General features: G+C 31.3%; 3 protein-coding genes across 5 annotated transcripts; 1 reads left to right on the top strand and 2 right to left on the bottom strand.

The window, feature by feature from the left end:
• The first annotated feature begins 18,294 nt into the window (after positions 1 to 18,294).
• Positions 18,295 to 20,853, top strand: LOC108335041 (ethylene-responsive transcription factor ERF118). Of its 3 annotated transcripts, none has more exons than XM_017570959.2 (3): positions 18,295 to 18,563; positions 18,882 to 19,085; positions 19,190 to 20,853. In XM_017570959.2, the coding sequence occupies exon 3, from the start codon at positions 19,400 to 19,402 to the stop codon at positions 20,546 to 20,548; it is 1,149 nt and encodes a 382-aa protein (XP_017426448.1). In that variant the 5' UTR covers positions 18,295 to 18,563; positions 18,882 to 19,085; positions 19,190 to 19,399; the 3' UTR covers positions 20,549 to 20,853. The 3 variants fall into 3 exon arrangements, with proteins under 3 accessions (XP_017426448.1, XP_017426447.1, XP_017426449.1); XM_017570958.2 differs by having other exon boundaries at positions 18,369 to 18,612; XM_017570960.2 differs by lacking the exon at positions 18,295 to 18,563 and adding an exon at positions 18,632 to 18,742.
• Positions 20,854 to 43,004: 22,151 nt separating this feature from the next.
• On the bottom strand, positions 43,005 to 46,363 carry LOC108335360 (uncharacterized). The gene is made up of 4 exons (XM_017571369.2): positions 46,182 to 46,363; positions 45,990 to 46,079; positions 45,075 to 45,305; positions 43,005 to 43,696 (listed from the first exon to the last, which is right to left on the bottom strand). Coding segments are annotated over exons 1-4 (567 nt in total). The 5' UTR covers positions 46,183 to 46,363; the 3' UTR covers positions 43,005 to 43,451.
• Positions 46,364 to 61,928: 15,565 nt separating this feature from the next.
• Positions 61,929 to 66,737, bottom strand: LOC108334917 (alpha-xylosidase 1). Its single transcript, XM_017570841.2, has 3 exons — positions 66,442 to 66,737; positions 65,321 to 66,003; positions 61,929 to 64,067 (listed from the first exon to the last, which is right to left on the bottom strand). The coding sequence occupies exons 1-3, from the start codon at positions 66,672 to 66,674 to the stop codon at positions 62,206 to 62,208; spliced, it is 2,778 nt and encodes a 925-aa protein (XP_017426330.2). The 5' UTR covers positions 66,675 to 66,737; the 3' UTR covers positions 61,929 to 62,205.
• Between the last annotated feature and the right edge of the window lie 5,352 nt (positions 66,738 to 72,089).

Genomic DNA, 72,089 nt, shown 5'->3' with positions numbered 1-72,089 from the left:
CTTTCTCTCTCTCTATGACGAAACTTTAGTCTGATGAACCCACCTTTTGAAGGTTGGTTTTCGTTTTCGTTTTCATTTTGAAGAACTTATTTGTTGAACTTGTTTTTTGTTTTTTTGTTGAACTTGTTTGTTTTTGTTGTTTAGTTAAACTTGTTTGATTGAACTTGTTTGTTGGTTGTTATTATTGTTTGCTGTTGATACTGCACTACACGTTCATAGTTCATGCTTTATAAAATACCAAACACTGAAATTTGTTGTTTTTTTTTTTGTTTTTCAGGTCTAGTAGAGTTGTAAAAAAGGATCATAATTAATTAAAAAAAACAAAAAATTGATTAACGTCGAATATTGATAAAATTCGATGTTAAGTTAAAGTCATATATTAACAAAAATCAACGTTAATTTAACGTCGTATTTTTTAAATTCGACGTAAATTTAACGTCTCCTTATATGACGTCGTTCACGAATTCATCATTAAAAGCCCAAAATATTCGACGTTGTACGCGATTTTTGTACTAGTGAAAAGGAGCTCATTGAATATTAGTTCTGCTCTACCTCAAAGCTTATATCATTTGAAGCTCTTAAACATAAGAAAAAGATCTTCACAAGTTAACAAATTGTATTGTATTGCATTGGTGCTCTCTTTGAGAGTTACTCAAATTTGTATTTGTAGTCAAACATTTATTGTGATTATATTAAAACATTTGTATTGAGCTAAAAGTACTAGTTAGGATTGACTAGGGAAACCATAAGTGGTTGAGAATACTTGTATACCAGGAGTGGTCATAATACTATGATACCAAAAGTGATTAAACTCAGACTAGTCAAGATTGACTAGGGAAACCATTAGTGATTTATAATATTCGGATACTATGAATGGTTATAATATTTGGATACCAAGAGTGGTTATAATACTTGGGAACCAAGAGTGGTTGATAATACTTGGTGCATACCAGGAGTTGTTTGTACTCGATTGTAATCTTGGATAAGATTAGTGAAACTCCTTAAAAGTTCTTAAGGGAGACTGGATGTAGCTCAAGATTGAGCGAACCAGTATAAAAATACTTGTGTTATTGTTTTTCCTACTTAAAACTTTTTCCTAAACATTTGCTTAAAAACACAAACGTCTGACAGTTATTGTAGATCATCTAACCCCTGCAATAATTATTAAGCATTGGTTTGCAAAAGATTTTAGAAACATTTCACCCCCCCCCCTCCTTTCTCGCCCCCCTTTCTAGTGTTTCCCTATGATTTGATCTTCATGTCATGTTTGGCTTGAGTTCTTGTGATTGTGATTATTTCCTAATTTCAGCTTAATTTTACAAGTGTCATGAAACTTTGTTGAATTCATTTCCACATTTCCATGAACTTATCTTTAGCTACAGTTGCACTAACACATCAAAATATTCAAACACATTTGACTACCTTTAACACTATGTTTAACATGTTTTTGTAACTTATGCTCAACAAACCTAATTGTATCAAATCTTAACTAAAATATTTTTTTAAGCACCAAAACCAATTATGAAAATAATATTAAAGACATAAATATGCACTCATCTCACCCCACATTTATCCTTTTGCATTCTTCGAAAAACTTAATAATTTCATATTTTTATTTCGGGTTAATTTTCTTATCAATATCAAATTAAAAGAAAATAACATTACTTGAAGCAATCAACTTTCTAAATTAAGTTTTCATGAATCGTGTGAATGAGAAAACTCTATTTTATGCACATGACTTAATATTTTACAAATCGTTATATATTCACAAATAAGATACAAAAACAAGTTTAAACAATTAAAACAATCAAAATAGCTAAAACAGTTAGCTCCTCTCACCTGGATACTCCAAAGTTGAATCCAAACCCTTTTAATCTTCAATCGAATCATGTCCCTCCTTCAACGAACTCACATGTTTTACTCTCTAAAACATTTGAAAATTCTCAATTTGATATTGAATTATTTGAATATTTCATGTCTCACCTGATTCACTCTATTTATGAGTAACATTCACTAACACAAAAAAGACTTTTCATGATGGAACCCTCTTCAAAGAGCTTGATGAGGAGTTCTATAGTAGCTTTGCGAAGACTTGAATTAATGAAGGTAGTGCTTGATGTAGAGTGTCTTGGGGATAATTTCTTGAAAGAGGTTCGGCCAACCTTACAAGAGAGAGCTAGGAAGAGTCTTAGAAGAAGACTACCAACTTGATCATAGAGAAAGTGAGATTGCAATTTGGCAAAGTTTCAATAATATTTATTTCCAAGATGATTTACAATGGAAGGAAATCTCCTTTTATAGGAGAAGGAGAACCCTCTAAAAAAGAAAGAATACATGCATCTACATGAGGAACTTTGAACTTCGAAAGGTCCTAGAAGCTTTCTTTGTCCAAGAGGAGTGAATGAGAGTCTTTCCCTTCACCAACCGTACAAGGGTGATGCATGGGAACCTCTTCTTTAATGACCGGCCAAGGAGGATGTTCTTCCACTCTTCCAAGTCCAAATGATTCTTCAAGGCCCAAGACAATCCCAAATGAGGCACTAATCAAGCTCCAAGGCCCAAATGTGGCACTAATCCTCTCTAACTTACGTTAATCAATACTAAACAAGGTTCTTGGCCCAAATACAAGATCTAAAATAAATATTATATACAATTTTTACAAAGTTTTTAAGAGAAAGGAAGAGACTAGTAAGTAATCCTCCACTGAAGTAGAGTTCTTTAAGGTTCATCTTCCTCTTTCATCCTCTTTATCATTGCTCTAGTGAGAGGTCCAATGCGTCCTCTAGATGGTCCTCCATCATTTTACATATGATATTTTAGTTTTTTCATGTTTGACCTAGGTCTAACGTAATTGCGGGAGATGTAAATTTACTGGTAAAATACTAGATGTAAATTTACATTTGGTGCATATATAACATGTGTAAATTTGTGGACTATTTTTTTACTTATTTTAAAGCATGAAAAATCTCTATCCAATACAAGAATAAACACAAAAGGTTTTAGAATTTTTAAGTAGTATGGGTGTGTCAAATAAATCTATAAGATATATAAAAATGGATAAAAAATACTAAGAAAATAAAAAACGTAAGGTAAATTATGGAATTTTAAAATTCAAGACCCTCAATCTCCTTTGGGATTGGCCACAACATTCATCACCTCGTTTTCAACAACTTTCATTTTCAAAGCATTTCAATCCAAGATTCGTAACAAAAGTTACAACCTAATAGAAGTTACTACAAAAAAACTGAGCCAAAAATAATTTTCTACCTATTTTTAGTGAATTTTACAAAATTAGGTTAAACTAAAATAGTCACACATGGGAGAGAAGATGAGAAAAACCAAGTTCAATAACAGAAAATCCAACCTTTAAATGAAATATTAGCACACAACAATGACTATCACGCACACAATATTTTTGTTTATGTAGTTAAGAGTTTATGTTCATGACATAATGAAAAAGTAAATGAAAAACGAGCACACTAGATTTTTTTTTTTAAACAAATTTACGTTCAACTTATAAACTCCTTTTATAGGTCAAACATATATTTTGACAAATTAATAAAAAAAATTTACTATACATTTTTCATGTTTGATTTTTATTGAATAAATACAGTAATGTAATAAGTATGTTTTGTGTTATTGATTTAATATAAGAACTAGTTTTATCTCCAACAATATTTAACGCACAAAATACGCCCCATTCTGTTTTTATTTATAATTCTTTTTTTTCTTTTTTCTGTTTATTAATCCCTTTGAAAGTCTATGATGAGTATTTGAAGGAACGAATGCTTCATAGGCCATTGCCCCAAATTACTAACTGCATCCCAGACTAATAGAAACAATCTAAGCTACTTTTTATTGCTACATCACACCACTGCTACTGTCATTGCCACAATAATTATCGTCCCTTCCATCATGGCTACAACCACAGAGGAGAAAGAAGGGAGTGAAAACACTGTAGAAAAAGAAGAAAAGAGAAAATGTTGTAGAGAAAGAAGAGAGAAACGTGAAATATTTTAAAACATATTTTATGTTCCGAAAAGTTTGTTTTTGAAAGATATTGTATGCATAACGAAAAGTTGATTCATAATTTTTTTCACAATATATTTCATGGGTTTCAAAAATTTTATTCCAAAAATTTTACAAAGTTTATTCCGAAAAATTTGTGGAACATATGATTTGAAAGTCACTTGCTAAAATGATTATTTTAAAAAGGAGTTAAATATGTTTTTAGTTCCTCAAGTATTACGCGATTTTGGGTTTCGTCCCTCTTTTAAAGTTTTGTTTATTTTCATCTTCTTTCTTAAGAAATTCTAATTTTTAATCCTTAAAAAGTAACGGCGTTAAAATTTCTCTGACGTGACTAACAGTATGCTACGTCTAATGCCAGCTTTCATGTTAAGTGTTTGCCATGTTTCAATTTTTTTCTGAAATTAGAATTGGGGTTTCTTGAAAATTAGGGTTCTTTCCTTATCTTCAATCAATTAAACGAAGAAAAAACATGTTCTCTTTATCAATTGAGTTCTCTTGAAAATTCATTCAACTTAATATTCCAAAAGTTTGTTCGCTTTACCAATTGAGTCATCTTCAATGCAACCCACAAGCCCTAAAATAACATTAACAAAAAATACTGAGTAAGAGAAACGAAAAAGGAGGAACACCATTGAGATTTTAAGAATTGGATCGTGAGAAAGAACCTCGTGAAAAACAAAATTGGGATCTTTTATGTGTTTTTGAAATCAATGGGGAGAATCGGAGGAAGTAGAGGACAGCTTGTCGGTCTATCCAAGCACGAACTGAAGGTGATCGACCGAAGGGTCTATCCAAGCACAACCTGAAGGGGTGTTACTGGAACTGAAGGGGTCCCCTCTGAGAAAAAAATTGGCCAAACGCCAGCGCCAGCGTGTTGAACACAACTAAAGAACCAATTCCCAAAATACTATACGACATGATGAGACAACCTCAGGGACCGTTGAAACAAGAAATCATCGCCAACGAATCCTCTAAGTTTGATTCTCGAGAACCTAATAAATCTTCCACCGGTGCAAAGTCACCGATCTCCAACCCCCAAAATTCGAGCTCTTCTGCCATGCTCATGTCTGTTGTTGGTGCAACTTTCTCTCATCAATTTCTTTTTTTTTTCTATTTTTTTTTGCTTTTTTTGGTTTCGTATTGACAGTCCTTTCGATTTAACTCTGTCGCTCCGAAGAGGAAACGACCATGACTGGTGAAGCACGAGGATGAGAATCCGTCGAGCTTGAGCGTTCGAGCAGTCCCATTTCGTCAATGACGAAGGCTGAGAACGATCAACCTTCAAAGATTGAAACCTTTTCTTCTAATTTAGGTAAGAACGTTGGTCCGTTACAGAGACAATCAATCTAGTGAATTTTCAAACGGTTCAGGCTTCATCAGAGCCGATGAAGCTTTTTTTTGGTTTGATTGAAGATAACTAAAGAACCTAATTTTTCAAGAAACCCCTATTCTAATTTAAAAAACAAAAGTAAATGTGGCACACACTTAAATGAAAGCTGGTATCAGACATGGCACACCGTTAGTCACCTCAAAGAAAATTTAACACTATTATTTTTTGAGGACTAAAAATTGTAGTTTCTTAAGGAAAATAGTGAAAATGAACAAAGCATTGAAATAGGGACGAAACCCAAAATCACGTGATACTTGAAGGATTAAAAACATATTTAACCTTTTTAAAAAGTCTATGTGGTGTGAAAAGTTGTAGAGGTGCAACTAGTAAAACGCCACTTCATATTTGGATTGGCCCAACTTGTAGTTGAATTGAAAATGAGAGGGAGACACATAATAACTGTTAGGTTTAATGTCTCGGTAGGTCCCTATTTTCGGCGTGAATCTCAAATAGGTCCCTTTTCTTTTCGGCGTCTCAATTGGGTCCCCATTTTTGTAAAATTGTAACAATTAGGGGTCTGCCGTCAAATTGAACAAACGGCCGTTTAATTGTTTGTTACGTGGCATGGACAGTGTTTTCAGTAATCACAGGTGGAATTAAAAAAGAGTTTCAATTAAAAAGTATGAGGTTAAATCAGCTTTAGTGAGAGGGCATAGTGGGAAAACTGATTATGATTCCCATCTCACACTGACTTTCTATCAAACACCTTCTCTTCAACCTCGCCACGTCAGCCCTATCATCTTCCACCCACTGAAACCCTAACCCTAGCCGCCACTGCCGTTCCGCTTCCGCCGCTCCCGCCAATGCCGCAAGTCGTCGCCACGGCCAGAACATCATCTCCTTCCTTTCTCGCCGGCGCATCAACGGACCACCACGGTGCCTCAACCAAGACCGCCGCCACCTTCCTTCTCCTTCGCGCAAGGGTTCGAAGTCACCACGACCGCCATCTGCGAGTTCGTCTTCGCATCACCAACATCTCGCCGCCGTCGCACAAAGTCACCGTCCTGTTCTCCACCACCATCAACCACGCCAGCCGCCGCGACACCACTCTTCTCACACGCAAATCATCGAACACGCACCAGCCACCGCAACCTTCATCGCGCCTCTCCTCCATTGACGAAAGCTTGGCACAACCATCTTCATCTTCTCCATTCTCGGAACCCAATCGCACCTTCATCTCGGATCATCACCTCGCGATCTTCACCAACCATGCCGCGACCACCACTAACCTCCCTCACCTCGCGAGCTTCCTCGCCGTTGCCCAACCTCCATGGCAGCCATCACACACCACCGCACCTTCCCGCTCTACAATCGAACCTGCATAAAAACCAGACCTGCAAAGAAGAACCCAACAATCACAAATCGCGCACTGTTAGGCGCAGGACCCATGGCTTCCTCAAGCGGAACATGTTCGGGTTCATCCTCTCTGCTTCAGAACTCGGGTTGTGTGTGAGAAGGAGAGGGGAAGATGAAGTGGGAATTCCCACTGTACCCTTTCTCTAAAGCTGATTTAACCTCATAGTTTTTAATACAAAACTCTTTTTTAATTCCACCTATGATTACTGAAAACACTGACCATGTCACGTAATAAACAATTAAACGGCCGTTTGTCCAATTTGACGGTAGGCCTTTAATTGTTACAATTTTACAAAAATGGGGACCCAATTGAGACGCCGAAAAGAAAAGGGACCTATTTGATATTCACGCTGAAAATAGGGACCTACCGAGACATTAAACCTAACTGTTATTAGGCTGAAAAGACTGACTGTATTTCGTTTTTGAAAAAGAAAACTGATTGTAGCTTTTCTTTCTAATAATGGGCTCTGAATATTCTTCTTTTTTCCAATTGTCATGAATTTCTAAACCTCTCACTATATATAACTCAATGAGTTGTAATAAATATTGAGTAAAGATGACTAACTGAATGAACGAAATACATTTTATTTTTAATTATAATGGATTGGATAATAAAAATTAATTCATTTTGGTCTATTAAAAATGTAACTAAAATTTCTCCTTATAGCTTTATTTTACTTTTCCTTTTGTTAATTTTAGTAAATTATTATCATAACATTTGGAATTTTTTCTTAAAAGAAAAAAAGTTAATTAGTTAACTAATTTTTTTTATTTCTACAGAAATGGGCATAATAAGTAATAATAATAAATACAAAAGAAACGATCAAGTTAAACAGATATTTTTATCGTCATTAATCTTTCTTTCATCAAACTTTCCTAAGAAAATTTGACTAACAAAAATGAAGCCTCCAACTAGCTCATCTTCATCTTGAAATAGGCTTTCAAAAATCCCAGTTCCATTTAGAGGGAAAGATAGCCTCAAAAACATTTTACACACTTTGAATATCAAGTTTAACTGAAAACCAACATGATGAGACCCTCCTTACCTAATTATATATATATATATATATATATATAGCTTGCTTCTGACCAGTAACATCCACATGCACATTATAAACACCGATTAACTAGGAAAAACCAAATGAAAACCACCGTTTTAGTGATAATCATTGAGACATCCATTGAAATTTAGACTAAATTTGTTATCATGCATATCCTGCAATTCCAACTGTTGAGCTCACCCGATTTGCCTTATGAGAAACTGGTGTGGTAGTTGCCTTTGTGAAGTACATGTAGTAGTATACGTTCAGAATCATGGTTGCAACAATGAAAACTGCGCCAGCAACAAAAACACCTTTTCGCAAGGCTTCACACGAGAAGTTCTGAGCATAAATCATTCCACGGTATTTGGTATGGTAGGCATTCTTGGTTGCACCTGCTATCAAACACGCTTCTGCCACCAGAAAAGTGATCCTGGGAATGCATAAAAAAACTGGTCTTTATTCAATGAGTCATATTTTGTAACTTGTTGGGACCAGGAAGCTTAATACGAGTAACGAGACAAATCACAGAAAATTAACAATAATATTAGAAAGAAAATAGATACAGTACAACTTATTTAAGGCAAACAATGATTGAAAAAACTTTAACTGAAGGGTAGTAGAGGTAAATGCAGCAACAACTATGTCTAGACTTTCCATTATGCAAGTGTGGCAGAGCTTTCTAGGGTGATAAATTCACCATGACTCTGAATTACAGAGCTGGATATGCTTTACAAAAGTGTTATTTTATAGTTTAACAAGAACTGCGGCAAGCGTTTAAAAAGTGAGTTGTTTTCCAGGATCAGTTGCACTGATTATGGGGATTAGGAAGAGGTCCTTCCCAAAATTAAGAAAAAAAAAAGAAGCAGCAGGTCACTAGAATCAAATACCAAGAAGAACAAGCAAGATTGACAAACAAAATTCTTCCATGACAAAAAAGGCTCTATGTATGATAGGGATGATAAGCAATTTTCTCATCAATTATATGCAATCCAACTCAAACTCAGGCTCAAGCTCAGTCACACAAATAAGGTATGCTCTTTAAGAAACTCTTGAGAACAGACAATATAAAAAGTTTATGTCATATCATTTCCAACAGAATTATTTTGGCGTTGTACCACTTGCCAAGAGGCAGAGAAAAAGCAAATGAACCCTTTACGTGTTGTGGTTGTAACCGGGCAAAGATAATTCTTATCAGAAGAATATTTGAATCACATATGAACAATAGGACAAGCTGAAGAATTCCCAATCATCTTATTATTGAATACACAACTATAAGTAGGCTTAAATCCAGTATTGTGACATAATGAATGAAGTAACTAGAACATTTGTTTGTATTATCTTGTTAAACTGAATCATACTAACAGTAAAATATTTCCAGAGGTTGTACGAACCGAAAGCTACTTAAGATTTTGGGCATTATTAATGGTTGAAGAAACAATGCTGATTCTCCCATCAAAATACATCCAATCATGCATTAGAGAAACACATAAATTTAGTTCTGTTTTGCTTAGTACATAAGCACTTAGGAAACCTACGCTTAAGAAAGTGAAAATTAAACCTCACTCAGCGTCACAAAATCGGTTTAATAAAATCGGTTTAATAGAATGAAGTTTGTACTAACCTATAATTTGATCATATCTCTAGTTAATAGGAATCTTTAACACACCCTTTTGGTGTAGGATATACGTTAGTGTAAGTTATAACTGAACTACTATATATATTGCAGTTACAGCCTTACTTTTTGGCATTGAACATTTTATTGTAACATTCACTTTGTACATTCTCAGTCAATAACATACATGTTCGGTATCCATTCAATTGTTGGATTCCCTACTTCCTTTGGTTGTTCTTCGAGGACCCTTTCCCTTCCTAGAACATCCGGATCAGGTGGTATCAGAAGGTAACCTTCCACACAATTCCGCAATGGCTAACAATACCCGCAATCAAACCCTTTTTCGCGAACTGGAAGACCGTCTCACTACGCGAATGGAAGAAAGATTTATGGAGATTGGTACTTCATTACAATGAACGATAAAGGACATGTTTCAACGCCAAGAACATTCTTCTTCCTCGGGTTCTAGTTGCCCTTATTCTTGTAACACCTAACTTGCCCGTTTGGATTTTCCCTGCTTCAATGGTGATGGCGTCAAGAATTGGATCATTCAATACGGCACATTCTTTTCGACTGATCAAACCCCTAAGGAATACAAAGTTCGATTGGTTGTAGTTCATTTTGAAGGAAAAGCTCTCCAATGACACAGTGCATATGTGAAAAATGTGGGTCTTGACAACTTGCCTTCTTGGAATGCCTACACGCAAATCTTGATTGAAAGATTTGGAGAAGTTTGCGACGACCCAATGGCAGAACTGATGCGACTGTGATAGAAAAGCAATGTTACTGATTACCATACTGAATTTGATGCTATTGTTTCAAGACTTGACTTATCTGAAACCCATCAATTGAGTTGTTTACTTGGTGGTCTACAAACGAAAATTCAAATGATGATGAGAATGTTCCAGCCCACCTCTGTTATGAAAGCTTTTTCCTTGGCTAAGATGTATGGAAATGTCAATGGCATGCATGCCAAACCATTGTCCAAAATCCTCAAACTCCACCCTGTTGCAAAGCCGTTCTTGTCAACCCCTTCCACATCCTTAGAACCCACAAAACCTAAGACATAATTCACTAAATAGCTAACCCCTGCCTATATGAGTGAAAGGAGGGCTAAAGGTCTCAGTTATTTTTGTGATGAACCCTTTACCCTTGCCCATAGCCAAACCCAGAAGAAACTACAAATCCATGTCATGGAAATAGCTGACAATTTTGACTCTGATCAAGGCCCCAATCTGGTGCAACCCCACTTGATTCACCTTCGGAACCATTGATTTATGTCAATGCTTTGACAGGGGTAACCAAGTTTCAGACCATGCGGGTTACAATCATATAAGGAAGAAGCTGTTGCACATTCTCATTGACAGTGGGAGTACCCATAATTTCTTAGATATTAATGTAGTCAAGAAATTAGGGTGCAAGATTGACAAAATGGATCCTGTTAGTATCACTGTGGCTGATGAGGCAAGAGTATATAGATTAATACTATAATCAAAAGGTTTTCTGGGCTTATATAGAACGCTACCTTCACTTCGAATATCATGTTGTTACCCTTAGGCTGATGAGGCAAGAGTACATATTAATACCATAATCAAAGGGTTTTCTGGACTTACATAGAACACTACCTTCACTTCGAATATCCAATCTAAAGAGATCTTACTCATAGATACTTCCAGAACCTGTTGTCAGCTATTTAATGTGTGATACGATTATCTAAATGAAGTAATCGATGATGCATTTAATGAATGTACAACGGTAAAAAACTTGTTTAAAAATTCTCATAATTGTTCGTGATAATCGATTGAGGTAAGTCATAATCAATTATTATTAGTTAGTAATTGATTATCCTGAGTAAAAATGAGGTTTTCTTATACAAAACTAATTTTAACGCAATGTAAGACAAACAATACATGGGATCAAAGATAAATCACATCTTATACATGATTCTACTAAATTAGAAAAACTTTAACATAAAAACAAGTCTTCACGAAAATCTTCATACAACAAAAGCACTTGAGACTTGACTTTGAGACATCATCAAAACTTTTAAGATTCATCTTTATGACAGATGATGCTGGAGAAGCTTAAAGTAAGGAGGCCTGCATCTATTGGGAGGTCTTAAAATGTAATTGGAATAATGTTGTTTTAAATTGTAATTTTTTAACATCCTTTTAAGTTTGAATTGAAATAAAGTTTTTTTCTAATAGGTTTTAAGATTTCTTACGTTAAATAAATAAAGTTTTTTTTTCTAAGTTCAATGTTTAGTGATGGTATCATAGGTCGTAAGTCTTTAAAATAATGAATGTTTCATAAATTACAAATGACATCCTAAAAGGGGTGTTACATCAATAATCTAAAGTATGGAAATCTTACACAAAAAATTGCTCTCCCAACAGATTTCTAATGAAAGATCCCAACAGTCAAAATTAAGAATCATATGTCTAGGACTTGCTATAAATATTTCAACTCGATCTGACGATTAACGAAGCAGGAATCTCATTTTTTTCAAGATAATTCAGACAATGAAAATAGGGTTGCACCCAACACTAGCTAAGTACCGCCTAGCGACATGATAGAAGTGCTCAACACTATTAGAAAATTCAAACTTCCATTTTGGTCTTTGATTGAGTAATTTGACACTTATTTAGTTAACCCCTACTTAACAAACCTCATAATATTTTCAAAATTTAGATTTTTAATTTAGGAAGTGTTAAATTATTTCAATTCAAGAGGTATTCCTAACCAAAATCAAACCAAGATTTTCATGCACTACTGTAGAAAAGACTTTTAACGTCTGTTATTTTGGGCTATTGGCATCTGATCCCTCCCCGACATTTTATTGGGTGAAGTCAATGGGACGCCGACTCCTGCAAGGGACGTCAATAGACGTCAGATGTAACCCATTGGACGTCATATTAGACGTCAGATCTATGTACAACAGACGCCATATGAGACGTCGGGTATAATGGATCCGACGTCTACGGGCGTTGAGCACCGTTGGCTCGCGCTGAGGGCAAAAAACACTAGAGTTGTCACTAGAAGCCATTTTACGTCTGTCAGTACAGTGACTGACATCAATAAACATCGGATATACCATAACTGACATTTATTGGGTGTTTTTTTAAATTAATTTATTTTTACAATAAAACCACACCTGAAAAACATAAATTTGTTCCACCACATCATAATATAATATATTCTATGCGTTTCAAGTTAACAAGATAATAAACAATCTAAAAAACAATCCTAAACTTAAACAATCAAAACTTAAACTAAAGTTAATTAATGTTCAACAACAATAAAAGTCTTCCTAAAGGCATGGGCATGGGTTATAATTCCATCTCTACAGAAGATAAGTTGTCCACTATTGTCTTATTTTTTTAATTGTGTCCTCTGGTACATGAGATGTATTCTTGAAGTGTTGCAAAATGAATAAAATTTCATTATTATGTTTGAATATGTTCAAAGATGAATTTGATTTGTAATGTATTGAAGGTAAGCATAATTACCTCAATCCAGTCATCTGTATTGTCAGCTCGAATGATGGTTTTAATCCAAGACATGATGACATAGTAGGCACATTCCCATGAATCTAGTTGTTTTTTACACTAAAACAACAAACTAAATAGTCAATTATTTAGATCATTCAATAACATACAAAATGAATAAGAACTATAAATGACTTACAACCTTTGGATACAGGATTTGAACTAGCTAACCTTGAGGTTTACCCATAACTCTATTTACATTGAAAACACAAGATAATATTAATATAACTTAACATGTCAATCATAATAACACAACAAACTTTATCAAATAATGCAAAATCACAACAAATAATCATATCTCCCAAAACTAAAATTCATATATGTTATAACTAACAACCCAATCACATGCATACCCAAAACCTAATCATGCATACACAAAAACTAACCTTCTTAACGGATCAAAAATGCAGTGGAGGGAAATGGAGGAGTGAGAAAGCGTCTGGAGATTGCACCATCGTTCAAAAATGCCCAAAAAAATGGCCTAAATGAGTCGCCCAAGAACACGGCAAGAACTACACCAAAACGCAACGAAAATGCATTTTAATCGATTCAAATGGAAGATAATTCATCAAAGAGTAATGTAATTAGAGTAAAAATGATTTTAAACAGTGTAAATGGAAGAAATCAAACTTGAAATGCAATGTGGAGGAGAGAAAACGTGAGGAAGACGATGAACAGTGAATGCGCGTAATTGTTGCCTCGCGTTTGCGGGTTGGTAATAGTAGATCTTTAGACGACCCCCCTCCCAACCGACGTCTAAACGCCTTTACACGTTGGCCCCCCTCCCTAGCCGACATGTAAGGGGTTTAAAATATTAATTTTGCGGACTCATTTGGCGTTTGGGTGATAATGCTAATTCTTACCATTATCTAAGCATCATTTTAGTAGCAAAATCAACTCATTTCTAACTTGTAACTTTCTTAATCCTCTTCTTTTGTATTGTTTTCTAAATAAATGTGTTTTAGGCTACATTGATGTAACTTCATCACTAATCCCATTATTTTGTAGCTAAAACTATGCTTGAAAGAATCTCCAACAATGTAGAGAACCGAATCAACCACAAAAGCAAGCAAATCTGCAGAAAAAACCAGAAAAAGAAGCAGTGCAGCAGAGTCAGGCTCGGGCCCCCTTTTTCCATGGGCGCTTGAGCTCTAGTGCACCAGTTGCTGAGTTTGACTGACGCGCGCTCGGGGCGCTTGAGCGCCATTTTTGCTGACATGGCAGATTTGCTCTATTTAACTCAGAAACGCGAAGAGCTTCGGGTCTTTTGGTTTTTTGGAGGCGCGATTTCACTACTGGAGCTCATGGAGGCCGTGATAAGTTTGTGGGAACATCTCCTCCTCTTCCTTTGGATCTCCTTCTTCTTCCATCTTCCATTTTGTAAGCTATAGGGTTCTCCATGGAAGTAGAGAACCAGGTTCATCTTGTTAGGGATTGTTGTAGCCTATGAATTCTTGTGTAATGGATGATTGATTTGATTATATATATGCATTTTTTATCAATTGCTAGTATTCTTGTTTCCAATCTTAAAGCTTGCATGTAATAGGAATGTTCATGACTTGATTTTGGGGTTTCATGGATTATGGGGACGTAAGATGGAACCTAGAACTGAAACAAGAGTCCTTGTTGTCATTGATTCTACGGATGGAAGATGATTCACATGTTGTCTTAAGATCCTAGCTCTTTAATGCGGGTTTGCTTGTTAGATTTTCCAAGGGATTGGAGTTTAATAGGGAAAACCTAGGCTTTTTCACCTAAGGGATTAGGGCTAGAGTGTTTTTTGTGGATTGACTTTAATAAATTGATGGAGAGGAGATGAAATTGGGTAAGCACAAGAGTGAAATAGGTGAAAACTAATCTTAGCAATGTCATTTCATACCATTTATAGTCTTGTCCATATCTAAGTGTCTTTAATGGCCAAAGTCCAACCATTGTATATTTGTGAATTTATCTTATTGCACATATATGTAAATGAACGTTGTTCTATTGAGTCTAGATGAGTTGTTAATCGCATAATTCTCTAGTATTACGAGTCTCTTGGGAAAACAATACCTGGTCTTACCACGGTTTATTACTTCAAATGATTCAGTGCACTTGCCGAACCACCCAACACTTGGTTGGGGGGACCGACGTTTAAAGCCTATTTAGACGTCGGGACTGATTGACGGACGGCTAAGGGCAATGGAACAGTCACTTTTGGGCTGACTTCTAAATAGTCTTTAGACGTCGGAGTGGCGGGATTAGACGTCTAAATGAAGTCAAAAAATGAATTTTAGGTTTCTGCAGCAGACCATTTTGGTGTCCAATGTTGGAGGCCGGCGTCTAAATAGGCTTTAGATGTCGGGTCCCCTTACCCCGAATGTCTAAAGCCAATAAAAAATATGTTTTTTTTTTTATTTTCTCGCATATCTTTGGCGTCCATTTGAGGGGGCTGACGTGTATACGTATTTAGACGTCGGGGCCCCTCCATAGCCAACGTCTAAATAGTTTTTTTATTTACAAAACTACCATCAATCATTTTTAACGTTGGATTTTCGGTGGTCAGACGTTATACGCGTGACGTTAAAGGCATTTTCTACACTAGGATATTTCATACAATTTTACAACTAAAAAAAATATGTCAACATATCCACCTTAAATTATGCAATTAGATTCACCAATTCAAAGCTCAAAGCTCAAAGCTCAGTATGTAAACTAACACAACTTATTTTTTTCATATATCAACTTATTACAAATTCAACAAAATACCACACAGACCAAAGAAAGTAATAATTCAAAATCCAATGTTATCACATTAAAATTTTATTCAACAATTTAAATACACAACCATATGAAAAAGAAATAAAAATTGGTTTTCCTCATCTCTTAAATCGTTCAAACAGTTCTGAAAACACTACGACTCCTTTAACTCCACAAGATGTTCTATTTACACATAGAAATATTATCAAAACGATCAAGTCATATCATTATGATCATTTATCAACAGAGACTCATATTGATGACTTAATGACACATGCAACCAAAAGAGAAATACTTTCAAGAACAAAACATATTGGACCAAAAGAAAATGGACAAAAAAAACTAACTTACTCAAATGAAAAAACCAATCAATCCAAATTGAAGAATTCATTACGATGATCACTCTTGTGGTCTTAAATAAGATGAATAGGAAGTGAAAAAGAAAATAGATTTTTTTTTATAAATACTTTTTATTCATAATTGATAGTTTAATGTTAAAATAATAAATCTCATCATTTTACCACCACTTAAATACCAAATTTCTTTATCTAAGGTGAATAAAGTTTTATTTAAGTGAATTCAAATCAATAATCTAATTTAATATAAAACTTTTATATATATAATGTAATTGTTTATTATAAAGGTTTAGTTCGTTTTATAGTTAATATTGTTGCTAAACTCTTAATTAAAAGAAGTCTTAATCACTTTACAATATTTTATATAACATGTATGTTCTACCAACATAAAGATATTTAATTATTAACAAAAACATTGAATATAATATTTTTAAAATAATTTTAATGTAATAACTTTACTTTTTCTATAAATACATTATTTTATACCTATATATAAAAGGAATTATCTGTTTTATATTAACATTTGTTTTTCAAATTTACACTTTAAATAAAAAAAAGTATAATTATAATAATTATTTTATTAACTTTATCATTTTTCAAAAGTTAACCTTTTTTTAACTTAACCATTTTTTAATTATAAAACTACCTATAAAATAAATGTAGTTTATTTACAATAAATTTATAAAAATGATTTATATTTAATTTCTTAACAATAATAATAATAATAATAATAATATTTCTTTATTATTATGCACATGTAGTTTCACTAGTTTTTAATAAAAAATAATAAAAGAATATTTTAAAACATTTTAACAGAAAAGTAAAGTGAAAACATAAATCATTATGAGACTTTTTATTATACTATTGAAATTACAACTTTAGAAAATAACAATCAAATTTTATTTCACATCACCTCTCTTATATGTTTAACAAATATTTTATTTTAAAATGAAGAAAATCTTACGATATTTGGTTCCAAATTAAAGCTTAAAGGCTAATAGGAATATAAACTAAAAATTTCAATATATACATTTATAGTTAAAGTAATTTACCAATATATTTTGTAATCACGATTATTAATTCAAATTCAATTTTCAAACCCAATACCATCAATATTTGAAGATAACATACATTTAGTTAGAAAAAAATTAACGTTTGAAACTTAATTAAGTAACTTGTGTATACTTATTTCTCTAATTGATTATATAGAAGTGCATTTAAAATAATAATAGAAGTACATTCTTGAAAAAAAAATCTCTTCTTTAAGTGCATGTCTGGATACTCAATAAAGAAATAAATAGCATGCGTTCATCTTAATACAATGTATTACCTTTTTCAAGAATAACGCCAATTTTCATTATCATATAACGCTCAATCAAACATATTAAAACAAATTACTCATTTTACAAGACAAAATAATAACTAAAACGCGTTTTTCTTAACACATCTTACAAATATCGAGGTGAAATACAACCCGTTCAACGAAATTAATATGCTTAAAAATAATTAATTTATATTAAGAAAATAAAACAAATTATATTAATTACTGAGAGAAATGTTAGGAATAATGTCTTCCAAACACCTGTTTTCTTTCTTAATAACTAAAACTTATTAAAAATAACAATTTTTTATACTTACCCCTAAATCAAAGTATCGCTAAATAAGAAATAAAACTTCAACGTTGACCATTTTTAATAAATTATAACTCTTAATAAAGGAAATGGAGGAAGACTGAGTTAAAAATGTAACTTACGCAAAAATTATTTTATTGAATAAATTTGAATTAAAAAATTTATTTTATAATTCATAATTAGATTTATATGTTATTTTTATGTGTGTATGTATATATAAATTACATATATATATAATTTTGAAAATATACTAAAATATGAATGATGTAAATTATGACTATTTTAAAATTTAATTCAGTAGGTAAGATAATATATGTTTAATTCAAGAGTTGGGTAAGTTAAAATTATGTTATCTATAAAGGTATTAAATGTGAAATATTTAGTAGAAGTAAATTGAACAGCTGTCATTAATATTTTCTTTAAATTGACAATATATGTGCTGAAATATAAACCGTTAGTTGCTTTATTTTATTATTTTAGGAGACAAAAATGCTAAATGAAAAATCAATACCATACATGCATGTCTTAGAAATAGAACAGTTAGAAAAGGAACATATTTAATTTTGTAATAAATAGTTGGCAAATATGTCTTCCAAAAAAACATAAAAATCTACAGAAGAGGTTTAGAGAGAGCACACATTCATCATTCACACAAAGGAATGATGAAAAAAAAAATGAAAAGGGTGGTATAAGAGATAGTAGAAAAAACAGAGGAGAGAGAATAAGCAGAGTGAAGAGAGAGTGAGAAACCTCAGGGAGAAAGCGACAGGGCAGAGAAAAAAAGGGTTGGGTGCCAGCCACCACAACAGTGAATTCTGAATAATACACACAAACATACAATTACAAACAAAACCAGGTAAATTTACCCTCAGAAAAGTCTTAAAGATTCTCGTGGCATAAACAAGGTAGTGATACTTTTCAATATGCAACTGGGTTGTCTAATGTTTTATAGAGATCCGCGTCTGTGTCTGTTTTAATCCGTGTGCCAAGGTCGCCGCTTTTTTTCTTTTGTTTTTTCTGTTAACTCAGACATAGGTGAGTAAAAAATGTATTTTGGGACAGAAAAATCTTGGCCATAGATTTATAATCTTTTCATCTAATAATACTGTCCTGTGTTGTGTTTCTATATATACTGTGTAACTCTATCGCTAAAAGTTTCTCTCTTTTTGGTCAGAGGGGAGAGTGGTGTTTTTTTCCTGGGATTTCTGTGAGGAATCCACTGAAGGAGGAAGAGCAGGAGATTTATGTCTTCTTGGTTTTATTTGGAAGTAGTGATTGGAGCTCTGTTGCAGCTCGGGTTTGGTTATGCTTGTGTTTGCTGCATGCTACTCTGGCTAGTGTTCAATACTGCTGTTTCGATGAGTTTGAGGCCAAAACGGTATGTGGGGTTTGTGCTTTTTGTTGTTGATGCTTTGGATTTGATGTTGTGTTGGAGTTTGAGGTTTTTCTTGTGGTTGTGTTTTTGGTTGTTTTATTTTGCAGGACATGTCATGGAGTTGTGTTTTGTTATGGAGGCTTTCAGATAAAAAAGTTCTCTAGTTTCTTCCTCCTTCTGAGAGTGGATCTCACCTGATATTCTTGAAATTTTGAGGTTTTCTTTTTGTTTTATTTAATTAAAATTTTGTTTTTGTTTTGGTAAGCAATTTTCTGGGTGTTTGAGGGGTTTTAGGGGTTTTGACCCAAATTTTCACCATGCTGGAGGCTCTTAATCAATCGGCTAAAATGATGAAGAAATTGAAGCAGAAGCGAAATCCATTTCATGACTCCAAAATGACAAGGAAACTGCGCATCATTTGCGATGATCCTGATGCCACCGACTCATCATCGGATGAAGAGGAGCATTTTGGGAACGGTAGGAAGGTGAAGAGAACTATGGTTGAGATTGCTCTTCCACCAGTTCCAGTTAACTCTCTCGTTGCAGCTGAAACTAGCACCGAGAGTTCCAACAATGAGGAACTGAACAAGAAGAGGGTTTTGGCCAAAAATCCCTCTGTGAAGAGACAAACTTGTGGCAAATACAAAGGTGTTCGGATGAGGAAATGGGGCAAATGGGCTGCAGAAATTCGCGATCCTTTCAAGGGTGCGCGTGTCTGGTTGGGCACTTACAACACTGCAGAAGAGGCTTCTCAGGCCTATGAGACCAAAAGGCTTGAATTTGAAGCCATGGCCAAGGCTTTGTCTGATGGGAGGAGCAACAACAACAACAACACTGGCACCAACAACAACAATAATAACCACGTTGTTGCATCTGTTGTAACTGTGGGAGCCTCAGAAAAGAAGAACTCCAACTACTGTGTTTCTTCTGCTGCAGAATCTGCAACAGACTCCAAGTCTGCTACTATCGACTACTCAGAGAGTAGTATCCTGTCACACACATCTCCATATTCCGTGCTTGAGTTGGATACCTCTGCTTCCAATTTGACTGTGAGTGGTAAGGTTTCAGGCAATGAAGTTGTTGAGACTAAAGGTTTGGAGACTGAAGTTGCTGAGATTGAGACGGAAGGTTTAAAAGCTGAAAGTTTTGAAGCTGAATTTGCTGAGCTAGATATTCCTGATTTGAGTATGCTGAGTGTGCCACACCCATCTGCTGTTGCTTCCAATGCTGCCAATGTTGGTGCTCCATCTCAGTTTGAATTTGATTGGTTTGCATTAGACAGTCTGGAGCATGGATTTGATGAAGAGCTTGGGTTTGATGATGATCTTGCTGCCTTGGAAGACATTCAGATATATGGCTTTGATGACGGTCAGCCTAGTGAGCTTCCTGATTACGATTTTGATGACATTGGTGCTGATGAGTTTGCTGGTTGGATTGAAGAACCCCTCAATATACCTTGCGTATAAGTTTTGCAGCTATAGAGGAACGAGCTATGTCCAATAGAGTAGTAGTATTACATTTCAAGTTTTGTGGTATTTGGTTACAATTGTTGTAGTTTTGTGAGATCTGAGGATTAAATCTGGTCCCGGGTAGTGTTTTGTCAGTTGAGTTTTAATTTATTTGTTTCTTTAGAGAGATAGAAGATGTATGAGAGGCAAAGGGAGAATTGCCTTGGGTTTTCTTGTGCTATTAGAGCCGTCCAAGGGGGTTCTCCATAGACTGTAATCATGAGTTCTTTGAGTGTGTAGAAGACATTTCCGTTGTTCACAAATTTATTATCTCCGCCCATCAAACACAAATTCTATGGTATCCTCACAAATTTTAAGGTTTTTGTAATCAACCTTTCTATGTTGTACCAAATTTGGATACCATAGCAACTCTACTTTTAGTGCAAACGCCTCATTGTCTTTGGTTGAAATGAAGAAGTAGATGAAGAGAAAATGAATAAAAAGTCAATTTTGATTAAAAAATTAGTGTATGATTGATTTGATTGACCGGTGAGGGTTGAAATGCTCTTTGTTCGGAGAAATGTCAAAACTGCTTTTAGATGTATTCTTTTATATACGTTTTTGTTAAAAGTAATTAGTTGAAAAATAAAAATAAATTATTTCTCAAATAAAAAGAAAATTATAATAAATATAATTATTTTTAAAAAAAATCAAATATTAGATATCATAGTAAATCAAAAGTTTGACAAATAAGTATTACAAAGTTCTTCTCTTTTTTCCTCGTTTTACATTTTTTTTCTTCACTATTTTTTACAAATTATGACTGATCACGTGTAAAAAGTACACAGCAATCTTGTAAATCATTCAAGTAAATTTTCTCGTAAAAAGTATCATTGAATCACATTAAACATTCGGTTAATATCGATGCTATACTCTTCATCCAATATCCAATGCTTATAATTTTTTTATTATTTAAAAGTGTGAAAGCTTATAATTCATTAATAGTCCGAATGAGTGAAATGTTTGACCACACCTAATCTGGTTCTAGTGTTTCTTTATATCAACACATTTCCTTATTTTAAAATATGAGTATTTTTCTTTTAAAGTGGAAGATTTTCTAAATTCTTCAATAGAACTTTTATTTTTATTTTTTTTCTACTCATCAATTTCTTTTCATTATCAATGAAGCTAAATTGGAGTTTATTTATTTTTACCTTTTTTATATGAATTTCTCAATTGAAAATTATAAAAAAAAATACTACTGGAAGTTAGTTTTGTATCATTTGAAAAACATATTTTGAGAAACATTTATTTAGGCATATTGACAATTCTTTTCTTGCATCTTGAAGAGAAAAATAAATAAGATGAGGTTTTTTCAAAACGTTATGGTTTAATGAGTATAATCTCTTATATAATATTTTTAATTTTTAATATTTTAGTTTTTCTCTTCTTTCCTAAGTTCCGTTAACTACAAGACGTGGCATATTCTGAGTGTTCCAGTCAAATAAGAGTTTTTTTTTTTATTTGGAATAGAGGCCAGTTAAAGTAACGTTTATTCTTCTTCATATTTTTTTTCTTGTAAATCAATAAATTAAATTATAAATTTTAGTTAATTTTTTTTTCTTCCTTAACACTGAGGTCACTCAATTAATGTTTAAGTATTAGAGCATAAAATTTTACCCAATTACAAGCATCACATAACCTTGAATTGAAACATATCCCATATCCTATAAACATACATAAGGATTACAAATGTTTAAATTCAAATATATCTAAATATCAAAATGTCTAACATGACAAAAAGATAGAAGTATCAAAATGTTTAAAAGCGAAAGAAATTAAAATATATCTTAATACCAAAGCGACTAAAAACTCTAAGGATTAAATTATAATGAATACCAAAGTGTATGAAAGCATTAAAGATTGAAAGATATTCAAAGATTGAAAAAATACAAATACTAAAGCGTCTAAAAACGTTAAGAATTAAAAGATATTCAATGATTGAAATACCAAAAGTGTCTAAAAATCCTAAGGATTGAAATATCTATGAATACTAAAGTGTCTAAAAGCATTAAGAGTTGAAAGATATCTTAATAGCAATGTGTCTAAAACTACTAAGGATTAAAAGAAATTTGAATACCAAAGCATCTAAAAGTGTTAAAGATTTAAATATATTTAAGGATGGAAAGATATTTGAGTATTAAAGCTTCAAAATACGCTAAGGATTGAAATATATTCGAGAATTACATAAGAATGTCTAAAAGCGTCATATAATCTCGGATGAAAAATTGTCCAAGAAATAATTAAAAAGTACTTACCCATAATACATCATTACTAAGCTCAAATGACTACACATCCATGAGTTACATATTTGGTAGTTGGTTATCATAAAGAGCATGTACTCATTTTCCTTAGTTTAATTTTTTTTTTCACCTAAGATGAGTTTTATGTCAAACAAGGTTTTAACGAGACAATGCTTGGTGTTTACTCAAAACACATCCACTTGCTCCTTATTTTTAGCTTCCAAGCTTGGGGCCTATGTGCATAATCCCAATATGTTATGAAATATCTCCAAGATATTTACGGATGATATTTTATGATTATGGTATAATAATTGATTATATAATATTTTCAATATATAACTCTTGATTATCTTCAAATAACAAAATTTGTTTAATTTATTTGCTTACTCATAGCCTAGAAAGCATATAAATATAACATCATATGAGAAAGAGTACTCACTTAATACTCAACTAGGAGACTCAACTATCACACTCAAATATCTCATTTACTATTATTCTAATACATATTCTAAAATTTTTATTGACTTGAGGATCAGAATGTGTTTTGCATATGAATTTTCTCTTGATTTCTTTACTAATATTAGATCAGGAGAAATTTGAATATTAAAAGTATTATAATTCACCTCAAAACTATTTTGACCAAATCCAATAAGAAAAAAAGAGAAAATAATTTTATTTGAGAATGTATTAGACAAAATAGTAATTTTTGGAAGGTAAGAATATATTTTTGAACTTTTTTATATGACTAAATCTATATTCACATAAAATGAGAAAATATGTTTTATGAAATTCAAGATATAAATTCCAATTCTTAGTACATATGCCAAAAACTTTAAATTTCAAGTCTTTATTATTTTTTATATAATAATATTTACAACTTTTATATTTTTTATTAATTCTTAACCGTTGCATGTTTTATATAAATTTTTGTGTTAACTAGGTAATATGGATTTAAGCTTATTTGCCTTCTTTGATTAGAAACGTAAAGTTTTGTGATTAATATAAAAATATATTATCGTTAATGTAGACAATAACAAATAACTTTTTATTATTTTCATTGAGAATATGTTAGATAAAAGAGGATGAGAACGGTTACACACACATTTGAACTCTCTAAGAAAAGTGGACTCTAATATAATATGCAAAAATATAGTCAAATACTTTAAACATTTAGAGAGAGAGAAATATATAAAGAGATAACAAAATAATAAAAACCACTTGTTGTTTTACATAACAACAATTTATTAATAACTAAATTTCATATTTCTTTAATATATAAAAACAAATAAACAAGATAACAAAATATGATAATAGACATCTCACTCAATTTAAGGAAAAATTAAACAAATATGACTAATTAAAAAATAGAAAAATTTAACTAATCAATAAAAAAAATAATAGGAATCTAATTGAGAATTCTCAAATTTATTATAAACTTAAAACTTATAAATGAGATATCTAAATAAAAAAATGACACATTTTATTTATTTATTTTCTCTTTAGACTATTTATTCTTGAATGAAAAGTGTATTACTAATGGGATACTTTTTCCGTTATGGAACTATAGTTGTTTTAATTTATTGTACACCTATAAATAAATTAGTTGAACTTTAAAATTATATTATCGATGTATTAAATTAAGTTTCATTATTAATAATTTTTAATTATTTATTTATACAAAATATAAATAACACTATTTAATAAAGTAAATAAAAAAAATAATTAAAACTCTTAATTATAAAATAGCTTAAAAAACCAACAATTTCTTCTCAAATTTGTAATAAGGCAACTTTTGTGCAAAATTGAGTGCTTTAATAACTATAAATAAAGATATATCTAGAAAAAAATGTTACAATATTATCTTATAATTTTAAAACAAATATACTTTTGGAAGAAAATATTTTTTTATTATTTTTGGTGTAAGAAATTTTATTGAATAAAATAATAGAAGTGTATAAATAGGTTAAGGATGATAATGCAGGGTTGGCCAAGCGGATAGGCTCATAGACCCACAATGGAAAAACATGAGATATATTGGAATTTTGAGTCCGTTGACCAGTATGAGTTCAACCAGCATAAGTTCGACTCACATAACATAACTTGTAGCCTATTAGGCCTAAAATGAGATGAGGCAAGGCATATGCTCCCCTAAAATAGGTTATAAATGTTTATTCTTTTATTTTATAAAAATTATATTTTATTAAACTTTATTTTATTTTTAAATTTAGGGAATAATTAAAATATGTTTGTATAGTCAAATTACATATTTGAGGAGGTAACAAGGCAAACATCAAATCTAGTTAATCAAGTTATTGATTGAAGTCAATAGATCATTCATGGTAAAGAGTTTCATTTTTATTTTTTTTGTTCTTTAAGTATTTTGTAAAAGGATTTTTTTTTGTCCACATGTGAAGTATGTGTTATGTCATGTGGCACTATTAGTGACACGTGACAATGGTAGTAATAGTGATAATATCACGTGTCAATGTCAACGTCACATGTCATTTCAACAACAAATATTATTGTCTTGTATTGAATTCAATCTTTATATTTATTTTTTGATTTAATTTAGTCTTATTTCTTTTAAATGAAATGAAGAAATGTTGTGCTCCTCCAAAAATATAGTTGAATTTAATTTACTTACCAATAAAATTATATAAATTACAAAAATTACTTCATTATTATAAATATTAATTAATCTATAAAATTGATTAAAACACTTTCACAACTACGTGACATTGAAAATACTTTCAATATAAAATAATATAAGATTGGAAAAATTAAAACAAATGTCAATGATAAGTTTTCAACTTTAAGTCAAAATACTATATTAATATATATAGCAGTAAAATTTGTAATTTACATATACCGTAGATTAAAATAAAAAAATATTTTATATTTATTAATATTTTCAAATAGTATTATATATTTATGAAATAAACATTAAATATAAATAAATTCAATAAATATACAAGAATCTTAGAGTGAAATATTAGAAAATTCCAAAAAAACCTCTAAAATAGATAATTTTGACCAACAAATCAAAATATTATATTAGTATAACATTCATATAAAAAATAAATTTGATCCCAATTTAGAAAGGAACAACATTTCTCTAATTTAAAAAAATATGACTAAACATACACATATCAACATTGCATTACACATGCAAGACCGAATAACCCCATACACACACAAACATATATCAACATTGTATTATATATGCAGAATCCAACAACCTCATACCACATAAAATCATGTCTCATGTTCATGCAACACGTAAAAATCCTAAAATCTTTCATAATAATTTACGAATACAAGGATGAACATAACTAAAAAAAACACATGCAACACAATGACATTTGGTTAAAATAATTAACATGACTCACATGATACATATCATCACCTTCACAACACATACACCAAACAAAAGGGCCATGCACTTGCACATAATTTCTCAAACATAGACATTGAAGGCTAACTCTCTTTACCTCTATTCCAAGCAAACCTTTATCCGTATTCAACCTTAATCCTTTCAACTTCTAGACCTTGCGTGACAAACTTGGAAGTCTTATCTCTTTTTCTGAAAAGTCCCTCAAGGTGGCAAGATTTTAATTATGAAGATAACTCTCATTAAACTAGTATTTATAACCCATAAACTAGTGGTAAACTACCACACCTCTTGCCCATGACCGAAATAAAGCAAAAATATTATCCAACTCATTGTTTTGGACCTATTTTTGAAATGGGCCGAGCACAACCCTACAATAGCTCAGCCTCTCCAAAGCTTAGTTTTGAGTCCACGCTGGAAGGAGCTTGACAACCTTTCCCTAGAACTACTCAACACTCAAAAGGAATTAAATTCCCCCAAGTGCAACAACCAAGATTCAAAGTTAGTCCCTCACGTGTGGACCAGTGCTTAGACCACCAGGCTAGCCTTCTTCAAACTAATAAGTGATGCACAAACTAATATATAACCCATTTTTAACTCCTTTGGTAGCTCTCCAACATCATAAAAATTAATAATCATTTATACCATATTACATGCATTCACCTAACACATTTAAAACTATGGTAAATTCATATGAATATCATTTATAAATATTTCTAATTTTCCTAGGTCTTACAAATAACTCATAACCATGACCAAACAAACTAAAGAAGAGTTGGCTTCATATATGGAAGGTGGGCCTAAACTCTTTTCATCTTGGGCCATCAATGAGGTTTTGTTTCATTTGGATTGTATTTTGGACCTTGTAGTATAGCATTTTGGGCTTGGAAGATGATCTAATGGAGGAAACATTTTGTAGTTGACTTTATTGTCAACTTGTGCCTAAAACCACCTTGAGGAGCAAAGAAGAACGGGCATCCAAGTCATCTTACCTTTAAGAGACTAAGGGTCATGTGTCCTTCTCCTAATGGAGAGAATTTTATCTTCGTAGTGGTCATGTGTTTTTCTCCTAATGAAGAGGATTTCACCTTAATAGTGGTCGTGTGTTATTAATAGAGATGATATTTTGTGTAGGTCTTCAAGTTAGAGAGTTAGGGTTTTACTTCTCCATTTTGGAGACACCTCTAGGGTTACTTTTCTTATAAATACGTGTCTCTTCCATGTAAAAATTAACTATGAATTGAGTATTGTTATGGTGCCAAAATTGTGTAATACTACTCTTTTAGACCACCAAAGGCTAGAACACCCCTTCTAGGATTTCTCTAGTCACATTTCCTTTTGAGTTAGCCTAACCTCTCTAGATAACACTCAAACACCACCATTCCACCATCTAAAGCTCACAAAAACTGACCCATATTAGCCACCTTTCAATAGCTTCTATGCACCAACTTGCACCCTTAGACTCATATTCTTTCTTAAAGCTACCTTGCTTAAAAAAGAGGCAATCAATGAGTGTGACACTTTATGGGTGCATGTAGTGAGAATACCTGAGATAATAGGTTCTAAAGGTTGTAGTATTAAACATGAAATTCATTTCTCTATCACTAATGATATAGTGAAATAAATAAGCACATGTACCCACCTTAACAAGAAACTAATGTTGTTTTCTTTTTACTAATAGTATTTTCGATGGGTCATATGTTAATATATGGTAGAACATACTTAATACAAGTCTTTCAAAGGCGATAATGATGAGAAATTGCTATATTTCATTGAAATGTGATTGATATTTTCTGCATATTGATTGAAAGTGATTCAATTATAATTTGTCATGTGTGTCCTATGTTGATAGTGTGATACAATTAATATGTATATTATATAAATATTGCTGCAAATAGTTTATTCTTGTATATATTTGTATAAATTTCTATGTTTATAGTTGATATTTAAATAAATCATATTACATGTGATAACGAAACTATACTAATAGTAATAATATTTTTTTTCAACCTTTAAGACGTTTCGTAAGAACAAAATTATAATAAATTTCTAAGTTTTAAAATGAAAAATTCCTCACAAAAAATATATACTTAATTTTTTTGTATTTAATTTACCATCATTCTATTAGTAAAATATATACTTATTTCATATAAGTTTGTATATTAGTAAATATTATTGTTGTTTTCTTCACTAGTACAGTTAAAGGAATAGACATTAGTTTGGGAACCGAGGCATATGTAGACGAGGTAAAAGGTCAATAAGATTCGTCTCGGTTCTCTTTAACCGAAGCATTATCTAGGATTCGACTTGGTTCTCTTAAAACTGAGGCAATATCAGTTCTTCTACCACGGACCTTCCCTTCAAGAGCCTTCCATCGAACAGGTTCTGCGTGGGGTGTCCATCCCGCTGGGAGAGAACGAGATGAGGAGAAAGGGCAGCAGAGGGAAGCACCAGTCGCCGACCACGTAAGGCCTCAAGTTGTGGCCGCGAATGCTAATGAACTTGTCCCAGACGATGTCACTAGAGGTGAGGTGGTGGTAGAGATTGGAGAGGGCGATGTGGGGCTGTCGTTGAGGATCCTTTTGAGTAAGGGGATGTCTGAGGTGGTGACAACAACCGGAAAGCTCTTCCAGTTCAATACATCAGCGGACAACCCAGATGTTGTTCATCGAAAATCCGAAAACAGGGAGCCTTACCGTGTGTTCATCGAACAACTCAGATGCTTTTTCATTTCACCAAAGGACAAAATCCCCCTTCAATCCCTTCATCGCCGACAAACAGCCCCAAGAAAAGAAGAACCTTCTTTTCACAATCTAGCTCCAAACCACTTCAATTCTTCAATAGAGCCTCACTCGGTACCTTACAGAGGTGAATCCCCCAAGACCAAACAAGAGTTGTAGCAAAAAACAAAACTTCAAGATCAAACAAAAAAATCGAAAGCTAACACCAAAAATATTTCCCCTCTCCAAAGCTTCAAACTTTTATCGATTCAGATCAAGTCCAGCCAAACCCCACCACATGCTTCAATAAGAAAACAAAGGAGGGGGCGATGGAGGAGAAGTGAAGGAGGGAGGAGGGAGGAGGGGTTGGCGGTGGTTGATGAGAAGAACATACCGGACCAACAACAACAACAACACCAATGGCGGATGAACATCAACAACACCAGCAACGAAGATGACAGCGGCAGTGATGCACTTGGTAGTGGTGACGACGGGGAGTCAAGGACCAGTGGCGACGATGAAGAACAGTCGAAACCACGACGCCCAGAGGTTGAGCCAGCAATAGTAGTGGGGCACCTAGATATGGGAACTGAGACGACGGGGGCGGTGGTGCAATGGCGTGGCGGCGAAGCAAAGAGCAGTGGTGAACGGCGAGGCAGAGAGGTTTTGCGCAGAGACTTGGGAAGAAGAACAGTGAAAGTGAATAAAGTTTTGATCTTTAACCCTCGAACCCAACTATAGCCATCGGTTATAAGAAAAAACGAGGCATAAACCCTAATATAGGCATGGGTTACAATAAAACCGAAGCATAAATGTGATACAACTTCGTTTAATCTGGAACCGGTGCAGTATCTCTCTTCGAAAAAGCAAATGTCTGATTTGCAGTTTAAAATATTATTTTTTTAAGTGGTCACCACAATTTTCTGCCTCGATCTTTTAATCAAGCGAGGCAGTATACTCTTTTGGACAACAGGTTTAGAAGAACCGAAGCATATAGTGTCTCTAAAATTACATTTCTACCACCACGTTTTTATACATCTCGGGTTTTCAAAAACCGAGGCGTAATAGGCGATTTAAAAACCCTATTTTTTATCAGTGCTTTTATGGCTATATGACATTTTTATAATAGAATAGTGATATATAAATTAAACACTCTAAAAACTAAAAAATCTAATAATCTCACACGTGTGCTTTTGTTATTATTATTATTATTATTATTATTATTATTATTATTATTATTATTATTATTATTATTATTATTGAAAACTTAGAGAAAAAAATACTAGAGGGGAAGAATAGTATTTTTGAAATTCTTTTTTTAAAGCAGTGTCTAATAGTTTGTAAAAAGAATGTATAACAGTTATAGGATGCCTAGATGTTGGGTTTTATAAGATGAATAAATGAAAAACATTTTGAATAGGAAAACAATAAGCCAAAATCTTTTATAGGAGTTCATTTAAACTTAACTATGTCTAGTTCTCCCTTAATAACTCTTAAGGAATTCCACTAATATTTTTATATTACACGAGTTTTGCCTTTTCAGGATCTCATCTAGTATTTTCACCACTCATGATTTACAAGTATTACTACCACTCCTGGTTCCCTAGTCAACACGACTAGACTGAATTTAGCCACTTTTGGATCTAACCCTAGACAACACGTCTAGACAAGTGTTTTAATTCTCTTCTGAATTTACAACACACAAGCAATGTTAAGATCACGAATACAGATGATAACTCTCAAGGAGAAGATATAGACAATATAAGTATTCTGTGTTTGCTAAGATTTTTTCCCCATAAGATATTGAGTTTTAGATGCTATATGAACAAGATACTCTTTCTATTCTCTTTTTTCGTTGCTATTCTTCTTGTGTTATCTTTCTTGCACTATCATCAACAACATCTTCTCTTCAAGTTTTCTTCTATATATAGCTTCTCTTGAAAAATGATCATTAGACAAAAAATTGAATGTTGGTAGTTTATAAGAAAGCATAATTCTTTTAATAGGGAACAAAAATAAACAGAAACGAACGAAAAAATATATTGAAGGAGAACAATGAAAACTTACATTATTAAATAAGAAAACACATCAAAACTTATTATTGTTATCAATATCAATTACTTAAGCATTTACTTATACAATATATCATCCTAATCAATATTTTAAAGAATTAATTAAGAAATTTAAAATAGAAATTAGAAATATATTGAAAATTATATTGTAAAGATACCATTATTGACATCTTTCATTAAAACAATTCTACTCCAATGTTTTTAAATTAATTTTTTATTATCATTTGTCATACTTTTTTAAACCTTGTTAATTAATGGTTAACTAATGGATTTAATATAGTAATATTGACTCTTTTTCCTTTTTAGTTACAAGAAAAAAAATCATTCTAACATAAATTTTTTAATTTTATCAATTTTATTTAAATTCCGTTAATGATTGAAATAGTAAATGATTGAGATATATTAATTGTCAAATGTATTATATATATATATATATATATATATATATATATATATATATATATATATTACTAAGAAGAAAAAAATATATTGGCATTCAAAGAAACACTTATGATTTAAATTTACCAAACAAAATCTAAAAGATAAAAAGCTCCCTGCAAAATGATTTACATACAAATATTATTTTTCAATTAATAAGCACACATAATAATTAAAGACCAATTATATGTTTAATTAGATTAACTACTAACATATTTCAAATAAAACTAACAATTGAGATATTTGTATTAATTTTTTAAAAATAAAAATAAGTCAATGGTAACCTAATCTACTATTTAACCTTAATTACTTTTAAACAATTTTAAAAAATGTGAGGTGGTAGAATGAGAAAGAGTAGGGACAAAGCATGGGTGTTTTTATAAATGAAAATATATCCTCAACCAACCACAGGCAGCCAAAGACGTTGTATCCCGATAAGGGACTTGTTTGGCAGTTGCGCTAGCTGTACACCATTTCACACTCTGTCTTCGTCCTACTCACTCGTTTCGTTTGGTACCAACCAAACAGTACTACTGGCCAATCAAAATTTAATGTATGAAAAAACAAAAGAGTGTAAAAAGGAGAGAAGAAAAAGTGATGAGAGAACAGTGTCGGGACTCCTCAAAAGATAGACACAGTAAGATCCGTCTTTTGAGCCGACAGCAACCTCTCTCCGTTAGATATCATATTATTTTATTTAATAATAAATTATAATAATTTAAAACCTATAAATAGTACACTAGTTACACTTTTTCGTACAAGGGTAGTTGCTTTAATAGTCTGAGATAATGTCTACTATTTTTTCAAGAAAAAAAAAATCTAATTTTTAATGTGTAAGAAATTTAAATCGGTTTTTGATAGTTTAATGGTATACCAAAATATATTATCATATAATTAATCATGTTTATTATAATTTGTTATGTTTTTTTTTTCTTTTACATTTTTTTCTGACATAGTTTATTATTATACGTGTACGTGTCTATTTTGTTATAGATGAATGATTATTTTTTCTCTTGCATATACATGCTTCACTTCTTTTGTAATGATTATCATCAAATCAACGAAACATTTATTATGAGAAAATACTTTCAGATTATTCTTTAAAAACATGATATATTTAGAACTATATATAGATATCCATCTATCCATAAATTTGAATAGATGATTGGAAGCTCTGTACTAGTTACTAGTAACAATTAATGAGTATTAGTGTAATTAAATATTTTTCATTATTTAATCTCTACTTAGAGATTAAAAAATATATAAATATATAATAGTCTTATATTTAATACTCGTTTAACTTTTTTTTTTCACAAGTACATTGATACACTTGATATGTTATGACAATTACTGATTTAAACTTGAATACTATGAAAACAAGTAAAATGAACAAAAAGTTGAATTGTATATTAAATTTTTGTGACAGTTTTTAAGAGTATTTTGTACGATGATAAGCAGTATACACAATTTTTAACATGATAAATGATCGATAAAAGACTTCTAAAAAATTTAGCTTATAAAAACTCTCCTTTTATTAGTTTAAATTTAGTAACATGTAATGTAACCAAACTTAAGGAAAAGAAAGATTTACATTTGATGTAAGTTTTTCTAACTAAACTAACATTGTCAAGATACAAGTATATTTTGAAATCCAGCTACTCTTGATTAAATAACGTGAGTATTATTTGGACATTCAATCATTCCAAATTAAGAATCTTGAGTATTGTTTGAAACATAATTATTCTTAGATAAACTACTACGCATAATTTGAAATAACAATTAGATGATATTCAATATCATTTTTTTATGTAATGTTACGTCTACACACCTACACACTACTTATTTTTCTTTGGGTTAAATACTTATTTCGTCCTCATGTTAAGAGGTGAATTTCTGTTTAGTATCCGGTTTTAAAAATGAAGATATTGAGTCCCTATGTTATGAAAAATGTATGAATAAGGTCCTGCCCGTTAAGTTGACAGCAACGACGTTAAGTCCATGCTGATGTGGCCTACTTTTTCTCTTCTCTCTTCTGCTGTCCAGCTTTTTTTTTCTCTTGTTCAGCTTTTTCTTTGATGATTTGTTGAACTTGTTCTTTCTTTGTGGACCTTATTCATATACTTTTCATAACATAGGGACCCAATGTCTTCATTTTTAAAACCGGGTACTAAATAGAAATTCATCTCTTAACATGGGAACGAAGTAAGCATTTAAGCCTTTTTCTTTCTTCATCTTTCTCTCAATAAAAATTCTCTCGCCCTTTCTTCTCTCACATTAGTGCAATGAAGGGCTTTGACATCGGTTTCTTTTTGTCATTATATTTCAATAATCAAAGCATATCTAGACGAGGTTAAAAAACTGGAGTTTAGACTTTGGTTTTCAACATAAGCCTATTCAGAAATAGGATTTGGTTGGAAAGACAAGCAAAGTATAAAATAATTAAAAATAAAAAAATAACATAAAAGTAATAGGTTTCTATCAAACGTGACCAAGAACAAGAGCAAGTGCAAGAGCAAGAACAAAAGTAAGAATGAGAAAGATCAAGACAAACCGCTCAAACACGAACCAACAACTAAGACAACAACAATGATGTGGCATTCCAAACTCAACAGATCAAGACCAAGACAAACCTGCAATGTTGCATCATTCCAACGCAAAAATGTGACAATGACTACTAAAATGCAATGGTGGCACCAAAGCACGAAGAAAAACAATAGAAGAAGGAAGAGGAAAACAAGAATGAAAGAAAGAGATAAACGAGAAGGAAGATAAACAATAATGAAGACAAAAATGAACCTCAACGAAACTATAATGGAGAAAAACGTGAAATTGCAGCGACGAAAGAGAATAATACAACAATGTTGTGCAGCAGAACCTTTCGTGGGTGATAAAAACTCGTAAATATATCCTATGCAGGTGGATATAACCTTCAGTTCTAGGTTAATTGAAGCTTATTTTTGACTGCATGAGTATAGCCTTTCAAAACGTAGTGACATTTATAAAAAAATTTGCATTACTATAGGATTCGATTTTAAAAGACTAAAACCTATATTTGTGCAAATATTTTCCAAAAGACAATCACATTATAGGCTTCAATTCTAGATTATTTAGAACCAAAGCCTATGTTAATATATGCTTCAATTGTTTTAGAACTGAAGCATATAATTATACAAATAATTTCAAAAATTGTCACCTCATTTTGAAAAACTTCATTTTTCTTGAAACTAAAGCCTATTAGGCGATTGTTAAATCATCTTTTTGCACTAGTGTCAATTTCTTCCTCACTTCTCATCCTTTTCAAAATCTAACTACACCATAGTATTTGGACCAATCAGATTTCAAAAGAGGATAAGTTTCTACTTACTCTATAGGACCATTTTTTTTCTAATTTTCGGTTTATTTTAGTCATCAATCTTAATAAGGAAAAGTGAGAGAACAGACCCTCTCTACTTAATCTACCATATACTGAATTTTTGTTTTGTTTGGATACTTTGTATAGGTCTCTTGTTGGAAGTAGCTCATTCTATTGAGTGTTGGAAGTCTACATCGACTAGAGATAAGACCAATTTATAATATATAAGTAGGTGCAAACCTCACCTTACAAGTTGGTTTTGTGGAATTGAGCTAGGTTTAAAGTTCACTTCTTAACCTTGAGTTGTTGAATTTTAACTTTAGGAAAAACTATTTCAAGGTAAGGAAAACTTATTATTTTTATTTGTTTAATTCTTGATATTTATAATCTCTTAATTAGTTGAATTTAATTATTTCTTAGTAGTTTTATGTTCTTTCAATGCAAATGATTTGTTCTTCTTATTTTTGTGTGTGAAATCCTGGTAATTGAAAAGATAGTGATGATGAGGGCGTGGAAATACATATGTGATATTAAATTATGATGATAAAAGAAATTGGTTATGTTGGTTGATGAATGAATATCTTTTGAAATTCTAATGCTTATGTGAAATAAGAATGAGTTGGAGATTTTGATGAATTATGGTGAATGAATGAGTATTTTTGCAGGCATATATCATTCTGTGTAGTGGCGTTGGGCATCAATCGAAGCAAAACTCTCTATTTTGTTTCTGTTGGGAGCACCTAGATTTTTAAATCCAGGAAATTCCAGTGGCATGTGCGTAACCGTCAACAGACTCAACAGTATTGTTGGAAAAATATTCTATTATAAAAAATTCAGGAATTAACAAAATATAAGGAAAATCGATTTTCTAATACTTGAAAACTTTCGCTTAACGCTTGAACGAAAACAAATACAAAAAAGTGTGTGGCCCGTTTACAAATTATTTTTCACAATTCAATGGTTGGAACATTAAAAAATGATAGAGAATGCTTTAATGTTGAAACGTGCTTTTGTAAATAAAAGTATTAAGTTCTCTTACTATAATCTAAACATGTATAAACTTGATACACATTTAAAAAAAAAGGTTTAATCATTTAGAACATCTTTATTTCTGTAGGGTTTTCTCAATTAGGTCCTCGTATTGTAAAATCTCTCAATTAGGTCCTTGAATGTGAAAAATTAGATCAATTTAGGGCTTGTTGTTAATTTGGGTGGACGGCGTTAAAAAATGTTATACGTGGCAGAGTGACATTACCAAGTTTTATTGACGTGGCACACATTGGTCGCTGAGCTGACTTTCTTTTATTTACATGTTTAAAAAACTTCAATGAAAATCAAAACGCAACGTTTTTATTTCATTGCGTTCTGTTCGTCTTACAGAGGGAGGCAATTTTTTCATTTCTCTCCTCTACTCTAGTTCGTCCTGCAAGGAGAAGAGGGCTTCTGCGTTTCGTGTTGGGACAAATGGCGATGACGATGACAGCGTGGAGAGAGCGTGACCCGACAGTGTCTTCGTATTCTCCGGGTAGATCGTGATGGCGCGTTGTTCGTTCCTTTCTTTCTCCTTTCCTCGTCCTGGGTTCTGTTTGGGGTTTTCTCACAGGGAAGGAGAGACGAGTTTCAAGGGGCTCAAGCACGACGTTTCGCGACGCGAGGATCTTGCCCTCCAACATCTTCGCGGCGAAGGGAGAACGTGTGTTGGGCTCGCGAACTGGGGGTTGCTTTTGCTTTCTTTTCTGTAGATTGGAACACGAATTGGAGTTCTTCTTTTGCAACATTGGGGTTAGGGTTTCTGAAATTGTGAATTTGGGATTTTGGATCCTGCAATTTAGGGTTTTGTATGTTCTATGATTTTGGGGGTTTCAAATTGGAATCTGAGTTTGAGTTGTGGGAATTTCTTGTGTTCTTGATGTTTCGTTTTGGGTTCTTCCTTTCTGCATTGTTTTTTTTTTTGCGTTGAGGTCCTTTCTCACTGTTCTGGGTTCCCGCGGTGGTTGAGGATGGTTGTTCTGGGTTCCCGCGGTGGTTGATGATGGTTGTGCGAGTGGTGCTGATGGGTGCGGCCATACCACGGGTGTTGCGTTTTTTTTGCAAAGTTGCGGTTTGATTTCATTCAAGTTTTTTAAATATGTAAATAAAAGAAAGTCAACTCACTAACCAATGTGTGGCACGTCAGTAAAACTTAGTAATATCACCCTTCCACGACAACGTTTTTTAACGCCGTCCACCCAAATTAACGGCAAGTCCTAAATTGATCCAATTTTTCACATTCAGGGACCTAACTGAGAGATTTTACAATACGAGGACCTAATTGAGAAAACCCTACAGAAATAAGGATGTTCTAAATGATTAAACCTTAAAAAAAATAAAAAAAAATAAAAACTTTTTTTTATTAAAATAATATATGTATAAAGTTAAGAAAATATTTTTTAAGGAAATTAATATGAAAAAATTAATTAATATACACACTAACTTTAGTTTATAAGCAAGGATGCCTTGTATTATTATTATTCTTTCCCTAGAAGGGGTTTTAGTTTGCAATCCCCCTATTAAACTTCTCAAGCCAATGGCCTGGATAGGGATCCTTACCGTTTAAAAATAAATAACTGCAGGATTTAGTTCAATCTCACTTCATATATTTTTATTATAATTTATTTTTCCATTAAAAATAAGTTCAAAATAAAATATATATAGTCAATGATTAAAATTAAAACAGTTCAAAAATGAAGTATAGGTGACCTTGACTAAAAAATGTTAATAAGTTTAACTTAGTTAAATGATCACGAAATAAGTTGTAAATGTTTTTAACATGTATTTAATTCCTATGGGTAAAAGATTTTCTCGAACCACCAAGTTTTATATATGTAGAAGCTACTGTCGACGTAATATTGTGTAATAATATCTTTAATTAAATCCCTCAACCAACTAAGTACCTGTTTGTCAAAATATATGTTTCCCAAGTAATTACAAACTCAACGGAATATGTGTACTGGTGGTGGCTATTTATAAGGTTTCTGACTGCATCTAATGATGTTCAGTCATTGGTAGACAAATTTCTGCAGGGATTTTCAAGCAGGAAAACCGTTCTTGTGAATCTTTATGACAACTAATGTACGTAAATAGCTACATGTTGCTCATACTCAACTACCTCACGTAAGTTGTTAGGAGTTTCTATCAAACAGAATAAACTATTTATTGTGATCATGATATGCTCAATAGGTTTTGTAATCCTGTACAATTTACTCTCACATTGAAGTTGTGTTATGTGATAAGAATTGAAATTAAATATTTTCAAATTTCTTCATTTTTTCTTTGGAAAGTAGTCTCTAGTTTCATTATCTTGGAAAGAAATTAATTTCATTTTTTATTTATGCCTTATTAATATATTTTTTAGTTAGTTAAGATTTTTTATTTATTGTTATGTAATTATATCTACACTTGCTGTTATTTTATATAGACTTGAGCTTATTGTATAGTTGGATTGATATGTGCTAGAGTAATTTGTATTGGTCCATTTTTGTAATTCGCTTTTTTATGATTGAGACTGTGCATTGTGTAAACTCACTAAAACCAATGTGTTTTGTTTTTATGTGTTCATCAAGAATGAATTTGTATAGTATACCATTCTTTCTCTTTACATAATGTTTTTAATATTCCTTAAGCATTTTTGTGTTTTCATTCATTAGCGTATCTACTGTTATTCGCATGTAAACTTTTTCATAAGATACCCAACAACAATGGTTATAGACTTTTGGTTCTAATTTGTTTTTTATGAACTAATATAAAATAGGTTTATTATGTTATGCTATTATTTTTTTCTCGTAATATTTTTTTAGATCAAGATTAGTACAATTCATGAGGTCTCTCTAATTCCTTTTTAGAGTTAGTTTAATCTTTCTTTGAGCTACCAAACACTATATCATCACAATTTATTTACCTAAGGTCGTGAGTCTTCTTCCTTGTTCACCATAGCTTGTACAATCCTTGGATCTTATTTCACCATTTTTTGCACCATATATTTTCAAGAGACCATCTTCGTTGCATCTTTCTAGCTTTGGCCCAACCTAGCCAAGAAGGATGCTATCAAGTACACTTGATCACTCCAAAGATTTTTTCCTTGTTGCAGATCCAATCATTTGCCTCATCAGGAGTAGCCTTTCCATTGAACTTTGATGAATTATGGCGTAGATAGTAATTCATACTAGCACGGTGCCTTAGGACAAGTCCTGCATGATGTCCCCGTAGTGCGTACACCATCTGCTCGAGAGCACGAGCAATGTCCTCAGAGGTGTTGGTAAGGGATCGTGGTCTAAAAGACATCTTCATACATACACACCAATAACAGTTATTTAAACATAATCATCCAAACAATTATTCATATAAGCATCCATTATAGTGTCATAACAAAAGCTAGATGAGCTCACTTCCCAAGATCCTAAAGTTTTTCGAAAACTAGGCTCTAATACCAAAATTTAATGCTTCAAATTTCGAGTGTCACGAGTTATTACAAAATATGAATATTTCAAAACATTCTTCTAGTGTGGAAACATATTTTTCAAAAACCTCATTATTCAAACATGCAGAAACAAATATAATCGTAATAGTTTAAAAAACAATGTCCAATTAACATTATTAAAAAGTAATTAAAATAACCAAGTAAATAAAAATAACTCCAAATTACATTATCTCAAATCACTAAATCAAAGAACTTTAACAAAACCCCAAATATTTTCCATCATCTCGTGAATCTATCATACTTCAAGAACATATGCAATATCATCTACTCATGTATAATCCATTATATGGTCATCTTCGATAAGATCAACCACAAACACAAACAAGTATGGGTGAGCTACCAATAACACCAATCATAACAATACAAGATATGATTAACAAATAACAATACGTAACATCACAAGCAACCCCATATGTAAAATTAACTACACAAAGAATCATTAAGTTTCATCGTCAAATGCAAATTTGCAGCGATCCCTCAATCTTGGATTCCATCACGAACATAACACACATAGACCATCAGTCTATCCACTCATCAACACTTATGCTAACAACACCACGTTCATAGCCCAATCACTAACTATGTAGCATCCTCTAAGCATCATCGTCATCACGATCAACACATGTACCTCTATCATGAATATCTTCATCATGAATATCCCCATCATGAACATCACCATGAGCAACCACAATACTATGGATTCCATAGTAAAAGACTCAGTCACACTTTAGTAGTCTACCTCACACACTTGTAACTTCCCCATACAGGCCACCTATAGCTTCTTCATACAGGCTCGCTCGAGTCGTCCCGCCTTCACGGCTAAAGTACTCGTTTCCCTATCACACAAAGATTAGGCAAAACATCATTCCCCCATACAAAGAAGGTTCAACACTCGAACAACACTCTTTTTTCGTACACAAGGCCAAAGAGAGTCGTTATCCCGTATCATAGGTAAATAGTCTCAAGATTTACTAGGTACAACAATAAGACACATGTCCTTCACCTCTCATGCTTAATGATCAAACACATATTTCGATACACTCCAACACTTAACCATGCTACAACACTAAGCAAAAGTCAAATCTAACCCAAACTATAGCAAAGAACTTTATTTCTTACTCAACATCATGTTCTGCAGACCTTGAAGCTTGTCTCTCCTCCATTCTGCTTCAAAACGCACTTTTCCAGCAAAAATGCACTAAGATAATTGGTTATCACCTGATGGTAATCAATTATTCCAAAGAGGTTTTCACAACAATTTTCCAGGTATAAAACTTATGAAAGGATAATCGATTATCACCCTAGATAATTGATTATCACAACCATCTAGTAGTGAGCGTTTGGTGGAGAGCGTCTGGTGGTAAGCGTCTAGTAATGAGTGTATAGTGATAAGCGTCTAGTGGAGAGCGTCTAGTAGTAAGCATCTGGTGGTAAGCGTCTAATGGTAAGTGTCTAGTGGTGAGCGTCTGGTGTTAAGTGTTCAATGGAGAGCGTCTGGTGACGAGCGTATGGTGACGAGCGTCTGGTGACGAGTGTCTTGTAATGAGTTTTTAGTGGTAAACATCTGGTGGTAAGCGTCTAGTGGTAAGCATATGGTGGAGAGCGTTTACTGGAGAACGTCTAGTGGTAAGCGTCTAGTGGATTTGGGTTGTATGACAATAACTATGTGGTTTGGGATCTCAAATTTGGGGTTTTAAACATCAGGTTTAGACGTTCTTTAGGTCGTTTTTGGGGTTTTGGACCCTTCCCGAGTTGTTGCTGAGTGTTTCCAAGCTGTTTTCCCTGTCTAGTGTGTGTAGTGAGTTGTTGTGAAGAAAATTTTGTTATTGTGTGATTGGTTTATAGTGCATATGTTTTGATAATTGTTGATGCTTTTGAAATGGTATGAGTATGTTGTGAGAATGAAAGATGTGTGTTGTGAGACAAATCTCAAGGAGAGATTTTATGTTCAAGTAAGTTGTGGTGAATGCTTGATAGTGAGACTTTAGAGGAAATGTATCCTGATATTCTACCAACCATTCAACTCATGTCGAGATGAATGGGGTGGCGGAGAGAATGAGAGGAGGTCTTTACCTTAGCCATTTATGGTCTGAAGAGGGGAAGATTAACCTCATGGGAAAGTAGGTTAAGTTACCCTTGTTTATGACTATGCAGAGTATAAATACTACCATGGGTGTACACCTTCAGTGAAGTCTATGTTAGCATCGGATCTGGATAAATGAGTATAGATGTCAAATTGTGATATGATCATGTGTTTGATGAGTTATTGTGAATGTTGATCTATGATTTGTTATATTAAACTATGATATGTTAATTTCTTTGTCTATTAGTTTACCCTTATTTTTTTGTTGTCTGTTTGTGCGTGCCATAATTTCTTTGGCAATTTTCATCATTCGGTGTGAGCAAAAGATACTGTAGTTAATAGCTTGCCTTTGATGGAGTCGGATGATATTGTTGAGTGATACACATAATGTAGTATATATATATATATATATATATATATATATATATATATATATATATATATATATATATATATATATATATATATATATATATATATATATATATATACACGTGGATGTTTTGTATAACAGTTTAACTCTTTTGAGATACTCTGTGTTTAGGAGATTCTTTAAATATTTTTTTTATTTATATAATTATTACTTTGGATAATTGTAACGGTTAATTACATATTTTCTTATCTATATGCTATATAATATCAAAACATATAATATTTTATTTAGTAAATTATTCTACTAAATGATGTTATATTATCTAAATTGATTAAGATAATAAATAAGGAAAAAGAATAAGAATAATAAGAAACAACTAATAGTTGGTGATAGAAACTATTAATATAATGAGTAAACAAAATAGAGAAAGTAAAAGATAAACAGAATTTAAGAAAATTAGTTAACAATTATATATTTCTAAAAAAAAACTCAATTAATAATTATATTATAAAAAGTAAAGTAAAAATAAAAATGGATTGATTCGACTTATTTCTTTTATATCCATTTTACTAAATATTATTATAAAAATAATAATTAAAAATTAAATGTCAACTACATAATTAGTTTTTTTTAAAATTCAATCTAAATAATTACAAATATTAAATAATTATGATAAAAAAACTATAGCAAAAACAGATTATTACTGATGAATTACAAGTTAATTTACTATCAACTTGTCTCCAATCTATTTAATCGTAGGTTAAAAAAGTCTGATCCAGTTTTGACTCACTTAAAAAATTAACTTTTTTTTAATTCAATCTTTTTCGTGGTAAAACCGATTTGAGTCACAAATTTAAATCCAGTTTAATATCTATAAACAAGAAATTAAAAAATTGCATTAAGTTTAGTAATGTTTTGAAAAATTAATGAAGGGGATAAGTAATTGACCAAATTATCTATTTATCTCACATTTTATTTACTTAATAATTGACCAAATTATCTATTTATCTCATATTTTGCTTTAATGACTAGATTGTTCTAAAATATCTATCGAAATCCAAATGTATCTTTCATGTGTTACTTTTAAGGAACGTTTGACCGCATGATGTCATGTTATCCCGGTACACATTTTGTATGGAATTGGCTTTATTTTAGATCGTTATGGTTTTATACAATTGATTGTAGTTAAATATGAGGGTGAATGAGAGAAATGAGTACTGATAACAAAGCTTAAATGAGTAGTTCGTATTAAATTTATATTCACTTAAGCGTCATATAATCTACATACAATATACGTAGCAAAATTCGTAAGGTTCATGTTTGCTCCAAGGTATTAATTTCTTATACACATTAGATACCATGAAACCTTACTATATTATATGCTCCCTCAAACAATCTAAAAAAAGATTAAAGATGGGGGAAAATGCAATATATATGATGACCCTTCAGGTATTGGCTTCTTCCTTAAAGAATCTTGCACGGGCGCATCAAGTGGTCATTCAAAACTGAGGTAAGTATAGCATGCAGAATGGCTATATTACATGAAACACCAAAGCATTCACCATTGTATTCTCTCTTTTTCTATAGCAGGAAACCTAATCCTAGATTAATATCAAACTACATTTTGATCTCCAAAAAACTGTATCTAGTCATGCTCATAGATTTCACCAGAACTAAAATCTCCAGGGTACCTTTTCGAATTTTATGCTACCTTTATGGGTCTTTCTCTTTCCTACACAATCAATTTCTTCTTTAGACCCAGGCTCCCTGTGTTTTCTTGTATCTGAAGGAATATCAGTGGCATCATGCAATCTAACTTTGCAGTGTGCATGTCGATTTTGCAACACAGCACCATTCTTTGAAGTAGAAAGTCTTTCATCTCTAGTCTTGTTTCGATTTCCAATCATTATGTCATTATCTAAATACAAAAAGTATTGCAGGGTTAGCTCTGTAAGAAATCACGTACGAAACTGAGAACTAGCCAGCACCCAGATATCTCGTATCTCCATATATAAAAAACTAGAATCAGTATTCAACATAAATACATAATAAACGATGCTCTCCACAAGTATAACTACCCAACATTCCTTGCTAAAAAATTTACTCTTGCATCAAGAGACAAATAATTGGTTTTTATTTTCTTCTCGAACAGCCAGGGAGGGGAGTAAAAGTTACTTCGAAGTATCTGAAGTTTCCAATGAAAGTTCAGAACTGTGTGATGGGTTTTTTGAGACTTAGCACTCACTCTGTGCTCAATTGATTTGGAACAGGAAAACTAACCTAAACAGAAGGGTAGAAAACCAACCTAAATTCGCACTATTCAGGTTTAGAACAGGAAATTGGAGACTACGAAATACCAAGAAAACACTGGCCCCATTGCACAATGCAACAATGTAAAACTAAAATCACTGTATGCTAAATTGAAAAATCTAGTAAAACATTGTTTTACCCTTGTTTTCTGAAGATTTCATTTTTAACTGAAGAAATCTTCTGCAATCCTAATAACTACAGCGCAGCATGCAATCCCCAATAAGACATTACTAGTGAGATTCAAAAGGGAGTTTTATTTGGATATATTTTTACTTTAAAATACGTCTATTAGCTTTCTCCTAACTATATCGCGATTGTACAAGGTGCATCATAACAATTGTTTAGAATTATTGATTATAGGGAAAATTTAAGTAGAGTGTGAAAGGGAACACAAATTAGGCAAACTAAGTTACGCAGGATGGTTGTTGCCGGTTGCACCCATTAATACAGAATTGACAAAATTACGCCGACACCTTTTACATAGGTCATACTGCAAAAACAACTTCCTATTAACATAAAGACTGCTCTGTATTCCTTGAAGGTCTAAATGTCACTATCACACTCACAAATTCAGTTTCCCTAAAAAATTCTTTTAAGTAGTCCAAGGTTTCTTTACATGCAAGGTTGAGTTGAGTTTCAGTTCCCTTTGAAGTACATAAAAGTAGGTTTGGGCTTTTATCTGAAAACCCCATTTTGACAGCATGTGTATTGCATCCTTTTGGAAGAAATTTTAACGGATAATTAAGAAGAAAAATTACTCTCATATCTTCTAACAGGATATCTACAAACAAGTACTTCACTCAGCTTTAGTGGCCAATGAAAAGAAACCCGAGATACTGGTATGCATATTATAAATCATGATAGTTCTTATGATCTCATTGTCAATTTCAGATTCAGAAAAAAATTCAGATATTCAAATTGCGAAAGGCATCTGATACACAAACAAATTTAGCTAACAAAATCCGATGAAAAGCATGAGAATTTACCAGGACTAGAAATGACAGCACGAGGTGGAGGAATTGAACTGACTCTAATATTTACTTTATTTTCATCAGTACTGCCAGCCTTCTCAGATCCTGTAGTTACTGAAGAATCAGATTCCACACTGAAGTCTCCAGAATCTTCAGTTAGGGGAACTCTTGGAATAGCTACATGCGGAACATAACACTCTGGTATTCTGACAACAGAGGGCATGGCAACAACTTTGTTGTCTGTCACTGTAAAATCAGACAATAGCGATTCCTTTCTATATTTAGTAAAATGAATATGATAGATAATAATGACCAACCACAATTTTGACAAACTAGACGAATGAAAATGTTTAGCGTAATAATGCCACTCTCACTCCAAATTTAGGCCAAAACTACAGTGAAAAACCAATCATAAACTAAAACTAACAAAATGGAAAAGGAAAGGAAAACACCATCACTCACTCAACTTTTGCTTCAAAAATCTTTAAGCATGAAGAGTAATGTATATAAAATCAGTATAATTCGTGCATTAAGGAACATAAAACATACAATCACATAAACGTTTTATACGTAACAGTTTAGTTGCAAATTAAAACCAGCAACATAAAACACATAATAGAGTTCAAATACAATTTTAATCAAATTGTGTCTCCTTTTAAAATAGAGATATTTGGTCTCTTGTTTTAGAAATTGGTCTATTTCGCTTTTAATCTTTAATTTTATATATAATCTTTTTCATTTATTTAGTTCAATTGCAACTAAAGAGTCATTCAAATTAATATAAAATTAATTTTAAAATATGTAGACAAATTTAACAATGGATCAAAATTGGGAGCTTTCTAATAATAGAATCTAAACAGGGGCACCCAATTTGCAAACTGAATAAAAAAAGATTAAAATTGTATTTAAACGAAAACAAATTAGAAATACCTGGAGAAGATGGCTGCAAATACAGAGATAGGAAAGCTTTGAGACCAAGTTCACCGTCGTCATCGTGTCTTACCTTCACCTTCGGATACACTGAAAGTTGCAAACATACGTATAAACAAAAGCAGCATACTCTGATGGTAAAAACAAAAACTAGAAAAGGAGGAAAAAGAAAACAGGATTGAAATTACGTACTTGTTTGAATTGGGTGGAAAGTAAAGTATGGAAAATCGGAGAAGAGAAAATGTGAAGAGAAAGAGAGAATAAGAAGGTGTGTGATTGGTGTGAGGAAAAGGAATGATTAGGATGAGGAAAAGGAGTGATCGATTCCTTTCCTTCCGTTCCCGCGTTGCGTTGCGTTGCATCATTGCACTGCACCATTTCATTGCACCTGGGTAATGGTGGGGTCCACAAATACGCCACCTAAGTTGATTCCTTATTCAATTCAACCACGTTTTTCAACGCTTCTTTTCTCCTTTCACTCCTCCTTTTTGTTTTTCGATTCCCATTTCCTATTTAATAGCTTTTAATTACTTTTGTTTGCTTTCAATGTCTACATATATATATATTGCCTTTTGAGTTATTAGGTTGTTGTAAAAGGTTGCTAAATTCTTTTTTTTTTACAAAAATGGTTCTTCCATGATATTCAGAATTTCACTTGAATCATAATATTTCAGGAAATCGTATACGTTATATAAATGATCCAAATTAAACATTAATTTAAACGGGAATACATTTATAGCACTGAATTAGGTTGAGTATTTCCATGAATTAAAAATAAAATTTATTTTCAATAGATGAATGTATATAATGTTTTCGCTAATGCAACTTTGTATTTTATTTAAGAAAACAAAAAAAGGGAATTCAAAATATGTTTAGTTACTTTTATAAAAGTATATGTTTTCAACAACCAAAAGCAAAATTTAAAAGATATAAAATTTATTTTTTAGTTTCTTTTCCATTCATGTTCCCATTACTGGTACTAAGCTTGGTAAGCCATTACTCGCTCCTGAATCAGTGACTTTTCTTTTCATTGAATTTGAAATGGTGAGCCGCAATGTTGGGTATAAGAGAACATTTAATCTCTCTCTCTCTCTCTCTCTCTCTCTCTCTATATATATATATATATATATATATATATATATCCTAGCAGATAGTATTAATTTTTTTATAGACTAATAATTTTATTTAAATATATGATTAGAATGAAAGATGACTTATGATATTTATATTTTAAGATGTCAATTCCTTTAAAGTAAAAGTTGATTGGCATGATAATGAAAATAATCTTGTGTAGGTTAAAATTGGATATGATAGAATAATAAGACATCATAAAGAAAATTGATTTATGGCACACCGGTTGGGTGTAATATGATGAGTGTAATCCTGAAAGTTACTAGCCATTTAAAAAGCTATCATACTACGATCAAATGATTAATATATATCTAATCAGGTCATTCTTTGAATGCTTATAAATACATTAATTTTTCCACAAAGAGAGAACTAAAAACATATTTTTTGTATGCAAAATTCGTACGTGACTTTATCTTATTAAACTATAATGATAAGAAAATTCTATTTATACATTTTTCATTTGTAAATGTACAAGCTTAACTCGGCCTAATGTTATTCATATATCTAAAAATAATAATATTGTTATAATTATTTCTCAAATATTAAAAAATAATGTTGTTATTTAATATATATATATATATATATATATATATATATATATATATATATATATATATATATATATATATATATATATATATATTTCAATTACTATTTAATAAAATATCAATATAACAGTTAATACATTTGTAGTCTAAAAGTCTACTAGCTATAGTTAAATATCTAAAACAAGAGTTGAAGTCATTCATGAAGATGATCTAAACTTTACCTTTTGGATTGCCTTTAGAGTCATCATGGAGCATTGATTAGAGTAGTATAGGTTTTTTTAGGCCATGTATTTTGGTCAGTACTATAGGTTTCTTTAAGCCATGGACTTTAGCCAAGTAGATAGGTTTGTTTAAAGCTTCTATTAAAGCCTAATTAGTATAGAATTTTTTTCTTAAGCGAGACATCCAAACCATATGGAAAGTATGTGTCATGTGTCATGTGTCATGCTAACAATGGAGATGATTTAGCTTTAGTAGTGGCTACATGACACTCTAGGAATGGAGAGGATTTTGCTTTATCAGTGGTCACATGTCCTCTTCTCATTGGAGAGGATTTGTGGATACTTGTCCACTCCTTAGAAGGTCTCATTTTTGGCCACTAAATGCAAAGGTAGAAGACCATACTTTTAGAGTTTTTAGGAAATACCATTGCTTATATATAGATGTGTCTCTTCTCTTGTAATCATCTTTAATGTAGAGTAATGTTATGTTATCCATTTTTGGTCATATTACTCATCTTAAATCAAGACTAGAGCAACACATGAAGTCCATCTAGTCACATTCCTCTTAGAGTTAGTCTAACCTCTCTTAGAACCTTCAAACACCACACCACCACCATTTAACCACCATAGGATCGTGAGCTTCTAGTCTCACAAACACCATAACTTTCGCATTTCTAACCAATATTCTTGATTATCTACCACATTTTTGCACCATATGTTTTCAACGGTCATCTCTCCATTTTAACTTTGGCCCAACCTAGCCAAAGAAATTGTTATCAAAATAGTAGACATTTCATATTCATTTATCATACTCAATTCTCTCATCTTATATTATTTAGAATTTAAACTCTTAATAACTTTACTGTCAAATAATTTTTTCTATTTATTTTTGGTGCACAATAGTTTTCTCACCAACTCTTAAAAGTCTCATACTTCAAATTTGATAAAAACAGTAATATTTAATAACTACTATTTTATTAAATTTTAGTTATAAGGGATAATAAAGTCAACCACGATTAAAATTTTATAATATAGTATTTATAGAATTGTTCATGTATAAAATAAATTAAAACTTTTATAAACAAAAATTAGAAAATCATGAGACTTAAATAATTAAAATAAGTCAAGTATTTTGCCGAGTGAAATTTCGTTGAGCAAAATATATCATTAAGTTTTCTACAATATGATTTTTATTGAAAAAATATTATATTGAGTGTAATTTCACGATGTCCGAATGTGAAAAGAAAAAAAAATCATATTTTTCCCCTTACTTTAGTAAGAAAGAAAAAAAAATGGATTATCTTATAAATAAGTGATGAATAAGTGTGTAAGTAATTATCTCACCCACAAAATAATAAAAATGACAAAAAAGAATAGAAAAAGTGAGAGTCTAGAGAAAAAAAATTATAAAAAAAAGTAAAAATAAAAAATCTGTTTCAAAAAATAAAAAATCTCAACAATTTTTCTACCTTTACCTTAGCCTTATGGTAACCTTTAAAAAATTCTCATCATCATTAATTGCATGTTTTTTCTTTGAAGTATGTGAATATGAGAGTCTTGCTAAATATCAAAGTTGTTTACTTATATAGGTATTTTGAGTGAAAACACAAATCAAAAACACTTGAGAGAATTGGGGAGAGATAGATACATTTTGACTTGATTGAAGACTTTCATATTTTATTTTTTGAAAATTCAAAAGATCAACTCATATATGAAAAATAAAATATTTTCATATGCACGTTCATGACAAATTGATTTCTAGATGATTATATGTATCTAGTGCTATTCATTCTTTTGATCTAGGTTTAGATATGGAATAAAATAACTCAAATTAAGTTTTGGAATTAATTAATCTTGCCATGGACATACATATGCAAAAGATGTGTGGCGGTGACTTTGACTGATATTTAGCTAAATCAGCCATGGCCGAATTTGGCTTAGTAGACCATGACCAAAATTTGGTAGAATTAACCCAAGTAAACTCTGATTAGAATTTGGTCGAATTCAGCCGAGTTGCCCCGTCTTAAATTTAGTTGATTTCAACCGAGTCTGCTTCGAGTGAATTCGAACGAGTCAAACTTATTCGAAATTTGGCGAAATTAGACCGAGTTAGTCACAATGAAATTCGACGAAGTTTGATCAAGTGAACCCTATCAAAATACATCCAAATTTAGCCCAATCAACTCTTGTGTAAATTTTATTGCATATGACATTTTTAGTGTAATATAATTTGATAAAACAAAAAATAGTCTAGTTGACTTCATTTGAATTAATTTCCAATTTTGTTTAATTCAGACAAACTGTTTTTTATAGCTTTTAACATTTTAGTATAGTTTTGTGACTGTAACAAATAATAAATATATCTTTCGTACATAATTTTAGGTTGTATTTTCTTAATCATATGTGCTTATTATCCCATCGTTACTTAGATGTTATTATTCATCAATAATACTCTTTAAGTATCATAAAGAGATTTAGATTTTGGATCTAATCTATTCACATCGTATGATATACTAATTTGGATTAATAAAATATGACTGACCGAATTGATCTACATTTCAAACAAACTTTGATTTGTATACCTAACTAGATCTTATCTTATATAGGATCCATAGGGAAACAAGCCTTTTTGGCCCATTTTAAAAGAGTAATTTTAAATTCAAAAAGTTAAACAGAATATATATATATATATATATATATGTATATATAATCGCTATCTCTCGAACTAAAATTAATTTCATTAATTTGTCATATATATATATATATATATATATATATAATCTTATTTTAAAATTTTAAAATTATCTTTTTGAATAGAGTTCAACCTATACACTTACCAACTGAGTTAATCTTAGAACTGTCAAAATGGGTAATTCGGCTCGATCCGGTCTGACTCACCATGGGTTGGTTATTTAGTGAGTCAATCCAAGACAACGGGTTGGCTCACTGGCTCATTTAATTATAATTTTTTTTAAAATAAAAAACTTATATATTTTTTAGTTTAAATATAAATAAACGTCACACTAAAATGATTTTAAAAATAATTCAAAATTAAAAAAAATATCATATCATCCAAACATAATCCAAAAACATGTACAAAAGGTGAATAGATAAGTTTTTAATATTGATAATTTTTATATCACTTATCCATTTATAATATTAGAGTCTTGAATAGATAAATGACTTAAATGCTTACTTCGTTCCAATGTTAAGAGATGAATTTTTGTTTTGTATCCGGTTTTAAAAATGAAGACATTGGGTCCCTATGTTATGAAACGAATAAGGTCCACAAAAAAAGAACAAGTTCAACAAATCATCAAAGAAAAAGCTGAACAAGGCTGGACAGCAGAAGAGAGAAGAGAAAAAGTAGGGCCACATCAACATGGACTTAACGTACATGGACTTAACGTCGTTACTGTCAACTTAACGGACATGACCTTATTCATACACTTTTCATAATATAGGGACTCAATGTCTTCATTTTTAAAACCGGGTACTAAACAGAAATTCATCTCTCTTAACATGAGGACGAAGTAAGCATTTAAGCCTAGATAAATCTATAATATTTTTTTCTCTTGAAACATTTTCTTTATCACCATCTACAATATAATAATAACTAATAATATTAAAACATAAAATAATAAATTATTAAATTAAATTAGGTGGATTGATGAGCTAACCTGACTCATCATAAATCGGATTGATGAGCTAACCGAGTTTTAAATAAATCGAATTAAAAACTAGTCCGCATAAAAAAGTTTACATTTTTTCTTAAATTTAATTCAACTCAAGCCCGTATAAGTGAGATAGTCGGAAGTTACAACTCATCACGAGTAGTCAATCCAATTCCATCAATCCAATTCCATCAGTGTTATCAAACTGATATAATTATGTTCAGTGTCACAATTGTTTAACTTTGGTCGAAACTATTTTATAAGATATTTCAATTTGGTCCAACGTAGCAATACCTTAAGATTTTAATAAAGTTCTTTTATATTTTCTAATACATAAAATTTGTTAAAAAAATGTAGATGATTCTTATCAGCAAGTTGGTAATCCAAGGTGGTATTTTTATCTATATTAACCTTTTTAGGTCAAATAAACTTTTTTATCGATATTTTTTTAATTTCATTTAACTATTTTCAATATTAATAATTTAATTTCATTTACTTTTAAAATGCATTAATATAATTTTTTCAACAATATTATTGAAATAAAAATCTATTTTATTATTTTAATAATGTGTGTGACTTGTGATGTTGTCTTTCTGGGTCCGCACCTGCGAGAACAGAACAACTACAATTAATAAGATTGCACTCACTATCCTCTTGGTGATAAGGTGTGTGCGTGTCAGTGTGCCATTCTTTTGTGTCTGATCATTTAGCTTTTTCTGAAGGGTGTCACGTGCTTAGTTTACTCCATGTGATGTAATAAGAATAGTCACGTGATACTTCCATCAGGCCCATCATGTACCCCTCTCCATGTGATGTAATGTGATCCAACAACTCCAAGTTCACCCTTGAATAAGGTGCCTGTCCCCAAAGCAAATAATTTGAAACCCTAAAAATAGATAGCCAAAAACTTATCACTAGCAGTAATACCTAACATTGTAAAATGTTATAATTAATATTAAAGTGACTGCATCGTAATGACAACCTAAATATTTAAGTATGCAATGTATGTAGTAAAAGATCCCTTGGCTAATTACACTTTTTTAATTAAGTTATTTAACAAGATTACATGATATCGTTTGTATTCAGCGTTGGATAGTTTTAGATATTCTATAAAGAATAGATCACTTAACTGGACATTGAATATTGAGTATTAGATACTATGTTTCCTACATGAGGGTTTAAATTTTTTTTATAACAATGATTCTTCATTAAGGCTGTGTTCGCTTGAACAAATTGTACTGTTCAAGCGAATTTGTGAGTGAAGAATGATTTCGAAATTGTGTTCTCATCTGTTGATTTCAGACGATAGAAAAACGATGATTTACGTAGATTTAGCGTGGATTGCACTGTTTACACCATCTCGCCAAAATGGAAGGATTTGCGTTGATTTATAAGTAAAAGACTTACATGCCTTGTACGATTGTTCAAAACTCCGACTCCATCTGCAATCCTTTATAATATTAAAAAATCACAATATTAACGTTAATATGTTGTATCCGATTCCAGTAAACAGTGTATCCGAATACACGGTTTTCATTTTTTTCGAAGGAACCGTATCCGGATACAGGCTTCTTGTATCCGGATCCACCACACGTATTTGTTTTCTTTGGATGGCCGATGTGTCTTTTTTCCGATTGTAGGGACGCCATACCTTGATTCCTTGCTCCGTCGCAACAAAAATGGGTTACCAGAACTGTCTTAACCTTAGTGCATGGGTGATGCGGTCATCATCTTCCTCGCCTCACTGATCCCCCATGGAAGCAATGGTGGGTTCGGGTTGAGGAGAATGACAGCATAGACACGTGCAGTGGAGGAAGGGAGGAGGGACAGCAGGGAGATGTCTGTCATGGAGAAGTGAGTGGCGGAGTGGGGCGTGAGTGGCAGAGGCAGTGATGTGTGTGATCTTCCTAAGGCTCTTCAGATTAGAGAAGAGACCCTGGGTCTCGTAGCCTCTTTGGGCGAAATGGAGGGGATGTAACTTAACCCTAGGGTTTTCTGAATTGGAAGCCAAAAAAAGGGGTTTGGGCCTGGGTCAGGGGCCATTTTTGTTTTTTTATTTGTTTTTTTTTCTTGTTTTTTTTTTCTCTTTATGATTACCTCCTTGCAGCTCCGGTTTCATTTTCACACTTCCTATTTAAAAATAAATTCATTTTATCACATTATAATTTTTATAATATTTAAAAATTAATTTTAATAATTATTAATAGTTTTGGTCTCTTTATAAACCTTTTTACATTAAAAAATAACATTTTATATTAATATATAGCTAGGGACATTTTGGTAATCTTTCATTTCTACTAATTAAACTAATTAATGTTAATCATTCGCACTTCCGTAACAAATAAATTGATATCACTTCGTACTAAATTATATTACAAGCAAATACTACATTTTAAAATAATTTTTTTTACTACATTATAACTGTTATACTTTTTCACCATTAATTTTATAAAATATTCATAATTTTTTTCTCTTCATAAACATTTTTACAATTAAATATAACATTACAAAATAACATTTTATAATACTTTTATACCTAGGGGCATTTTGGTAATCTTTATTTTCTACCAATTAAACTAATTTATAAAATCTATCACATCAATCAAATCCTACATTAATTCTCACAAACTTTACTTCCAAATCCACTCTCAATTAACTACAAATCCACTCAAAAAAACAACTAAAAAATTACCCTCAAATCCACTCAAATCCATTCAAATCATCTCCCCCAAATCATCTCTCCCAAATACACCCAAAAGAACACACCCTAAGTCATGATACCGTATGTTTGTCGAAAACATCTTGCGTTAATATATTTAGTAAAAAATAGGTGTAGTTTCTCACAAGTAAGTTGGTCATTGGGTCTTTATATCAATAGACTCATTCGGATGGAACTCATGGCCAATAAGGTATGTTTATAAATATTATTTTAATCGTAATTTACCCTCACATTTTGTATTAATTTATATTTGACCAGAATCTCTACTCAAGTATTAACTTAAGTATTAAAGAATCTTCTACAGACACTCCACCATTCGATAAAAGACGAAAGAGGGTTGGAAGATAATGAAAATTTTGTGAAATAAAAGAAGACCTTAGAAGGTACGTTAGGTCTCTTAAAAACAAAATATAAATAATTAGTGTAATAAAATTAATATTTTTTTAAAAACTCTTTGATAATTTTTAATTAATTAAGAATATAGACATCCTATCGTGTCATACGGGAAAAGTCGAGTCTTCAAACAAAAATATATTTATTTTTCATTTTAGAACATTTCTCAACTTTGTTAGTACTTTTATGTAAAACTCTTGATCTTGAGTTCGTTAAAACAATTTTTTCAAACATATGTTAAGTATGTCACAATGTATCCGGTGAAAAATAATCAAACATCTCTTGTAGGGAAAAGGAACCATTATCTTAATTTTACATGTCATAAAAATTAGTTTCAACATATTGGAAGCATAAATCATTTATCATTTAATAACAAAATATTCTAAAAACAATTATAATTGTAGCATTGTGCTCAAAACAAGAATTATTATTCAATTATTTAGAATAATAAAACCAAATTCAACCAATAACAATTTAATCACACTTTAATTAAGAATAACATAATGAATACAACTAAAATATAGAATTGTTTTTATTCTGCCATTTATAAAAATCATATAAATACACATTTTTATCACATAAAGGTATAATTTTTTTTTCTACTTATATGATTGTCTTTCTATACTCTTGTTAACATCATTGTCTAAATATTGTGTTGGGTGGACCTTTATTCAATACTTAGACATTATTATTATATCTCATTTTAAAGGAGTTGATACCTCCATAAGGAATTTTTCATATTTCAATAAGAACATTTTGCACCTATAGTGAATCTACAATAAAAATCCTCTAAGTCATGGATAACACATTTTATGAACATTTTTATAGTTTTATTGTATAGTGATTACACTTTCTAGATGTTTTATTTTTTTAGAAGATCATTTTTACTTTTTAGTAATAAAATGGATTATGTAACAAATTTATTTCAATTTTACATTTTTAGTTCATCTAATCTTCAATAATTGTTTCGCTCATGACATCTTTTTGTAGATATCATTTTGGAATGATTTCAGTTGTAATAGATATTTTAATTTGGAAATATGATTCGTTGAACTGTTATTTTTTATTATTTTTAGAATGATTTATTTTTTATTATTTTTAGAATGATTTACCGTAGAATTGTAAAAGGGATTTTTTATATTAGCTTGTATTTGGTGTTTCTTTCTGCACCTCATAGTTTACCTATCTCTCTCACTTGTGCTCTGCACCTCCCAACTCCTTCACAACTTTTATGTCGAACAACTCTTGTTTAATTCCTTTCATCTAGAAATAAAACTAAGAACAATAAGAAATTAAATTAAAAACGCTAAAATTGAAAAAAAAAAAAGAAAAAACTTATAAATTTGAAGACAAACAACTTAGAAGGATTTAAGATAAATGCCAAGGAGAATTGTCAGTTGTTCTCCATAAGATATAAATCAAATTTAGACTAAGAGACAAAATTTTATTTCAAAAAAGTAATGCAATTGAATGCAAAATACTCTTTATATTCAAATTTCAATGTATACTTACAAAGGAGACCTTAGGTTGCTTATATAGCATTAGGAGATGAAGAAGGTTGAGAAAACTAAGGAATGTGGGACTTAAAGACCTTAAATCTGAAATGTAGCTTTTAAAATAGGTTTTAGGTCTCACATCTCTTAATTCTACGTCATCCTAAAGGTATATAAGCTACCTAACTAACCTAAAGATTAAAACTAAAACTATACAAGAGGTAACTTGCATTATAAACATCTAAAAGGGAAAAAGACTTATTTATTCTTTTTTCTTTTTTTAAGTCCAAATTGTAATACCCTTAATAGAATGCCACATGTAATGCCCCAAATCTGGGAGTCACTTAGCAAAACTCACTCATTCTCCCGATTCCACTTTGCTTCTCCTTCACTTCACTTGATCCACTTAGCAAAACTCTCCTCCGCATGCTCAACCTTAAGAAAACCATGAAGGATTTTCCCTTCTTCTCGCATCATCGAAAACTGAACATTCATAGCCTCTAATTAACCACCTATTAAACTTGAAATCAAAACCCTAAAAAAGCCCAAAGTGTTGCTTAGAAATACTTCCCAATTCACCATCTCTTACCGTCGAAAAATAGCAGCATCTCTTCCTTCCATTCTCGTATCTCCCTCTTGCGCCCACAAAACCTCTCCCTCATATACGTTTTAGGTTTCCAAGTAAAAAAACTGAATAGGAGAAAAGAGATAAGAAAAGGAATTGCAGGAGAAAGAGTGGAGTTATTTTACTACCTCTCGCGGTTCTTATACGGTCAAACTAAAAAAACAAAGTCAACAAACAGATGAAAGCAAAATCCTTTTTGGCCTCAAAAAGCACTCGAACCCTAGTACCCTCTCGATCCACTTAATACCAATATAACTTCACCACTACACCAACTGACACTTTGTATTTATTCTATAAGCTTGTATATATTTAACTACTCCTTTATGGCCCACATCATAAATAAACCTTTATAAAATTTAATACCAACACTCCTATTAAGTAGACCATATAGCATTTTTATAATGTATAGCCTAGTTTATTTACCAACACTTATTCCGACCAATTAATTTATGTCTAGACTAATAATATTTTCTAGGGTCTTACACTATATCTATCATTACAACACAATACATTTTAGAATTCAACTCATAACTCAGATCATACACACAAACTTATATTGTTTTCTTGAACTTTGTCGTACTCTAGTGATTAAGTAAGATTCTAACCGACCTTAAAGTAAGTCTTATCGTTAAAGACACGAAGGATTACGTAGCAATAGATAAGATTTTGTCCTACCTAAAATAAGTTATTTTGCTTAAAATATATCTATTTTATAAATATAAAAATATTTATCATAATTAAAAAAAAATACATTTGAAACAAATTTGTTCAACAAATTTTAATAAGAGTAAGTAGTATAATATAATCATCTAATAAAAAAATAAACAATAATACAAGTCAGAAAAATAGGGGTGTGTGAATTTTAGTTTTGGCATCAATAAAAAAATATATTTAATTAAAAATAAAATGTATATGATAAAAAAAATGTATACTTTAATTTAAGGTATACATTATTTGTTATTTTATTAAAAATACAAAAGAGTCTTTTAAAAGTTAGAGTCTTTTAAAAGTTAGAGGTGAAATAACAATTAACTTTTTTTTAGTAAGAAAGGTGAGTAAATTACTTTAAAATCTAAGATATATGTAATTAGTTTATTTATAAATGAAGCTTTTTCTAAATTACTTTTTAAAAATTTAACGTATCATATTTTTTATTTTTATTTATCTATAAATATTAGTTGTTAGTATCCTCTTAGTTGAAAATTTGAATTTGTAATATTTTTTATTCTCCCTTCTAAATCTATTAAACATTCTATATATCTATCAAATGTTAATAAAAAAGTTGAACGTAAATTTTATTTTATTTTCTTTTCCTTCCACCTTCTAAGTCATTATGATTCCTGAAAAACAATTGCTATGATTTGCTATTACGTTTGAAAGCACAAAAAATAAATAGAATGACAGACATACACATATATCTTTTGTCATATATATGTTTTCGCTTTATTATGAAGACAATTGAGACAATTAATGAGAATGTTTGAGATGTTCATAACAAAATTATTAGCAAGATCTGACATCAATTTGGTCCAACCTTAGCGAAGGAGATCATCACCGAAAGGAATAAAAGGTATTTGTTGTCTACAATTTTATTATTGTCCCCTTTCTTTGTCTGCGATTTTTCTTTCTCAGGACAAATATTTGTAATACTAACACAACTTTTCAGATTATTTTTTATTATTTACTAAAATATATGAAAAATTAATTTATTTATCTTCACTATTATTACTTAATGAATTTGTATAACATCTCAATTATATAATATTAAATTTTAATAGAGCTATCACGTAATTAATAAAATAAAAGAGTTAATAAGATAGAGAATATAAGTTTTCATTACAGTCATTTATTATAACTATAAAATTAAAACTTTATACAAGTCAACTAAAGCAACACTATATACAACAAACTAGTCTAGAGAAAACTAAACATTTGTTGTCTCTCGTCTAAAGCCTCCTCCACAATCAACTCATCGCCCTACTTACACTCACTAGATGATGATAACCAAAACAAAATCACAATAACATACCAATAATACACAAACAAAAAGGGTAAGCTAGTGATACAAAACAATTCATAATATACTTTAAGCATTTCACACTTGAATCATATTTCACATCACAGAAACCAAACATCTTAAATATACCAAGACCTAGACTAGACTATCTGAATTTAGTATGAATGTCGAGCTATGGCAAGTTATACACTCATGGTGGCCTCTACTGCCTTGCAAAGTCATTGTCAACGGGTTTCACCCGACCACACTCACAAGGTTAGTTTGTACTGCATCTTAGGTCATACTGGAAGTACCTAGACTAAGACCTCCAACTACTCTTACCACATGTATCAATCTTCTCTAATTGAGAACGAATGACCATTAGAGTTTCAGGATAACTCACACGACTGAACTCACTGTATTCATACCAACAACACTTGAAACCCCACTAGAAATTCTTCCTTGGAATTCTTTTCCATAGTTTCCATTCATATATACATATAACTTCATGCAACACATCATAAATTCACATTAGACCATTACATATTTATCAAAGTATCCAAATTAGTGCATCAAAATCACATAATAACCTAAAAACTGGAAAACCAAAAACCTACAAAAGGGTGCCCACTACCTGGCGCTAGAGCCCACTGGAATGGGGCACTCAGCGTGAGCGAGCCAAGAAGCTTATTGGAAAGTGGCGCTCAGGCGACCTTAAAGGGGGCTCAACGCACACCAACCCCTAAAACACCTCTAATATGATATTTGCTACCCGTTACACATATTTAAATGATTCCTATAACCTCTTAGGCACTGAGAAACATCTGAAAACACACTTCTAACTCAAAGTAGATACCCCAAACCAACTGGACTAGTTTAAACTTACCCAATCTCATTTCTACTCCTTCTAACACCAATTTTAGCAAAGCAAAGGTATGAACAAGTCATAATGGATTCAATAATACACCCCAAGACTCCAGTTTCCTCACAGTCTTTCTATTTTAAGTTTTCAATAGTTAGAACCTCAATTGTGAACTAAAATGTGACAGAAAATCAACTTAATGACCAAATATCAGTCCCACTTCTAATCTTGCTTAACTCAACACCTAAATAAGTTCTAAATTACTTAAAAAATGACCCTAAACTTCTGATTTTCTCTTCTAACCAGTATCTCAAAGCCTCAACTATTAAAACCCAAAATTGAACCTAAAACCTTCTAAACATTGACTCATACCTATTTCCTTGTCATATTTTTATCAACTCAAGGTGCTCACAAGTTTTAAATAACATATAACTAGACCTGAAATACTAGATTTTTCAATCCAAACACTATCACCCAAACTTGTCTATCAAAACCTTCATTTTTAACCACAAAAACCTATGTTTTTAGACAATTCAATATTCCTTAAACATTGCATCCAGTTTCAGACATCAAAACAATTTTATAACATACAATTCATGACAACAATCCAAATTACATTACATCAGAAATTAATAATCAAATAACTAAATTTACTCATTTAAATGAGCTAACAGTAGTATAATTATTGAAATTATAACTACATTAGTTTAACAAACATACAAGCACCAAACTTACACAAAAAACATAAATTAAAGTTAGACATTTAACTTCCCTTACCTTATACTGAAGCTACGTAAATCTAAAAACACTGACACACTTGCTTTTGACTCAACAAGGAACTCTGAAAACACTTACAAAACATCGAATTGTGATCGGAATGAACCCTTAGGATCTCAAATTTACAAAGAAAAGGAACATGATTGATACATGCAAAAGGGGTTTCCTGTGCATAATCATAAACTGATAATTAAAGGAAAAAATGTATAAACTTATTTGCTCTAAACCAAGAACTGATCGGTAAAGATTGAAGATTACTCAGTTGTGATCTCTTAGAAGTAATCTGATCTTCAAACAAATGATCGAGGAGTTACAAAAGTTAGAGAGAAGTGAGAGAAAACTCAAAAACAAAGTTTTAGATAAATGATTTGTGTTTTAAGTAATGAGACGTGTTTAATAAATTTTATTTATTTTATGAAATTATTTTAAAATAAAACACTTATCTCATTATTTTAAAACAGTTATTAACTTTAATACTTTATTTTTTAACTTCTTACAATTTGTCTCCTAATATCACAGTCTTTATTAATATATATATATATATATATATATATATATATATATATATATATAATATGTACTAAAAAAATGTATTAGATATTGTGTTTCCGAAAATATCTCTTTATATCTTTTTATAGGTTTCCTTCTTCTAAGTTCAGGTTGTCTGCAGTGAGTGAGTGAATAAAGGTCATAACACTTCAGGCACAAATCAAAACTTTGGATGGAAACTTTTCGTTGCAAAATTAAGGAGCATATTCTACTTATGATCAAATTCTTCTTTCTCAATGGTTTTGAAACACGAGATTTTAATCATGCTTTTTATATAAATTTATTAGCATTGATTATAATTATGAAATTTAATGACAGCATTTCAACATATTTTTAGATGAAAAATTTAATTTTAAAATACAATTCAAATAACATACCCAACAAAATATTAATATAAATAAATTTAGTATTTCTGAAAAATAAATTTAAATGAGTTATATCACAAAATATAATTTTTTTTAAATTATTTTTTTCATAGATATAATATAAAATCAAATTCACCCATTATCAATCACTCAGTTAATTAAAATATAACAAGTAATGAGTAACCTCATATTAGATATAATACTTATACCATCCTACCAACAATCAATTAACTAAAATTAATTAAAGTACTTATGTATGAATTTAAGAATATTCATGTAATATTTATTATGTATTTTTGCTACAAATATACGTGCATACTACTATTTTTTGGTTGTGTATACATATTGAAGTGACAAAGGGAAGCTTAGAATTTGATTATGCAGACGTGGAGCGAAGAAGAATAAAATGATAGAATGTTGAAATTTTTGTATTCATTTTAAAATGTTCTTTTTCCTGAAAAATTATGAGGTTATTATTTCAGGTGGTTGACACCAGTATGTATGTATGGATGTATTACTTACACGTTCTGTCATACCTGCTGAAATGACCTTGAAAAAAGATACATACGAGGACGAGGAGACCACCTAAATTATAAGCTCATAATGATTACATTCTCGATTTTTTTACTAGATTCATAATGTTGAGTTTAGTTTATTCTTCTAAATCACTTGAATGACAAGATTGAACCGGAGTACAAAAAAAAACTAACATAACATTGAAATTGCTACTTAAAATGGAAAAGGACGAGCACAATTCTAGCTCATCTCCTCTCCCTCACAACACCTACAAGAATTGTAGAAAGGAAAAGAACACAACAAAGTTGCAAAATCTTAAATAACATATGAGGGCACTGAAACTATCTTCACCCCATTTTCCAGGTCATAGCAAAGTTTTTACCCACTGGGATCTTCAAGCCCTTCAAAGCAACCATGACAGTTTTCTTTTCTCCTTCTCCCTCACTGTTCAAGTGCTCATGTTGTGATGTACTAACATTCACATTTGACGCACCAATTAGAGGCTTTCCATCTATCTCAAGTGAAGAAACTGCTCCACTTCCATCTAATCCCAACACTGATATGGAGTCAATGATCCAACCTTTATCCAAGGCAAACTTCCCCTCTTGGACATCTGACCAAACTTTCACGGCTCCTTCGTTCACAGTTGCATACAGATCAACATAGGTTGAATAGCCATTTCCAAGGTTCATGTCTGGTAATTCATCATTGTCAAGGAAAAGGTTGCCCTTAGCCTCTCCTTGTGCTGCGCCAGATGGGAAGGTTACGATGAGGGTGAAGGGTGTCATTCTGGCCTCCTTGGAGACCATTCCACCCTGCTGCATTGGAAGAATGGTATTCTGATACAAATGCACATTGACAACATGCAGAGGAGCATCCAGGGTAACATAGACTCCATCCTTTGATGTAATGGTGTGAGTCCAATCAAGCAAACTGTACCAGCTACCGGGAGGAAACAGTGCTTTAACTTGTGTTTTCCCCTGCTCAAGCACTGGAGAAACCATTAGACTGCTTCCTAGCAAGAACTGGGTGCTAAGGCCATAACATTCAGTGTATGTTGGGAATGAGAAGAAAAGAGGTCTGGCTATTGGGGCTCCACTGACATGAGCTTCATAGTTCAGTGTGTAAAGGAATGGAAGCAGCTTATACCTTATCCCCAAAGCATTTCTAGCAGACTCAGCCACTGACTGCCATTGGTAAAGCTCCTGTCTAGGGGAGTAGTAGTTTGCATGATCCCTTGAGAATGGGTAGAAAGCCCCTACTTCAATCCATCTATTGCATAGTTCTTCAGTAGGCTGTGGATAGAACCCACATATATCTGAACCCACCATTGGCACCCCAAATATGCCAAAATTGAGCATTGTGGAGATAGAGTACTTCAAGTTTTCCCATGTTCCCTGATTGTCACCTGTCCAATGTGCAGCATATTTGCCTGAACCAACATAAGTAGAACGGGACAAAATAAAGGGTCTTTTTCCTTGAAGCCCTTGAAGGCCCTTGTGAGTTGCAATGGTTTGTGAGAAGCCATAAAGACTGTGAGCGTCATACTCTAACACACCGTTATAGTGGTATGCACTAGTGGCTATTGTTTTGAAGCCAATAGGAGCTTTTATTCCTGAGGCGTTAATTTTGTATGGAGGATCGTCCCACCTTGTGCTAGTGATGTTCTTGCATTCCAAGCAACATATCCATCCAGGTCCTGTTCCAGTAGGGCACTTTCCCTTGGGAAGTTTGCACTTTCCAGAACAGAAATTTGACACCTCGTTCATGTCGATCCACAGGCCATCAACAGGTACAAGTTCATGGAAGCGGCGGATCTCATCGACCCACCAAGAAACCGTCTTTGGATTAAGAAAATCAGGGAAGTTTACTGCCCCAGGCCAAACTTGAGCCACGAAGGGTTCCCCATCATATTTGATAAAAACATCATTAGCCATACCCCTTTGATAAACACCATAACTGGTGTTAATAGCAATTCCAGGGTCTATAATGACAACATATTTCATGCCAATGTTGTGTATCTTGTCCAGGAAGTTCAAAAGCTTTGGACGAGGGTAGTTCGCAGGGTTGAGTGTGAAGTCCTTCTTCCCATCCATGTGATCATCATCATTCCAAATCACATCAAGTGGGATTTGAGCCTTCTTGTAATTCTCCACAACATCTTCAACCACTGAGAGATTGTGATATCCCCATCTGCATTGGTGGAATCCTACAATACCAAATACGTGAAAATATCAGTTAAACTACTCATGGAAAGAAAAATCCGGATACAACTTTCAAATGTAAATGCAAATTATATAGATATAAGGCAAAATCTCGCATGCTTTAAATTCACCCAATTCCCTACACTTCATAAGCTCTTGTCTCTCTGCTCCACTCCTCTCCCCAAGGACAAATATACACACAAACACAGCATGAATCCACCATTAGATCGTAGGAAACAATAATAATCTAACTGTATACTTCCCTTGACACAAGGATAATGTTATTCCAGACATGTCCAAGATCAAGCAGATTAAATAACAAAGGGCATCCGAGATCAGGACAGCACCAAGTTAAAATTGAAGATGGAAAGTCCTTGGATCAGTTTTAAAATTGTATTGAAAACTGATTCATGAATTTTTCACAATAATCCTCATCCCTATTGTAGTAATTGATCCTTTAATTCCATTTATCAAGAAACCCTATCTTTAAAAGGACAGGAAAATTATTGCCAAGGTTAGTCCTATCAGTACATCTTTCTCCCTAGATAAAAAGTAAAGTGATATAACCACGTGTATGCAACGATAGTCCTTGACAAGGACCCACAGATTGCTTTGTAGAATCATGTAACAAAGGTCAAATTCTTGAATCAAAAGTTATTTATTTAGAAAAGAGTAATTCTTTTATATGGAAAAGTTAAGTTACCAACTTTTATGTGGCATCTTATCGTTCCATGTGGACCAGAAAGGTATTAAATTACTCAACTACTAAAATTGGACGTACAAAAGTTAACCACGACACAATTCATAAAATTTGTGACTTATCTTTAAAATATCTTTGCAGACCCAACTTTAGAAAACAAATCAGAACATCCCCCGTTATTCAATATACAGATAAGCTAAAGCAGAAAACAGCTAATTGGAAAATCATAACTCTCTGCATTTTCAACTGCATTATGCACCAAAACAAAATAATATCAGAATTGTACACAAGAAAAGTCACTGAAATCAAATAATGATATGAGAGCTTAAATTCCTTGGATTTTTTTTCAAGGCGAGGACACTGTATCATTAAGTATTTGGATCTATCAAGACCCAGTTTTCGTAATGAATAATTACTCAGTCTACCTAAAAGGAGAATGCTAAATGTTGAATATTAAATATTAAATGTTGACAGCACCCAAATAAATATCAGTAATGCCATAAATACCAAGTAGAAAAGGCAATATTAAAAAACAGAAGAGTGACAAATGAATCATACCAAAGGCCCAGTAAGGCATTGGAGCTGGTCTACCAATTAAGGTAGTGTACTGATCAACAACATTCAGAGGACTAGGCCCAGAAAAGAAGTAAAAGTCAAAAACACCTCCAATAATCTTGTATGTAAGAGAAGTTCCTGTGTAGAAAACATCCATTCCATTGCTATTGAGCAACAGAACACCATGTGCAGAAGCCTTGCCACCTGAGTTTCTGAGATCCATGTACACAGGGTGCGATCCATACAGATCGGCATTGAGATTAATGGCAGAAATGTCAGTGGTGTACAAGGTGTAAGGGTCATTAGGGTACAACTTGATCCCATGTGGCTGTGTGTTCTCTCCCAAACCATACAAGGAGGCATCCTTAGGCAGTTTGGTGGAAATCTCAAGGTACTGGTCCTTGAAAACAAGAGAACTAAAAGGGTCAGAATCACCAGAGGAGGTATCAAAAAGGGTCTCACCATTAGACTTCCTTTTAACCACAAAACTAAAAGGGTCTGAAGTGTAGCTAAACAGAAATTCAGAACCAGAATACTCAGTGACAGTTATAGGGTTCTTCCTGAACTTCCCAATGCTTTGAGACAAAGGTGGTGGTTGCTCCCTCGGTAAAAGGTTGTAGGGAACCTCCCACCTTTGCTTCTGTGCATCGGTTATGTGTACCCTTAAACGATTATCTGCCTCATGCCTGCGAAATCAGAAACAATTAACAAGGTCAAAATTAGAATAAAAAAAAACCTTTTTTCTCGGATTGAAACACAAAAAACAGTATTTATTTTTCCTCCATAATTGTCTTTCGTTATACTAAAATACTAAATATAAACATACTAGGTAAAAAAGACTTTCTTTTCTTTTATTGAAACACCAAAAGCATTACTTTTTCCTCCATATTCATCTTCAAGATCCTGTCAGATACTGAATAGAAACATTTTTTTCTAGCGGAATCCACAATCTTATCCCATACACTTCCAAATACAAAATAAAAACATTTTCTTTAGCAGAGATTTAAACATTTATGACTTACATCTTTCCCCAAACTAATTTTATGAAAATAAAAAAAGGGGACTTTCCAAAAACAAAAATGCAGATGAATGTGCACAGCAGTAGTAGAAGAACTGAGACTTACTTGACATAGAACCTAAGAAGGGGAATGTCAGGGCCATATGTTTTGGTTTTCTGCTTAAGTTGCAGGATCCCTATAAGGCCACCATCAGGGGTCTCTTCAATGGAGACAAGACGGTAGCCCTGGCCAATTTTTGTGGCATTTTTGGAAGAAGAACTAGCTCCTGCTGAACACAGAAGCAGAGCTAGGAGAAGGGAAGAGAGAGATATAGCAGCTAAATGGTTTGAAGACACCATAGCTAACTATGGAGTAATGCAGTGGTGAGTGCTGCTACTGCTACTGTGAGGGTAGCAATGGTGTATAAATAACCAGCCAAGCAAGGTAGATGCCTGATGCAGAGCAAATTACCCTCTTACCCATATGTGTATTTTTAGTATGCCTGTGTTAAGATATGAGTATTACTATAGATAAAATAATATATAATTTGGTATCCAAGGTAAGAAACTGTGTTACTTTAGTTCTTACGTGATACTGTAAATAAATTATGGTATGCCATCTGATAAATCTGTTCTGGTAAAGAGATAATGATTTTCTTTGCTGTGGTACTCATTATATTTTTATTGTTATTAATTTTTAATCAAATATCCTTTTATACTTATAATTTTTATATAGAAATTAAGTTTTTATACCATTAATGTTTTACTTTGCATTTAGTGTTTATTTTTATATTTGACGATTTATTTATTCTTACTTATTGGTTATATCATTTAGAAATATGTTTTCAGATTATGTATTTATTTTTATTTAATTATAATAAAATCTTTTTATATTTATATAATATATATATATATATATATATATATATATATATATATATATATTTCATATATATATATATATATATATTAAATATTCCAAAATTTTGTTTCATTATTTTTTAAATTAGTTTTAAGTGATAAAATTTAATTTAAGATAAACTGAAAATATACTTCTTACATTTTTCTCTAAAGTATGTCGGAACATTACATATCACTATACATTTAATTTGTTATTTTAGTTCTTAGGTAATACTTTGAATAAATAAAGGCATATTCTCTTATATACCTTTTACTGATTTATGAAAATTATTAAATAAATGTAATAATATTTCATATCTAGAAAATTTTACAACTATTTAATCCTTTATTTATTTAATAAATAAGACAAGGTTTTTTAGTTAAAAGATGATTAGTTATATGAATTATGCTAGATTTTCTTATAAAATATTTAAAAAATATATATTTTCTTATGTTTCCAATCAATTATATTTAGTTGAATATTTAACTATTTGTATAAGTCGTGTTCACTCTAAAATTAAAAATTGTTTCTAAACTAACCATAAGTCAGGAATATTAATTTGATCATTTAAATACTTTTGGTCTTAGGCATGGAAAATTAATCTTAGTAGTAGAATGATAACTCTTATGTTTATGACTCTCTATAGTATAAATACTACTATGAGTGCACATCTATAGTGATACTCTGAGTTAAAGCATATATCTAGATAATTGAGTTTAAAGTCAATTATGTGTATGTTTATATGAGTTATAGTATTTTATAAATGTTGAACTAATATGTGATATGTTTAAATTGCTTTGTGAAATTTTCCTTTGAATATTAGTTTATCTTTTTTTTTTTCATATTGTTTTACTTTTACAATGATCACCTCTCAATATGAGAAAAAAATAAGTTAATTGTTAACATGCCTTCGATAAAAGGAAAAAACTTAAAGGTTTGTATTTATTGTTATAGCTAGACGTTATGTATAGAAATTTTTTAGTTTTAAACAATTTGAGTAGTTTCACTTGTTATATACATATATTATATTGGTATATATTAATATTTTGTATGTTTTTATTTATTTATTGTACATAATCAAAATTTATAATATTTTATTTAGTAGTTTTATACTAGGATGTTACATTTAGAAAAAAATAAAACAAAATAAATTTATTCATAAATTAAAATTAATTAAATTGTAGAAACTATTTTACATTATTTATTTAAACTTAATTAATTTTAAATAGTTTATAAATTTCAGAATTTTTTTAATATATATTTAATTAAGGAATTATAATATTATTTGACGTTTGTCTGCCCTAATTATTATTTTTTTGTTTTTTTTTTCATCTTTGATTTATTCAATTTATTTGTTAATGTTTTATAATTTATCGATTAATTTCTTTTTAAAAATAATTTAATTGACAACTTAACAAAAATTAAAAAAGTCTATTTTAATTTATAAGTTAAAGATAAGAGGGTATACTAAATATTCTATTATTTTATTATTGACAAAACAAACAATAAAATATTTAAATAAAAAATATTTGAGGTATTTAATAAAACAAATATTCAAATTTATATATTATTTAAATATTTAAATAAAAAAATATTCAAATTTATATATTATTTAAAATTTATTTAAAGTCTTTTATATGAAAAATTGTATTAATGAATGAAATTGCATAATCCCCGTCCCACTCTACACACTATGTGGTCTCTTCTTGCAATGTCACAGCATGGTGTAGTTTCAAAAACTAGCTTTCCTTAACAGGTGACAAATATGTTAATAGTTTAGGAAAAGTTTGTCTTCTTATAAACATTTTTCTATTCACTATCCGGAGATGATGGCAACAGTTAATAATAATGTCAAGATATTAATAGGGTTTTACATTTCAAAATCTCTTAAAACTAATAACGTATTTTTTGAACATTAAATTTGAATTCTAATCATTAAATTAAATTTTTAAAATAAAAACGTAAATTACATTATTAAAAGAAAGTTAAAAATATATTAGTTATGTTTTTATTAGTACAAACTGAACCTAAAATACAGTTCAATATCAAAAACGTTTCATATAATTGAATTAAAATCATTATATCTATTATTTTTCTAATTTAACAATCAAATTATGTCATATAAATTCTAATTTTTAACTATAATATGTTTAACCCTTTTGTAATAGAGATAAAATTTAATTTAAATTTGAATAGTTAAAAATAAAAAATATATAGGTTTAATGTCTCAATAGGTCCTATTTTCGTCCCAAATTTGAAATAGGTCCCTGTTATATTTGAAGTCTTAATTAGATCCTTATTTTTGTTAATTTGATGCAAATAAATCCTTTTCGTCAATTTCAGAAAACGGCGTTAAGGAGTGCGTGACGTGGCGTGTGTGAATTCAACTTTTTAAGGTTTAATGTCTCCAATAGGTCCCTATTTTCGTCCTAAATTTGAAATAGGTCCCTATTTTCGTCCCAAATTTTTTAAGGTTTAATTTATAACAGGGACCTATTTCAAATTTGGGACGAAAATAGGGACCTATTGAAACATTAAACCTTAAAAAATTGAATTCACACACGCCACATCACGCACTCCTTAACGCCGTTTTCTAAAATTGACGGAAAGGATTTATTTGCATCAAATTAACAAAAATAAGAACCTAATTAAGACTTCAAATATAACAGGGACCTATTTCAAATTTGGGACAAAAATAGAGACCTATTAAAAGATTAAACCAAATATATATTAATCCTTGGAAAAGCAATGTGGAAGGAGGGAGTTATCCGATGCATGTGATAGTGTGGGGAATCCCAACAATTGTCATGGTGTGTGGGGGTAGTACGGTCCCATCAGCGTGCTTTGTTTCTTTCTAATATTTCTCTCTCTCTCTCTCTGGGCCCATCTTGCGCTTGCGTCTCACATTTTTCTTAGCCCTGCTTCAGGGCATCTTATGCGTATCATATCATATGTAATGTACTCATGCACGAATTCAATATTAATATTAAACACATGTTTGGTTACATCTTATTAACTATCTCTACCAATTTTAATATCACATTAGCTCTCCTAATCCCTCAATTAAGAATAAATTAAATCATTGTTCACTCTTTCTTTCTCTTTACTCATAGAAGAGACACAGGAGTTACGGTTTGTGATATTTATTGACCTCAGTGTGTACATATTATATTTGTAGGGTTTTCTCCTCTGGATATTTTTCTTTCTTTATAAAATATATCTAGTTATTCTTTTCTCTTATTTTATCAAGGATTACTTCTTAGATATTGGAGATTTTATCACAATGAAAATAAATTTATAGTGTATACAAACTATTTTGTTTATATTTATTAAGAAGTTCACTAGACATTAATAAATAGTTTTATAACGAATAAAATAATATGTTTATGTTTTAACTTGATTTTGATATTAAGAATTAACTCAATTTTACGAAATTAAGTTGTAAAGTGAAATTTACATTCATTTATATATTATAAATTGACATTATTCGTAATTGATGTAAGAATTCCAACAATGTAAATAATGTTAATACCTAATTTTTAATATATATATATATATATATATATATATATATATATATATATATATATATATATATATTAGACATATCTTGGTCACGTGATTAAATGAACTAAAACTTAAATATATATTAAATTTAATTATACTTTTTAATTAATTTGCCCACTAATATTAGAGAATAAAAACAAGTACCTAAATTAGAATGTTAACACTTATTTCTAATCACTAAGTATGAAATATCTTTTCAAGCATTTACTTAGGGGGTTGAGAGATGATCAATGCATTTTTCAAGGGTCAAAATACCTCTCTCTGAATTTTTGTAAGTGCATTAATTGATTTCGAAAAAAATATGAAGAAAAATACAAACAAGTATGTTAAATGTGTTATATATTATTTTTTATTTTGGAAAATAAATAAGTAGAACAGAAGCAATAGTATGATAGACGTAAACTTGACGGTGTGGTGTGACTGTGTTTGGAGAACAGAAAATAAGAAACGTGGCGTGATTCTCGGCAGGATCCAATCTTTGGCTACAAAAGTCCAGGTAGATATCATCGATGGAGGCTTCTCTTCTCTATCCGTAGCCGCTGTTACTCATGGAATATCTTCGTCTCTTCTTCCCCCCCTTTTTTATATATGTTAAAAAACTTAGACAATTTTCATGTTAATAAATCTTCTGGAATTTTTTCAACTATATCATTTGACCTGACGAATTTTGTAATGGTTCTTGCAAATCATTTTACAAATCAAGGACAAAATAAAATATAGATGGAAACAAACATATTATTTGGCATTTTTTGTTTGCATTCCTCATCCTTTTGTTTTATATGTTTTCGAGACTATTTCCGTTTGAGTCCTAAATTTATTATTCCAATAATGTAATTACGTGATTTTTAGAACGAATTATATAGATGATATTCAGTGTAATTGTTTGTTATGTCTTAAAAAGTTTAAAAAGATGAACTTATTATAATAATAAAATTGAGAACTTACTAGTGCAGAAAAGACTTATAACATCACCTATTAGATTTCTGACTCTCGAATATCCAACGTAAAAGATGAGTGATGTTACTTTTGTAAATAAGTTAATGTTGTAAACTTTCGACGGGGTGGTCCCCGACGTCTATACTGACGAAAACGTCAGCTCCTCCCAGTCTGACGCTAAAATGTGGTAGAAAATAATTTTTTACACTCTTAGACGTCCGACTGGAAGGACCCGGACGTCTCATGGTGGCAAAGAATACCAAAAGTCATTTTATTTCACAGTGTAGACGTCTGGGCCCCTATGTCAGATGTCTGATGTCTCTATAGACGTTTGGGCCCCTATGTCGGACGCCTAATGACTTGACAGGTAG

Source organism: Vigna angularis, chromosome 10 (assembly GCF_016808095.1).
Source record: "Vigna angularis cultivar LongXiaoDou No.4 chromosome 10, ASM1680809v1, whole genome shotgun sequence".
NCBI lineage: Eukaryota > Viridiplantae > Streptophyta > Magnoliopsida > Fabales > Fabaceae > Vigna > Vigna angularis.
This window is presented reverse-complemented; position numbering and strand designations above follow the sequence as displayed.

Bases quoted from the DNA above. Each gene is read 5' to 3' on its own strand.
- LOC108335360 (XM_017571369.2), bottom strand. The intron at 45,306-45,989 runs GTATTTCTAATT...CTGATTTTACAG, and splicing joins TTTGCAGCCATCTTCTCCAG to TGACAGACAACAAAGTTGTT. The intron at 43,697-45,074 runs GTAAATTCTCAT...TTTTGTATTTAG, and splicing joins TGCTGTCATTTCTAGTCCTG to ATAATGACATAATGATTGGA.
- LOC108334917 (XM_017570841.2), bottom strand. From the start codon at position 66,674: ATGGTGTCTTCAAACCATTTAGCTGCTATATCTCTCTCTTCCCTTCTC. The intron at 66,004-66,441 runs GTAAGTCTCAGT...CTGATTTCGCAG, and splicing joins CTTCTTAGGTTCTATGTCAA to GCATGAGGCAGATAATCGTT. The intron at 64,068-65,320 runs GTATGATTCATT...TTGGTATTGTAG, and splicing joins AATGCCTTACTGGGCCTTTG to GATTCCACCAATGCAGATGG.
- LOC108335041 (XM_017570959.2), top strand. From the start codon at position 19,400: ATGCTGGAGGCTCTTAATCAATCGGCTAAAATGATGAAGAAATTGAAG.